A 72,089-nucleotide genomic window follows, 5' to 3' on the forward strand; every position below is an offset into this window, starting at 1 on the left:
AGGGTAATAGCCAGATATTGGCTGATTTAGAATAGCAACTAAGCTTCTTAGAATGCTTCAGTCTTTTAAGCTACAGTCAGCTGCAAGGATTTGCTTGATAGGCCTCAGTGTCTCATATACAAAAATACTAAATAAAGAACTGTTTTCCTTAAAAGTTGAAGATTAAAAAGGCAAAATGTCACTTTAAATTCTTGGCCTTGCGTTGGCTTTGCATGTCAAAATGTTTTTTATGTTAGTTTATATACTCATAGGTATTCAAGTCAGCTGTTTTCTTTTTCCAACCACAATTTAGGAAGCTTGAAGAGTTGATAAAGATCTTGATTTATGTCAAGATGAAATCCACATGCCTCCTCACTTTATGATTTTTAGCTATTTTGAATTTTGTTTTACATTAAAGTTGAGTGATTATTTACATTGTATAATATCAAAATCACCCCTTCTTTTATAACAGCCTAACAATCTTTTGGATAAAGCTGGTTACTCAGTAAATGTACTTTCTGGTTTTTTCCCCCCACAGTTTCAGATAGTTATGAAATGGGGACATGTTTTTTAAAATGAAGTACTGAGGGGAAACATTTACAATTCTGTATGTTGCCAATTTATCAAATATAGAGGTAATGTTTGAAGTGAGAATTTTATTGGTCAGTGACTTAAATAAATGTCTAAATCTTTTTGAAATGACACAAAATATAGTGATTTCCCCCACACTAAGTGAAAAGGATTTTGCTTTCAATTTTCCCTTGGTAGCTCTTCCACCATTTGGCTCCATTTTTGTGATGCTAGCTTTGTAAGAAAAAGAAAAAAAACTCACCATTGTTCTGATGGGTTAAATATTTATGGCCAACACTTGAAAGAGCATTAAATTCTATCTGCTTTGTTTTCACATATAAGTAATGGATATTTCCTCTCTGTTATGTATGATAACTGAACAGATTCTAATTTACTTTGTGGTCCATTTTCTTCTAATTCATGAGTCAACTTTGGTTAAAGGGTACCTCAGAAGCTAAGCAGGTATCACTAAAAGATACTTTGGTGGCAGAAAGACCCGTGTCACTGACAGTGACGTCATCCAGCTCTGTGCTGAAATGGTCTGACTCCTTGATGACACTATAATTGAGGGCTACGCTGTAGTTAGTGGGTTTCTCTCTCGGCTTTTGCTTGCACTTGCACAGCTTCCTGAATGCAGCCCGGAATTTCTGGGACATGAGATTGTAAATCACTGGGTTAATGGCACTGTTGAGATAAATGCAAATTCTGCAGAAAAGCAAGAACCAGTTTTCTTGGAAAGGGCTGGAGAGAAATGAGTTGACAACCACAAGAGTCCTGTAGGGCATCCATAAAAGGGCAAATAAAATTACAACCACTGCCAGCATCTTGGTGACCTACAGAGAAATAGAGAAAAATACAGGTTACAAACACAAATGAAAATAAAGCAAAACAATCCTCCTCTTCTTCACTTAAGTCATTATTTCTCAGGATGTAGTGGTCTGAGACAAGGACTTGAGACTAGGTGCAGTTTATTTATTTGAAAAGTGAACCTAGGAAGGAGAATGGTGGCTGCATAGGTTGTACAAAATGAAGACGTTATTGTGATCACTCCCACTATAGACAACTGCACTCCAGTAATAGAACTCACAATTGTTAGTGTAAAGGAGGAGAGGGTGGGGAATTTATCCACCAGGTGCTTGCTCTTGTTTGTTAATAGGAGCCTTTAAGGATTTAAACTCCTCTGTACTTTCTACTCTTCTTAACTTGGAATTTTCTACTCTGGGAACTCTTGGGGACCTTAGATTGGACCGTGAGGCCAGAGGAATGGCAAACAAAGATTCAGATTCTTCAACTAATTTTTGGCTGCCTAGTCCTCAAGGTTTTCTGCTATCGAGTCTTTGGTTCATTTTGCCAATGAGGAATCATCCTTCATTGGAATTCTGCCTTGATTTACAATTGGATTGCCATTGTCTTATTTGGTTCTTTTTTGAGGACAAAAGTGATCTAGTAATTATTATATACTATTTTACTTATTATATACTATTTATATACTATATACTATATTAATGTTAAATTGAATGCTTACATCAACTCTATTAGGAAATGAACATTATTTTATTTGGTGTCTCAAGAAATTGATGTTTCAAAGTTGGTGTGATTTGTGTTAAGATGTGTAATTACAGAACCATGATTCAAACCCACGTCTGCATGAGCACAAAAGCTACCGTCTTCTTTTTAGATATAACCTTCTCCATGAAAGTCTTTTGAATTTTCAACAGTGAGGTTTCAATTATAGTGTTTCTGTTAGGATAATCAAGGTATCTAACTTCCTGTAAGTTTAAACCCAACTTTTAAAAATTGCTGCAACATTTAAGAAGAAAAGTTGAATTTCAGCCACTTTGCATTTTCCCCTACAGCTGTCAGGTTAGACAGTGAATCTACATGTAACATTGACCTACCTCTTTTTACTTAATGTCACTGAGGGAAGGAACTTTCATTTTGCTAAAGAAAAGCAATCTGTTTCAAGGTTAGTCTATTTCTTCTGTACTTCTGGAGTCTCACAAGCTTGCTTTGGTGCCACGTCCAACATTTCATTCAATGAACCATTTTTTTTTCTCCCCAAATGGCAAGTTTCTTCAGGGCCAGGGAAAATATATTTATTTCTCTACTCTATTGGATTTTCTAGTATGTGATATAAAACAGGCCTCAGACAAAAACTCGAGTTCATTTAGGCATAAAGAATTATTTCAGAATTTCTAACCACAATGCTTTACTCAGTTTTAATACCCTAATACATCAGAGAATACTGGAGAGAATGTTGTAAACATTTTAATACTAAACATACTTTTTAAATGGAGTTTATATTAATAAGTAAAATGTGTCTTTGGTATAATTTAGCTTTTTTATTTGAAATACATTTAAAAGAATTTTAAAGACATGTCAATGAAGCAAATACAAGCATGTTTCTAAAATTAAGAAGAATCTGTCTCCAATGAGATGATAGAGAATATACTTAACCCTGTAATTATTTTTGTCAATTTAAAATATCTTTGATTATATTTACTATTTTTTTTAAATGTTCACAATTTAACGGGCAACTTCTTGGAGTCTAGTAGCTCTTAATAAAGAAGCAAACATCTAGAAAGAAAATATTCTGAGTATGATCTTTTATCACAATTCACTATGGTTATTGAAGTTTATTTCTGCTGTTATTTATTATCCTGAATAAAGTGAAAATAATGTGGACTTGAAACTGGATCACTGTGATTAAACATCACAGTTTTTGTTCATTTTGTCACAGTAGTACCCAGGATAATGGGAATATAAGACATTGATTTATCACTGAAGGTATTCAGAAATGGTAGGATGAAATTTAGGGAAAGTGATTTCACAATATTTTGACTCGAAAGAAATTTATCCAATTGTAACCGCTCTGTACTTCACTTTGACAATAAAGAAAAAAATAATAAAATAATAATAAAACAAACAAAAAAGAAATTTATCCGTTCAATTCTAAACTTTTCATCTACATACCAATGTACTAGATCTTGAGGATTCCACAATGCTCTGGACAGATATTGCCAAGTCTTGCTATGACAGGGCCAATGCTATGAGATCTGGACTTGGGGTGGAAGAGGATTAGCTTTCTTGGTCCAAGTGACATTGTTCCTTAGAACTTGTGAGAAAGCTTAATAAAGTGTTGATTTAATATGTTTGTGACTACTTGGGTAGATATGCATAAGCATGGTATGCAAGTTCCAATTGCAGCCCACATGAAGTAGAATGCTCTCTGTCCCTAGATAGCCTGTACAAACATTACAAAGCCGTTATTTAATTTGATAAAGTAATGTTGTACTCCATAAAGTGCTTGGCCCCCATTACTAGGACAGAAGGAGAAACACAGCTGCCAAAAAAGGAACCACTTCAGGGAAGAGTACTGGAAACAGTAGCTCTGTGGAGCCAGTTTTAGTCACCATAGAAATGGGTTGACATTTGTTTCAAACATATTGAAGGCAAGCGAAGGAGAATGTGATAATCACTTCATTTGCACACAGGATGGAGAGAGAGAGAGAGAGAGAGAGAGAGAGAGAGAGAGAGAGAGAGAGAGAGAGAGAGAGAGAGAGAGAGAGATTGCCAACAGAAATGGCCAAAAGTGGCAAGAAAGTATTAGATTTGAATTTGTCCAAGGTTTTCTCTTGAAGTATCTGCAGTTATGGATTTTGGTAGAAAGATTACAAAAAGGAAATATTATTCTCAACACAATGAATCTACAATTCACATTACCAGCTTGACATATGACTGATTATATTATTTACATGTATTTATACAGATATAACTTATATGGTATGAAATTTACCAATTTATAATGTACAATTCCAAGGCTTTTCATGTGTTCACAGAGTTGTGCAGCCATGATGAAAGTCTAATTTTCATGATCCCAAAGCGAAAAACATTACCCAGTCAGTGCCAGCACTGAGCTATGGTACTTTACTATAAATTTTCCTGTTGTGAACATTGTATCTGAATTAAATTGTATAGTCTTTTGTGTAGAACTCACTTCCTTTAGGTAACATTATGTTTATAAGGGTAATCTTATTGTAGCATGTATGGGAACTTCATTTCTTTTTGCTGCTGAATAATATCCCACAGTATGTATGCATCACAATTTATTTATCCATTACTTTCTCTTTCTCTTTTGCTTATAATGCATAAAACTACTACATAAATGCATAAAACATTGAAGGACAAGTTTTATATGATCCTATGATCATATTTCTCTTGTCTATCATTTCTGTTTATTTCACTGGAATGGAGTGCCTGGTTTATGTCTTGCTTTTAAATTATATGGTATTAAAGAATGTTAAGTACTCTTTCAGTCTCTGAAGACCTTTTGGGGGATAATAGGGAGAACTGGAGGTAGTTATTGTAAATGTATCTTTTGAGAGTTTTCTGGAAAGGAGGGTAGAGAAATAAAGGGATTGCAAGAAGGGAATTAAGAATATGCATTTTGTTTATTTTTTTATCCAAAGGTAGAATATAATAGCATCTTTGTTTGCTTAGGGAACAATTTCATAGAATGAAATTTTATGATTCAGAAGAAAGAGGAAGAGGATAATTGAAGAAAACTCTTTTCGATAATGGAGAAAAGCATTCAGGCTGGTATTTCTTCAGGTACACACACAAAATTATCTTCTGAATAGCTACCCTTGCTTTCCTAGTCACATTGAAGAGATCAATACAATAAAATACAGAATGCTATCTTTCTCATCACCTTTCAGAATCCTGAATGAAAATGTTGTGAGCAGTTAGTTGCTGACCTCTTTGGAATTAACTCACTTTTTTCATGTCACTGGAGCATGCTGCACTCATATCCCACTGACTATGGGATCTATGGGCTGATTGTTACTGCTCCCATTCTGTTGGTGAGGAAATGCAAATGGAACACACAGATGCTGAAAAATAGGCCATCCACTTATGCACAGAAATCAACATGTTTTTAGCTAGTGCTACTTGCTGTAAGTTTGAGTTACACAATATCTGGAAGGTATGGTTGCCAGGAATCATTTGTAACCTTGGAATTACCTATGTGCTTTTGCTGTTGTTTTGCTCCAAGTGGAGATCTGCCTGGAGCAAGAGCACTGAATAGGGAGAAGAAAGTTTCCATAACAAGACAGAGAGGAGTCCTTCCTATTAATCTATTTCCTGAGGAAATAAGTGAACAATAGCATTGAAAATTCAAAAATAGTAGTCAAATAAAATGAAGAAAAGGTCTATTTCTTGGGAGACAGGCCAATTAATAGTAAGTCATTAATTCACTTCTGGTGATATAAGATCCAGGGCATTTTAATAACTTGTGAAAGATCAGTTTATTAGTTCCCAATAGGAAGTCATAAGGATTCATTTATACTTCAATTCCCTATTAGATTTAGTTTAAATTTTTGTGCTAATTCAGAAAATAATATTTGAACATTGCTTCTGTAAATGATTCAGACAAAGAAAAATCTGTGTGTCATCATTGGATTTGTTATTGCCTGGTCATTATTTCTTCAAAGATAAGTGTTATGACATTGTTCTCTGCATTGATGAATGAGAAAGTTTGGTAGTTACAGAAGACAAAGCTATAAGTGGTACCCCGTGTCTTGGTTTTATAGTCCTTCTCTGTCTCTAAGGACACCGGGCAGATGACACGATTTATTCCTGAATGTCCCAAATTCTAGGACACTCTCAATTAGTGGGAAAAGCTTTGTTAGGACTAAAAAGACAAAGCTATACAACAGGAGGTGCCAACGACATCATTAAACTTGCATTTGAAAACTACTCACCTCATTCTTAATGAGTAATTTTTCAAGGGCAACAGAGCAGGTAATTTTTGTTTGTGGACAGGTACTTTATTTGGCTTCATAGAGAAAGTAAATTAACAAACTCACAGCATGTCTGTGGCACAAAAGTTTGGAGGAATTATTGATACACATGTAAGACTGCCATCTAACAAGTGCTCAAGACATAGTTGCATTATTACTGAGTAAAGACATATTGTTGTAGTTGTTTTAAATCTAATGTTAAAGTAGAGTTGTGGAGGAGTTGCATGTGGGTCAGGGGTCTTTATAAATCAGCAAAGTGCACTTCTGGCTGTGGCACTAATTTTAGAAGTGTACCTCTTTCTGGAAATGTGTTTATGGCTAATGAGTAGAAAACATATTTTTAAAAAAACCTTTAATATTCCAATGCCGTTCTTTAAAGGGTAACAATACATTATGGGTTTGGACTCTGTCCCTGCTTCTCCTGCCTTCTGCATATTAACAGTGTTCTGAAACGGGGAATCATTTTGCTCTCAGATAGTCCTCAGCAAAGTGATCAATGACCTTCTGCATTTTGTTATATTAATTTAGCCAGTTGAAGGATGGATTTGATTTGGTAATTAAATAAATCTGAATGTAGCCAAGCTTCTGCATTGATTGGGGCTCTGGGACTTCTTGCAGATTGCTCTGGTTTGTTTTGACATATGTCTGGACATTCAGATTTTAAAAGATAAAATCAATGTGGGGTACTTCATCTCAGGCAGTGAGATCATTAGTGGGGTTTAAAAGTTGATTGATGGGGCTGGAAAGGGGCTTGGAATCAACTCCAAGTCAGTCACAGTGCAGTGGGAGTGAAGAGAAGCTGAGGGGGACCCATGGGAGGCTCACTGATTGTCCGACTGTGGACTTAGAGATTTCTTGACAAGAAGCCCCCCAGGAATGCTAATGCTTAGGCTTTTGACTCCAACTGTCACTGCAATATATAAATGTTCCATTTAGAATAACTGTTCTAGAAGAATTACAGTCTGTTTTTTGGGTTCTGAACAGATTAAAAATATTCAGGTAGCTGTGAGCTGGTGGCTCATGCTTGTAATCCTTGCTAGTCAGGAGGCTGAGAACGGAGGATTAGAGTTTGAAGCCAGCATGTGCAGGAAAGTCCATGCGACTAATCTCCAACCAGCAAAATGTATTATTTAGAGTGGTGATTCAGGTGGTAGAGTTCTAGTTTGGAGCCAAAAGTGAAAATCTTAGGCCCTGAGTTCCAGTCCTAGGACCAGCACACACACACACACACACACACACACACACACACACACACACACACACACATCCCTGGAAAAATTAGCAGGGATGCACAATAAAGAAACTTCACTTGTATTTGTTAATGAAGCTATAGGGCTTCAGTGGGGACATGGTGACACAAGAATTTTGAAGTATAACATCATAAATGTGAATCATTTACTGAAAGGGGTATTTTTTTTTTCCTCCACAATTTTGGAGAGAGGAGAGGAAGGCAGGCAGAGCAGATTCCTGAGAGAGGCATTTGTGCAGGTGAAAAAGAACTCTAGATCCCAGGAGGATTGTATGTACCAGGAAGGCCACAGGTCAGCATTGCCTTTGGGAAGATAGCAGAATTGAAATTATGAGATGACATAGAGCTGTGCAGTATTGGTATGACCTTTCCTTTGTAACACCCTCTATTCTCCAGGAAAACAGTTAAGCACCTGCTGTGGTTGTGTGAAAGTCCTTCTGTGAGAAGTGGATGGAGCTCTGCACTCTGCTATGGGTTGAAGTAGAGCCAAAAACACATGAGGAGTGGAGGAAAGTAAGGACAAACTTGACTTTCTGAGAATCTTTGAGAGTATGTGTTAGATGGGAACTGGAGAAAAAAACCCAATGGAAACTAAAAATATTCTAATCCAGCAATAGGAATTAACTGATGAAAGAGGAGTAAGAATGAAGAGATATGATATGCTCACTATGTGACAGAAAATGTATTTATTTTCTTCATCATACTCTACTTTACCCTACTTTATGGGATAAGATGAAATCAGAAAATTTATGTTAAGGACTGAAAGCCACCTTGGGGGAAATAAATATACATAATATGCATATATGTATATATGTATATATATGCATATATATTATATGTGATTCCAAAGCCATCTTTTTGTATTTTCTAAATAAATCAAATTTTGTGAGGATTTTTTTAGTGTTTGCAAAAACCAACAAACAAAATTGAGGCTTAAAGATACAGTAGAAGGGAAACAGGAGGCATGAAAAAAGAATCTTTTTTTGTATAAGATTTTTTATGCATACTGTACTTAACGAAGATTCTTTTTCATATGTGACACGAAGACTTGATGGAGCATACTTTTTAATTCAATGTAATTTATTGCTCAAGAAGTTTAATGTGCTCATCTGTTTCTTGATCATAAGTTACACATTTATTCATTATTCCCCATCTTGTCTGTTTCTTCCTTCTGATTCATTTCGTATTTCCTACTTCTTTGATCACATATGTATGTCGAGTATTTTGCTTGTATTTGTCCCTTCTTCCTTTTTCATTCACCCATCCTCCTTTCCCTCTACGTCGGACAGCTTCTGGTATTCATTTTGTTAAACTGTTAATTGTTTCAATGGTTGATGCTATGGAGATTCATTCCTGTATATACTATACTTACACACACACATTTTAACATGTTTCTGATTTCAGGGTTCTGGTTAAAGTGGGAAACAGCTGTGTGCTAGATAAGATTTGCCATTATACTTGAGGATCAAATGCAAAAGTTTCCACAATGATTAGAGTGCAGAGGATTCAATATTGATAAATCAGTACAGAAAATTGTTCATGATGAAAGGCTGGCTCTCTCCTGTTGCTTAGATGTTTTCTTTTTCACAGGAGATGGATATTTGGAAACATGCTGAGAAAGGAAAAAATGTCAGCTGGCAGAATTGAGATTCAAATTACAATAACATCCGAATTTAGCAAATGAAATGTACTGCAAATTAATTTTAGCCTGCTGCAGAAATGTTAGAGTTTATCTGTTTTCAGGTTTGGTTTGGGATTTATATTTTTATTTGTTCTGCCAGGTAAATTACTGTAAACAGCTAAGCAGGAAAAAGAAGGCTGGCATAATATATCTTGCTTTACTTCCTCTACTTTTACTCTGTAGCACCCAGTTACACTCCTGATCATTTTTCTCTTTGGAATCAGACCCTAGAAATTGTCAACAGGACATCTTGTCTGTCTCTGAGCTGGGAACTAGGCTGCTAGTCGTAACACTTTTCAGGGATATTGATTCCATCTGAGGGCAATATTTCGTCTCCTCTGTGCTTCTCTGGCTGTCTGCAGCCCAGTAGGGTGACATTGTCAAACAAAGTACAGCTGAGTGATCCTTCATCTGCTCACCCAGTAAAGGTGGGAAAGTCAGTTTTAAATTGTAAAATGTGAATGATGGAAAAGTGACACTGATTTTGAAGTAGAAACAAAACTGTCAATGGTGCCAGATATTTTGTAGGCATTTAGTTTCCTTGCTTCTAATTATCATGGATGGAAGTCTCTCATGAAGGGGCTCAAAGTGCCTGGGAAGCATAGAATTCCTTGTTCACATGGGCTAGCCAATACCATAGGAGGGCTGGCCTGAAGTGATAGAGCTAATTTTCTATCTGTCCCAGAAGAATGCACAGAGACAGCTTCAGACAGGGAAATATGTTTCTTGTCTACAGCAAATCAAAAATTCAATCATTTCGACTGATTTTTGCTTTCTGATAAGTTAAATATGACATTCAAAACCAAGTTTCAGCTTTACCACTCATTACTATTTAGAGTTTTCTGAGTCTTGATATCTGTATTTATTATGGGAACATATATGCATGGGGGTTGCAAAGAGGAAATAAAAATACTTTTCTTCACAACTTAGAGGGTGTTAGATTGTTTATTCTGTCTGAGAAATCTGTATATGTGGTAAAGAGTGATAGTTTTACTGCTGTGTTATCAGGCTGAATAAATCTTCTTTGCATTCATCTGATTCTAACCTGCATGAATTTAGAAACTCATTTGAGTCTACAAGTTTTATGAGGCTACCAGAGTTTGCCAGTCCTGACTCCATGATCCAAACTTACAAAAGCAATTTACATGCATTGAAGTCTCTTTTGGATAGTACAGCCTGGGTTGCTTTGCAGTATTATATAGAGGTTAAGAAAACAGGCTCTGAAGACAGACATACTAGATTGTAATTCCAGCTCTGCCATTATCTATATAAGAACTGTCAAGATATTTCACTCTTCTAAGCCTCAGTGATGTACAAACAGGAATGAAGAACACATGAGATAATTGATGCAAGGCACTGATGTAGAATATGTTTTTCAACAAATAACAGCTAATTTTACTTAATGGATGGTGGATATATTTCTAGGTAAATATGGAGGATTTAGCCAAACGTCATAACATAAACCTAAGGGGGGATCCAGAGAAGTGAATATTTCTAGAGAGAATAGCAAAAACTAACCCTTTCCCAAACTGTGTTTTCCCCCGCCTGTCTGCTTATTTGATCTGTAATAATAGTCATAATCTGAGTGGATCCCATTTTCCCGATTGTTTCCCTATTTACTTTCTCACTTTTGCCTCTCCTAGAGGATCCCTGGATTACTCTATTTATAAGGAGCAATATGAGTATTATTGCTGAGATAAAGTAATGAGTAATAGGTGCAATGAATATCCAGGGAATGAACGAATAAGTGAATGAGCAAAGAGAAACTCACTAATTCTGTTATTCTAAGCTCTATAGTCTCCTTCACATTCCAAGTGGCTGTTTTGTACTTTCGTCCCTAAGCACAAAATTCATTATAATTTTGTTTTATTTTTTTCTGGATGTAAGATCTTGATGGGAGGAATACCTTTTATTGCATATTTTTAATCTCCAATCCCTAAAATAGGGTTTGGCATAAAAGTGCTTGCAGTTAAAATTAATTTCTTCTCAAAAAGAGATGTGATAGATCAAACAAATTATGGTAGTAGATATTTTCTGGGGAACAGTATATTATTCTGTAACAATAAAAAATGTACACTGTATTGGCATAAAGAAAATTAGAGTCAAGGAGATTCTAACTCAAAATGATTTGTGCTTCATCCATTTAATTTCATGTAACTAGATGTTGATTGACATCATATTAATATATAACAGAATGAAAAGGAATTTGCTTCCAAATCGCACTCTGACAGCTGTCCTTGTTTTGTCTTATCAATCTTGCTCAATCATTTGTGGCTATCCTGTTACAAATCGGGCTACAGAAAACTATTTTTTCTCAGTGTCATTCGGCAAATATAGATTATATAGTTCATGTGATGCACATGTTGCTAATTTAGACTACTCATAGTAAACTTCCCTTTCATAATTTTTATTTGATGAATCCATTTATTTAATGTTAGCTTATAATTTAGTTATTGAGACAGTACTTGTACTAAACATACAGTATTTCCACAAATAAATTCTTAGATCGAGACATAGCAAACTTTCATGGAAAAGACCTTAATACTTCATCCTCTGTACCAGGAGGTCTGACTCACAGTATGAAGTCTGTCACTGAAGTGTGACAGCAGCTATAGAGCCCAGAAAAAGAAATGGACATGAATTCTAAGTTATGTCAGTACATTACTTATAAAACAAAAAACAAAAAACAAGCAGAGCCGAATTTAGCCCTAAGCTAAATGAGTGGAATAGTTAAGTCTTTTAATAAATCAGACTAATGGCACATAAGCCATTTTAATCTATTACTGTGATTTATGGCTATTTTTTACAAGGCCTTCTTTATAAGGCCTTCTAATGATCATTTAAACTATGAGAAATAAGGATCAAAATGTTGTGGCTCTTATCTCTTGGAACAAACTTTTGATTCAAAATTTGATTTGTGCTATGATATAATCATGATTAGCACTACCTCCTTATAATATAAAAAAATCATGATAACATTCTACTTTCTGATAATTAGATCAGAACATTAGGACACTGAAGAATGAATTAAATCAGTAGTCATGCACAAGTAAGGACAGAAGGCTCTTGGAAAAGCCATGAAGGGAGGTGGCCTTCTGACCTGGAGCATGACAGTTCCTCAGCTTTTCTTTTTTTCTTTTTTTTTTTTTTTATTTGGCCAGTCCTGGGCCTTGGACTCAGGGCCTGAGCACTGTCCCTGGCTTCTTTTTGCTCAAGGCTAGCACTCTGCCACTTGAGCCACAGCGCCACTTCTGGCCGTTTTCTGTATATGTGGTGCTGGGGAATCGAACCCAGGGCCTCATGTATACAAGGCAAGCTCTCTTGCCACTAGGCCATATCTCCAGCCCGTTCTTCAGCTTTTCTACCAAGCTCATCTTCCTTTCCTGAGGGAAAGGCTCCTTTGTTTCACACAGCCACTCTACTTGGCATCCTGACCATGGCACTTACCAAATATTAGGCCTGAGGATGCTTCTACTTCTCAGCCTTACTTTCCTCTTCAGTGAACAGTGACAAAAATTATATCTAACTTACAGGAGTGGTGTGTGGAAAAAATGCTATGATGTGAATGCTAATGCCAATTTTAGCTAATTCTAGAGAAGTAAAAGCTATTTTTGGAAACTAACAGAGGACATGTAATACTTACTGTGCATCTATTCCTATTTACAATGCATTCTTAATTCATTTAATTTCGATAGTAACATATGAGGGAAGTACTGCCAAATCACCATTTTGCAAGTGAATGAATTCATACACCCCTTACAGATGGCTAAGCTAGGATTTGAATCAACTAGATCTCATCTCTTGCTAAAGGACTTGAGGGATTGGATAGAGCTTGTCATCCTTTCTCTTATGCAATGGAAGAGAGCTAACTATATTTGGGTAGGGGAAATATTTATAACAAACTCCTCTTTATCACCAACCTATCTAGAAGTACTTATTTCAATGGGGAAGGCTTCAATTTCAGATTACATTGTAGAAAGTATTTGCTTTGAAAATGAGCATTAGAATTGTGTGTAAAATGTAATTGGATAGGATCATTAATGCTATCCTTTTTGTGCATAAAAAGCAATGTAGGCACATCTAGTGTTTTATTATTGTATCAATGGGAAAAACTCAGTTGATTTTACAAGTGTTGATGTATCAATGACATTCCCTCATGCTTGAATACAGAATCACAATATCACAACAGTTTGCAAACGGGCTATTGATTTAATATCTCTGACTGCTCTGTTTGATATAATACATCTCCTAACCAGGTATGAAAATACTTGCCCGTAATTGGAAGGTAGAAAGAACATCAATTACAGGACAGATTTGGCAAATTAGGGAGAGCCTATTTGAAAAACTAACTAAGAGTTGAAAAGGGCTGGTGGTGTTGCTCAAGTAGTAGAGCACTTGTCTAGTAAGTAAGGGGCCCTAAGTTTTATCCCCACTACAGAAATAGACAAGTTAACAAAAATGATACATCGTCTACTTCAGCACTTCAGTATCCTCTTTAGCTTTTTGATTTTTTGCAGTTGTATGTGCTACTCTTGTATATCAACTTCTTTCTTCATCTAATAAAATAAACTCCATAGGACAGAGAGATTTTTGTCATTCATTCATTGCTGTATTTCCAAAGAATAAAACAATTCCTAGGCCATCCAAGCAATCATTCAATATATATTTTAATGAATCAACTAATTTACTTATCATATATATGTATTAGAAAATGTTTCATTTTAATTGGACAGAATGGGCATTCTGTATGTCCCTGATCTCTGAGGCCAGTAACAGATTTCAGAATAGATGCTGGAATTAGACTCTAATTTTCCTTTTTTTGTTTAAATGAATGACCTTGAGCTCAATATTCCTGAATTTCTGGTCCTTCATCTTTAAACCTATAGAAAAATTACGCTTATGCCACAGGTATAAATAAAGTAAATGAAAATATCTCAGCATCATTTACAGTCCACAGTAAGACACAGTAACATTTTCTATGTTATTAATCGATTAATAACATGACTGTCACCCATGCAAATGTGACAGATGGTTTTCCAGGATATTGTTAGAAGGAAAAGCAGACAAATAGCCTGGTGCCTTAGTGCGAGAATTAAAAACCAGAATGTTTAAATAGTGATTCTTGGACAATGATGATGAGGTCTTGAGGAAGATTTTAAGAAACACATGAAGGAGGAATCTTCAAGTCTTGAGGTATGAGTTAACAGTGTTGTCTCATCTTTGTGTGTTGTAATGTGATATTGTTACTGAGGAAAGAATTTCCTGTGTCTCACTGGTGTGGGGGTGAAAAATGTGATAGCAAACTTAAAATACATTATTTAGATATAATGGGCTCAAATCTTTGTGATGGCTGTGAACACAATGAATACATAAAACATTGGCTAGTTAGTATGCAAGGAAGTCACTACTTACTCCTAAGCGTTTGTGCCTAGCCTTTCCCTTTACAGTAATATATGATACTTTGCCAGGATGGTTTACTTCTGTGTTCAGACACTTCCATTGCTCTTTAGGGAAAAGGATCTTATGAATTTTATTCTTGCTAATCATCATTTTTCAAATTGTCATTGTGACAAATTATGGTGTTTTTGAAAGAGTGCTTTACATTCCATTGTTAGAAAATATATCTTGACTCTCTAGCCTTAATTTCTGAGACCATGTTGGGTCAGTTTAGCTGGTATATAAAGGTGACCTTACTGAGTAAAGAATTCTAAAGATTAAAGCTGTACTCTGTAACTCTTTAAAAGATAGTTGAATGATCTGAAAATGGTCTTATAGTTAAGCCATCAATTTACAAAAATTAGTGTCCCATCTTTACATACTAGGAAGACCCTAATGACCACTAAAAGTTAGTTGAGATCATTAATTGTATCACAGCTCAGAAGTTTATGTCTTTTAACTAAAAGAACATAATGAGAATAAATTTTCTTCTGGGGCCTCAGCAGTATGAGTAATTAAAAAAAAACAAAAAACCAAGAATGCCTCTTCTATTTGTAGTATGCATATCCATTGATATTTGTCTATTTTAAAATAAGGTTCTAATGAGAAGGACGATAAGCCTGATGTGATTTTAAAACACCACTGATTCATTATTCTGAGGAAGTGGGTGAAGTTGAAAAGAAGCCAGCAACTGAAACTTATTCATCAGCTTAAAAGCCACGGTCAATAACAGCAGTTTTCCACCTGTCTGAACTCTGCTTCTGCACCGGATTTTGAATGGTTGACACAGACTCCTTGAGTTTGGAGGGCTCCCAAAGGAATAAACAAACATCCCCTGTGATGTTGAAGTATGAGAGGTGGTACATTGATAGAGATAGACTTTCTGCCTTATTTTCTTCAGAACTCTTAAAAGATCTTATGGACACATGTACATAAACACACACACACACACACATACACACACACACATACACACACAGAGCAGTTGCTTATGAATGAGGTGTCACCACACATGACTACATCAAACTCCACTTACAAAATATCACATTTCTTTGAGGGGAAAAGAAATGTAAAGAAGCAGAAAAGTCATGACTCTGAGTACAATGCAGTGTACACTGTTGCTATTGTCTCAAGACTAATTTCTCTTGTGTGTGATTCCAGGTTTCTTTGAAGACAAAATGGAGAAAACCAGTATATTTGAGTGAAAGAAAAAAATAACAGACACATCTTCTGAGAATGTTTATAAAGGAGAAACTTGGCTCAAGATTGAGTGGAGGAATTATTGCCCATGAGCTGATTTTGTTCACAATCTTTTTGAGCAAGAGATTTATCCAGGCACCTAGCTTCTATCGATTTGGAGCCAAAGATTTAGAAGGAGCGATTTTTAGCAAATAAAGAAAGAAATCCTTTCCCTTTGGTCATATGACCTGTGTGATCCAGGCTAGCACCTTATCATAATATCTTTGTTTTAATGAAGGGAAATGAATGCTACTTTGGAAATTATAGCAAATGGACATACTACTATTGCAACAGAAGGGAAACAGCAATGTTTTTGATCAATGAAATGGTTAAGTGTTGGTCAATGAAATGGCTCACACAAATAGACTTTATAGGAAAGGAGCTCTAGAACAGAGACACCGCAGTATTCACTTGTCACTAACAAATGCAGAGCTTTAATTTGCTACTTTACAAGTCAGCTTGTTCTAAACATTAATGGAACTTAATCCTGTTTCATTGTACCCAATCACTTACTGCATTTATTCTCCACAATAACAACCATCTGGCTACTAAATGCACCTCTGCCTGCCTGTTCTCTCTATTATCCTTGGTACTCTTAATGACTTTCTTCTTACCTCAGTGAGGAGACACAGCTTGTACAAACACCACAACATTGTAACTAGAATTGATCTGGAACCGTGATTATTCTCTCCCTTGTTTTGTGTTCATTCTTTCATTCATTTATTCATTCACGTACTTGAAACATTTATTGAAAACTACTACGCGCCAGAGACACTGTGTTAGGTGCTGCAGATGAATTGGAGAATTACACACAATTCCTGATGACAAGGGTAAGAAAGATGACTTCTAGCTCTTCTTGCTTCCTCCAGAGGTATGACCTATCAATATTTAGTTGCACTGTGCTCTTAGATCAACAAATAAATCAGTTCACATGGTTTGCTCTTTCTGATCAAGACGTAAAAGCATCAGACATTGCCGTTTCTACCTTAGGAAAGAAGGCCAAGAAAAGCAAACAAAATGCCTGGCCTTAGTTCTTCATCTGCTTATTAATCTCATAATCAGGCTTGTCTATCTTTTCCCTCTTTCTAATCCCTCACATCCATTCATCATTCAGCAACTCTATGTAATCTAATACATTTCCCCCTATGCTTTATGAAAATTACCCAGGTTACCCATGCCTCTTTGGGTATTTTTCAGTCCTTATATTTACCTTTTAACTCTTTCACATTCCATAGTGTGGGACCATCCTTAGCTTTGGCCATAAGGAGTAAGATTTTATAATTTAGACTCTCAACTGTTACAATACTTCCTCTCAGAGGTGAAAGTGTCACCTTTGATCATTTTCTCTCCCATTTGCTACACATCTATTCTCACCCTTTATCTCACTATTTATTACAAATAGATGAGTTTCTTTCCATCCTCTCTCACATTTCTATGCTAGATCTTTGCAGGATGATTCCTTTTTGGTACAGACTCTCCTAAATCATGACTTCTTCCTGTGAGTTAATTCTTTGACTATATTGAAGATAGAATAGTCTTCCTCAAACACAGATCTTGTCACAATATTTTTGTCTTGCCACCTCCCACTGACATTCCATAGCTGTTAGAAATGTTTCCAAATCTCTCAGTATACCAGAAAAAGGCCTTAATTCCTGGTCCCTTCTTTCCTTATTAGTCTCAGCTATTGATGCTCAGCCTTAAGGAACTACTACAAGTTCTCTGGATCAATAGTTTTGGTTTTTTTTTTATGGACTTGTGGTATTTATCTGTAAAGCCCCATTCTCAGAGACCATCTTTATCCCCTTCTTTATCAACAAACTACCTCTTAATTCAGGGAATCCTATTTTCCAAAACATTGGAAAAGTCGTACTTTCCACAAAGCTTTTCTGTTGCCTATCTCTTCTCAAGCCACTCATGTGTCCTTTTTGCTATGATAACCTTTATTCCTGTATAGATTGGATTATCATTTTTACATTTCTGGGTTTTCTATCAGACCGTGAACTTCTTCAGACCAGACACTTTGTCTTATTAATTTTTGCACTTTAATGACTAAATCTGTGACTAATGTAATAGAGTTCCCAATTAAGTCATAAATGAGGAAGTACAAATACGCTCTGAATTTGTATATCTACTTCTTCCTGATTTTAGTCTCTCAAATAATAATTTTCTAAGATGGTCTTAGAGCATACCTGATGCAAGATAGTGTACTGTAGTTACTTTATATAAAAAGTTGATTTAATTGCTCTTATTCAGATAGATACCGACTTGATTCCTAAAGAAATCCTAGGAGATCCATTGAAGTACTCTATATTCTCTAAATATTTCTCCCATAAATTTACCCCAAATCTGAGCCTATTTCTTTTTTTTTTAGTAAAATAGAAAGAATATCAGCATGTTGTCTTCCACATTATTTCATCCTAAAGTTTTATGCCTGCAAAATGTTTATTGTTTAAAGGTTAGGTGATTTTTGTATTTTATTTTGTCTTTCAAATGTTTCCCAAGTAGAATCAATGACAAACCTGAACTCCTCTGAAAAAATGTACGTTGTAGTAATCACCTTGCATGTAAGTGACAGTCTTTACTGATTTGATTTTACAAATGTTCTTCAAAAATTCATGGAAGGTGCAGAATTCACCCGCTTCTCTCCTCTTTTACTCTACTAGCGAGTGTCACCTTTCTCATTTATTCTCTTACTTTCAAACCTAAGGACTTCTGCATGTAGAAAATATTTTGAGTCCTCCCATAGTCATAAATCCTCATAAAATTCAAATATTGGCTCAGAATACAGGTGTAGGCTCTTTTATCTACTGGTAGCTACTGTATATTACATTCAAGGCACTTTATCTGAGAAGTGTAGCTACAACTCACCTATGTTGTTTATGACCTTCTGTAGTATATTTTTTTCTTCCAAAATGTTATCTATTTTTATTTCAAGTAAAGACTGTCAAACGTTTTCCATTATTCATTCTATTTCATGTAATTATGTCTTCAGTCTCATTTTACCTTACAGATCTAATTTAATTACAAATTTACTTGAATTCATTTTATGTACCTACATCAGCTCTGAAGTGTCGTGCTTGCCTCAAGCGGCTAGACCTTGACTTCTGCCTTAGATAAATTCAGTAATGTTTGTAGTAACGTCTTTGCACCTACTACACAGATACTCTACCAGTTGACCTACATTTCCAGCTCCTTTTTCTATAGTTAGTTTGAAGGTAGGGTCTGGAATACGACCCTATTGATGTTTCACAGGTAGGTGGAATTCCAGTTACAAAATGAGGATGCATGAGAACACATGCCACTCTACCCAGATTTTTCTGTTGAGAAATTATTTTGCAAATTGTTTTGCTTGGGCTGCCCTGAGACCTTGGGTCTACTCATCTCTACCACCCATGTAGCAAGAAGGTGGCTAACATGTCCCACTATTGACTTATGAACTCTTTGCTGTATCGTTTCTCCAATCACCATCATCTAAGTCTTTGCAACCAAAATTACCAGGATAGCAGGTGTTAGCCAGTACCCAGCTAAATCAACCTATTTATTTTTAAACCACATCTTCTCTCTTCCCATGCTTCTTTCCCTCCCTCCCCTTTTTTCTTACTTTCTCCTACTTCTTTGTTACTTTCTCTTTCATCTTTGTTCCTTTCTCCCACTTTCCTTCCTTCCTTCCTTCCTTCCTTCCTTCCTTCCTTCCTCCCTCCCTCCCTTCCTCCCTCCCTCCCTCCCTCCTTCTCCTCTCTTTCTTTCTTTCCTTCCTTCCTTCCTTCCTTCCTTCCTTCCTTCCTTCCTTCCTTCCTTCCTTCCTTCCTTCCTTCCTTCCTTCCTTCTTTCTTCTTCTTTCTTTCTTTCTTTCTTTCTTTCTTTCTTTCTTTCTTTCTTTCTTTCTTTCTTTCTTTCTTTCTTTCTTTCCTTCTTTCTTTCTTTCCTTCTTTCTTTCTCAGAAGAAACCATTAAGATGTTGTCTTTGGCCCTCTGGCCATGTTCTGAGAGGAATAATGGTCTTTTTTCACTTAATGAAGTCCCTCATCTTTTGGTTTCCTAAATATATCTATCAATAATCTAGACCTCAATGTGTATTGGTCTATACTCCCCTCTTCTTAAATTTAATCTTCTCATGCTTTCTTTACACTATATTCTAATACCATCCAAGTCCATATATCTGATATTGAAAATTTATTATCTAATATTTTCAATTCTTATGAATAATTCTCCTCTTAAATGGGACATTTAAAAAATTATTGAAAAAGTGATGAATGGGAGGCTACAGTTACATAAGTAAGGTAATGAGTACATTTCTTTTTAAACAGTGTTACCCCCTCCCTCATTTCCTCCATTTTATCACTCCCCACTTCCCTCCTAAGTTCATTTCCAACATAGTGTCTAGTGGGTATCATTGTTGTATTAGTTCATCTTTTGTACTGCTGTTTCTGTAATTCCATTTCCCTTCTACAGATCAGGTAAGTTTATTATATACTAGACAAAGGAACAGAAAACTAAAACACAAAAAAATACAAATAACTGCATACAAGACATAATAAGAACCTCTTGTTTCCAGTCTTTGCAGTTCATTTTGATATGCTTGGCAAAGCAAGCCAGGCCCAAAGAAATATAGATTTCTTGGTTTCCCTCACTTGTAATAACTAGAACCTGTCTGTGGTATTCTTAGCAGGGGCTCACAATAGCCCAATTGCTAAGTATAGGACCATATATAACAATGCTTTTTAATATTTCTCATTCAACCTAAAAATAATTTCACCATTTCTAGTTACCTCAAAAACCCTTTGTTTAATGTTTGGGGGTTATTTATTTATGTACTTACATATAATCTTTAAGTCATTGTACAGAGGAGTTTCCATTTAACAAAGCTGTTTAGGAATACCATATATCTTAATTAATGTCACTGTTTCCCAGAACTCATGTTAACCTGACTTAGGGCATATTTCCAATACATACTTCTTGATCCACCAGTAGCCTGAGCTAGGAACCTGAACTGAACATTGTTAAAAGACATATAAGTATCAAATATGGTGAAGGCTTTACAGGTAGGAAGAAATTACAATAGCCAAATCACAATATATGCTTAAGTTTGGTATAAAAGGGAGATTCTTAGTGACATACTTAAATCTATGGAAAAGGAATAAGCAAAGATGATGACTGTTCAACTAGTATTCTGTGCTATGCTTAGTAATTTTACAGCCCACCTCAGCTAAGAATCTTGGATTCCCTTTAGTATCTTCTTTCTTCCTATTTTTCCCTTTGGCACTATACGACATAACCTACTATTTCCCATCTGTTTTCAATGTCAACTTTTTTGTATTTTGTTATGAGTTCAATATGGTAATAATTATTATAGATTCTTCAGAATAGTTCAAGGTATAAAACTGCTCAATAGATGCTTATTAAATTAAAAAGATAAGCGATGGTAAAAAATGAGAAGAAATGTTAAAAAAAAGATGATAGGTTATTGAGCTTTAAAAGCCAGTCAGAGGAGAGTAGACATTTTAAAAGAAAATAATAGATACAAGTTAGTTCAAGGAAATTAATCACTTGGGATGACTTAATTGGGTTTATTGCAGTCTTTTTATCTGTGTTCATATTGCCTTCATTCCCTGGGCTGGTCTTGTTTGACCCTTTGGCCCTTTTGTTCCAGTTAGCTTTCTCATTCAGGGAAAGCCCATAGGAAAGTCAACCTAATTTTGTATAATATGAATTACTGGCTGGATCTGTTGGGTTTCTGAATCCGACTGTCTTACTTAGAGGGAAAAAAGTCTGAAAAGTCTTATCTACTAATTTAATGATTGCCATTCTGATTAGTTACACTTGAGAACTCTGGAATTCAAAAGGGATCTGATAAAATATAAATATTGTTTTAATTCAAACTAAAAAATATGACACACATAAACTATTTTTACCAGAAAGAAAATTAGATTGTTGGACTTGACTGAGTCCCTAAATATGCAATGCATATATTCTTGTATGCTTTTTTTCACTGTATATGAAGTGGTACATGTTTCAGATGTAATTACACGACAAAAATTTCTTAGTAAATTTTTAGCACTTTTCTACAAGTCAGAGATGGGTGCTGGGCCATCAAATTCATTTATTGTTTTTGGTGTAAATATGCCAAGCCTATACAATTTTAAACTGCCATTGTGATGGTACCTTATGCAGAAGTGGGGAGAAATTAATAATTTGCTCTTGCAAAGTCTATGCTCCTGGGCTATGCACACTACTGTGTATGACACAGAGTGTACTATAAGTCCAGTTCGATGCTGAGAGCACTGGCGAGGAGAAGCCTTATTCTTAAGGATATTAGTGGAAATGGAGAGAGAGGCTCCCAATTAGGACACACACAAGAATGACTAAAATAGAAATATATGCAAAGTAATAGAGTTACATGGGAAGAATGCCTAATATGTGTAGTTTTAGGTAAGGACTTTTCTGTGTAAATTTGGCTCAATAAGTTCCATGGGGCATTATCTAGTTTGAAAATTGAAACATAATTGGGAGTTTGCCAAAGAAAGGTGTTCTGGCTGAGGGAACATAGCATGTACAGAGAACTATAAATAATTCAGTGTCACAGGGGCATAAAGTGTAAGCTGAAATGAAGCTGGAAATGGAAGAAGGTCCAAGATCTTACTTCCTTTAGTAAAGAGGCTAATCTCTGGGTCTTGGGATATCTAAACATTATTTTGACACTCTATCTCTGTGCTCCCAGAGATTCCCTAAGTCAATGTTGTGCAGAATGACTTGGGAGGTTAGTTGGAGAGGTTCGTGTGGAGCGCATACAGGATGGTTAGAGGCCATGAACTGGCATGGTGGCAGTGTGAGTGCAAAAACAAGTCAGCTATGAGAGTTATCAGCTAAAAACCCAAGAGCTTTATGTTTGCTAAGATTTGGGTGAGGGGATAAAATTCTAAACACGTTTAGAAGGACTCCCAGGTTTCTGTCTTTGGAACATACAGAAAAGAAAGAGGTATAGAAAAGAAAGAGGAAAGGAAAGGAGAGGGGATGAGAGGAAGGTTGAGGGGAGGAGAGAGGAAGAGAGGGAAGAATAAAGGAGTAGAGAGGATGAGAGAGAAAGGGAGGGAGAGGATGAGATGAAAGGAAAGGGGAAGGAAAGAGAGGAGAAGGAAAGGGAGAAGAGCAAAAAATAAAAAAAAAGAACAGAAAGGTTTGAAGGAATTCAGTTTAGTTTAGACTTGTTAGATTTGATGGAATCATTTGATATCTATTATGTAATTGCCTACAGAGATCAAGATATACCTTCTCTAGAGTTATACACCGGGAAACTCATAGGTGGTAGATGTAAGCATAAGTATAATAGAAGATACACAGGAAGATAAGCGACAGGAATAGGAGATGGGGTGACAGTGTGTGTGTGGTGGGTACCAACATAGGGTTCCTTCTTCCCAGGCAATCCCCTGCCATAGCCCACTTCAAGTATACTAGACTACTCTGCCTGAACATGCTTGTTTCCCTGTCACCTGCTTCTCCTTTCTGTTCCTTATTTTTCTGTCTTCAAGCATTTGACTCATTTCTACAAGTGCAACTCAAATACCAGGTACTGCATCAAGCCTTTCTTGATTTCACTGCTCTTGTGGCTGCTGAGTGCCTTTTAGTAGAGAATAGTGATAGGCTCAGTATTATTTACATTCATGGCCAATACAAAGCTCCTTGAAGCCAATGATTTGTCTTTACATATTCCTGTAGCCTCTACATCTGGGATGTGAATGAAGGTTTAATACAATGACAGATGATACTGACTAGAAATGTCGATGGAATTTTGCTTAATGGTGATGTAGCTGTAGTTTTGTACCTTCCACCTTTCCTTTTCTTTTTTTGAAGCAGAAGAGACTACGGTACAGTTACAGATCAGACTTTACCTGTTTGGAACTAGGCATAGCCATGTTGTGAAAAATTCATGAAATACTTTATAAAAAATATGGCTTGTCATTTTCCAAGTTAGATGGCTTTTAAGATTTTTGATATATGGCCAATTTGAGAATGCTGTAGGAGTGTAGAATTATAGCAGGGAGATTAATTTTTCTTTAATGGGGAAATTACGGCTCAAAAATGAAAACTTAACTGGGGCTGGGGATATAGCCTAGTGGCAAGAGTGCCTGCCTCGGATACACGAGGCCCTAGGTTCGATTCCCCAGCACCACATATACAGAAAAAACGGCCAGAAGCAGCGCTGTGGCTCACGTGGCAGAGTGCTAGCCTTGAGCAGGAAGAAGCCAGGGACAGTGTTCAGGCCCTGAGTCCAAGGCCCAGGACTGGCCAAAAAAAAAAAAAAAAAAAAAAAAAAAAAAAAAAAAAAAAAATGAAAACTTAAGGTCGCAAATAAATTGGGTATATTATTCTAGGACAAAAGGCATCAAGCATATAACTAGAGAAATTATCATTTTGCTTAGGGCATATATGTAAAAAGCCACAAGTTGAAGCCATATATGAATAAGAAATTGGGAAAGGATTTTTAATATCAAAATAAATGATCCACTTAGCAACCCATATAAGGAGTGACAATTATACAATGTTTTTCTAACTTACAAATCTTTACAATAGTAAGGACATTGTTGAATCTAGGCTATTAGAATGAGTAAAGCAATTAAAAATGAAAGATGGGCCTGTGGAAACTGCCCTAGTAAATTTGAAAATCATGTAGGCTCAATGCTGAAGTTCACTTTTTTAAATTTAATTAATTAATTGATTAGCTTGTCCTGGGTGGGGCTTGAACTCAGGGCCTGAGCGCTGTCCCTGAGACTCTTAGTGCTAGGGTTAGCACTCTATCACTTGAGCAACAGTGCCACTTCCTGCTTTTTCTGAGTAGCTTCTTGGAGATATTAGTCTCATGGACTTTTCTGCCTGGGCTGGTTTCAAACCACAATCCTCAAATCTCTGCCTCCTGAGTAGCTAGGATTATGTTTGTGAGCCACCGGTACCCAGCTTAATTAATTGTTAAGTAGTTGTACAATTGGGTTTCTAATCCACAAGTAGATTAGAAGTACAATACAACTTGATGAATCTTATCCTTTCCATTAGTGAAGTTTAGTATTGATACTTTTCCTCATAAGGCTACTCCTGAGGGGAGCTAATGGGAGATGAAGGAAGATTATGTTCATCAGGGCTCTCCAAGATAAAGTGGAAGTGAGACTCCTACACATCTTACAAGTTAATGGAATTTATCCTCTGAAATACTAGCTCTGTAGCTCACCATTCCAACATTATGCCTTTTTCCCTTTGTTTTTACAAAGCTCTTCTTTTAAAAGGTAAATATCACTGTCTTGAGATTTGAAAAGAGACAAGGGTAGAGGAAGGAACGAAGGAGACTTATTGAGTGTGTCTTATCTGAATGTTTCTATTTCCTAGGACTCTTTATGTGAGTGAGGGTTGCTGAAGAGCCAGGACACCAAGGGAGCTGCAGCCACTGAGAAGCGGGGGAGAGAAGACAACAGTAGAACAAGCAGGAGGAAGAAAACAAATATAAATTTTGTCTTAGGCATCACATGTGTTCAACTACAAGGTAACTGTTTTACCCATGAATCAAAAACAGAGGCTCAGAGAAACAGACTCAAGTCTAATCACTTTCTTTTACTCCCTGCATTCTATTTGATACTATAAATTTCAATGTTTTGTGTGAAAAATGGGAAGCAAATTTTCATATACTTTATTAATATAATTGTCTAAAAGTGATACAGTAAAGGTTATAAAAATAAATACAGGGCTGGGAATATGGCTTAGTGGTAGAGTGCTTGCTTTGCATGCGTGAAGTCCTGGGTTTGATTCCTCAGCAACACATAAACAGGAAAAGCTGGAAGTGGTACTGTGGCTCAAGAGGTAGAGTGCTAGCCTTGAGGGAAAAGAAGCTAGGGCCAGTGCTCAGGCCCTGAGTCTAAGCCCCAGGACAGGCAAACAAACAAACACAAAAGAACCCCCAAACACAGCAAAATGATAACAATGCTTGTCTTTGACTGGGTATATTTGTATATTTTCTATGTTTTTATAGTACTTTGTTGCTTCTAAATTACCACCATCACAATCACTATCATTATCCCTGTTACCATAATCATTATCACCACCTTTGTCATCGTCATCAAAAGGTACATATGGCTTTAAAAAGAAAAGGTATTTTCTGTTTCTTGGATTATCAGCATTCTATTTAGTAGAGTTGAGGACTTTTAAGGATTTTATAGAAATGAAGTTTAGGATTTTTTTGAAGATTTTATTATTCTAGTAAGCCCTTAATGAACATTTTTCATTAATTCATAGAGCTTCTATTAGGACTCTGTCACATAGCTGTTCTGCCACTTACACTTTAAGAAGCAAAAAAGATATTAGGTAAATTCCACTGAAAATAGGACTGGTAGCTTGGTAAGTAAAGTATTCTGGATAGCTCAGCATCCTGTAGAAAATACTTGAGGTATGTGACTTCATTCATGTTATAGCACTTCACCAAGAGATAAAGGTGTTTCCAAAATACCAACAAGAGCCAATCCATTACACAGAAATATAGTCAATAATGGAGACATTTTATGGACATGATGCTGAATGTGTGACTCAACTGTCTGAGGTTGTTCTTTTTGGTTTCCATGTAGAATGGAAAGAGGACAAATGTGGCCATCTACACCATGCCTTCTCAATGTCAAAAGGATGGATTTTAATGCAAAAGATTCAATCAATACTCTACATAATTTCAAGCCATAAGTTAGAGTGATTTTTATTACATTGAATTTACCTCAAGCTAAGGTGATTTCCTAAAATATAATTGAATCTTGAATAATAGGAAAATGGTTCTGACCTGGGATGTTTACATAGTAACCTATGTACCTATATTAAAAATAAATAAGCAAACCAAAACGTTGTGTTTGTCTTTTTAAAGGTAATGTTCTTTCATTTTTTGTTAAAGGCATAATCCTTTCGGTATTCACCTCTGACTTTAATAAGTTCTTAGAAAGGCCTGGCCAGTTCCATTTTAGTTGAAATATATATTGAACTTGCCTAAAAGATAAAATACAGAGAAAAATATTAAAATAAAAAGTCCTTGGGTTATAAAGGATGTATATTTTAATCTTATGAGTATTTAAGTCAAGAATTACTTCAAAAAAGAAACAAGACCAATCACAGGTCACTAATTTTGGATAAAACTCACTTCTCTTTTTCAGAGAGCTGTCATGAATTAATCAATTGTGCCACTGTTCATCCAAACATAGAAGCCTGGTGCCATATTTACTTACCCTCTGCGTCTAATCCATTGTGTATAATATGCTCATATTCTACCATCCAATTTTGAGATGCCCCTCTATTTTGCACTTGAGAAATTTTATTTGTATCACTATCAACAGATTCCACAATTTTTCTGACGTGTGTGTGTGTGTGTGTGTGTGTGTGTGTGTGTGTGTGTATGGGTACTCGGGCTTGAATTCAGGGCCTCACATTCTTGCTCAGATTTTTTTTTTCCCTCACAGCTGGCACACTACTACTGGAGCCATAAATAAGTCTCCCAGATTTGTTGGCTCAGATTGGCTTCCACTTCTGATCCTCTGATCTCAGCTTCCTTAGCAGCTAGGATTATAGGTGTGAATGACCTGTATCTGGGTGCTATGAGTGTCTTACACCTCAAATCTACCTTGCTCACAACTATCCATCAGTTTTTATAACTAATGCTTTGGCTTACTACTCACATTCTTTGTTGCCTCTCAGTACAGTTAAACTCCTATTGCATGATGGTTGGTATCCTCCACAACTCTGCCTCTCTTTCTGTCTCTCATGTACACATTGCTATTGAGCAAATCTTACTTTCTCCCAGTCTTTCTCCTCTTGCCAGTATGTCATTCTAGTCATCATGTTATTCTATAAAAACCCTACTGTCCACACTTCCTTGATACTTCCCCTAATCCACAGTGTTACCATCCCAGTCAACCTAATTGTCTTTTGTGAATGGAATGCTGTGATTCTTAACTTTTATTGTGTTTAAAAATCATCCCTAAATAGTTGTTTAATATTTCAATTAAATATGTCAGCTAATAAATACAATATATCTTGGTTAATGTCACCCTCTCCAAGGTTTTCCTCATCTTTCACAACCCTACCCATTCTCTCAAGTTACTGGGAATTTTATTTTTCACATCCTTCTTGAGCCTTCTCAAACGGCACCCCGCTCACAAATACTTCAATGATCCTTCTAGCACCATAACGTCCCCTGTTTTCTACAAACTCCCATTCCATCTGTACTTAGGATTGAACCCTACTTTAGTGCACTCCTTTTGATTTGTGTGTCATCCCATGCTTTTCAATGAGGATATCCCTGGTATTTATAATAGAACACTTTTTTGTTGTATAGAATTGCACATTGCAGATCCTTGACCTCCTTCACTCCTGGTTCCTGACAGTGCCATTGTTAGAGTGACAACCTCAAACATTCTAACACACTGAATGTTCCGTAGAAAAGTTACTGTTGTGTATGTGCTTAGTTAACAACCTTTGTGTAAGTGGTAAGGAATATATTTTTAGTCACAAATCTATATTTCCCTGATAGGTACCTATGTATTTTTTTAAGTGGAAAGGATCTTAATTAGCACTTAGGTGATAATCTCCACTCTAATTGAGGTTTATTTAATAAGGTTTCTTTTTTTCCCTGTGCCTTTAATGGATTCTGGGCGTTGCTTTTAATCTTACTTTACCAGTGAAAAAAACTAAGGCTCACAAAGATCTGCTCATCCATGCACACACAGCCTAATCAGAGAACTGTTATGCTTAATCTTGGGATTGTTTGAAGCCAAATCTTTGCTTGTTTCTTCTATCACACAGCTTCTATAAAGCTGGCTTATCTGCAACAGCTTTAAAAAGACTGTGAAGATGTAATAGAATTAGCAATTTAAAATCCATTATTGATGCTGATAGGTACTAATGGCTGTAATAGAAAGAAAAGACCTTAGACCAAACAAACAATATTTTAGAATTTATAACAAGAATATAAATTGGAGTCTAATGAATGAATTTACTCACTGACATCCCTTGCTGCAAATGCTAACCTGTGTTTGGCTAATTGAACTATACACATTCTTTACCTTCTTACTGCATTTGTTAATGTTTGTCCTGGCAGATGGTCAACAGATCTTTCTAGATTTCCATTAGTCAATCATAGTGTAATAGCCAAATCTGCCTTGTATTAGATAGCAATACAAACTACACAGAATTAGGTCTTCCTTCTGTCCCTAGATATTTGAAATTATAATGCCACATGAACCAAGTGTCACAATATTACTTAAATGTGATATATGTTTCTTTTCAGTTATATGTTCAGTAGTTTACTCCACTGTGTGCCCATATATATGTATGTCCAATTACAACTTCACATTTCAGCTGATCTAGAGTTTAGGAAGTAATTTTGTGAATGACACATATGGACACTTTCAAAAGTACCCTCAGTTTCTATCTATACACACAGAGTTAAATCTATTCCTTTCAAAGAGAAAAGAAGATAAATTTCAAGACATTTAGGAGAACTGGTATTGTTGATTTCATGATTTCACTTCAACTATGAAAATAAATACCATCTCTTTATTATGGAAGAAGAAAAGGAACTAAAAACTAAGTTTGTAAGTAGCTTGGAACAATCGTATAGACATAGGTAAATATGACCAGGATATAAATGCATCTATCTTATATTGTCTTACAAATAAAATGCAACCACAAATGAGATTATGCACTACTTAACTGGAACCACATGGAAATTCAGGTTCTCTGAAAGCATAAAAGAATTGTTACTTAAGCTTAGCTGGAGAAACAGACACTAAAATTTAGTCATTCTTCACAACCAAGTGGGCTCTATGTTGGCTTTTTAATTAGGAGATTTTCTGAGCAAAGCGTTTTTAGCTTCTATGCACTGGAGCACCTTAGAGGAAATAGAAAGAGTGGGTGAGAGAATCTTTCTCAACTAAGGTCAACAAAAATTAACCTGATGGCTGTTAATAGCTCCTTATTAAAAACAAGAAATATTTCATTGTTTTGATTTATCTGTTCTCACCCTCTCAATAACTGTCATGCAGTAGAATTTTAAAGGTAATTTTTTTTATCATGCAATAGTATTTTTTACCTATAGGAGCCAGAAGTGGTTTATGTATTTGGATATCATTTACAGAGAGGCACAAACTTCTTAAAGGGAGATTTCTAGAGTTACTGTGTGTACTTTTTCTTATATCTTAATAGCACCTGAACTAATATCTGATAAAGTGCTATCAAAGTCTCCCTGTTTATTTTTAGATCTCCAGTTGCTCCACAGAGGGATTTAATATGTAAAGCAGAAACTAGTATTGTGGAATATTGGCATGGTTGTATTTTTTTTTTTTTGCCATCAGCTAAGAAGGGCAAAGTTGATCCCATCTTACAGGGAACTCTACATTTTCTTTATTGAATGTGGAGATTCAACTTCACTTACCTGCTTCCTTGAAGACACTGTGCTGTTGAAACATCTATTGGAGGCATTTAAACTCAAATTCTTGTTTTGGTGAGTTGAGTCATTTTTCCATGTCTTAGAGTTTTCTTTGGGGTCTGATGGGATGGGAGTTAAGAAGAGGATTCTAGCTATGAACCCATAAAGAACCGTGGCCAGGATCATGGGCACAACGTAAAAGACACCAAAGTCCATTAGGTAAATAGGTGAGTAATAATTCCTGGAGATCTTGTAGCCACAGGATACCACAATAGCATCTTTGTAGGTGCTAATGTTGAGATCCAGCAAGAAGAACCAGAGCATGCAGTAAATGGAAGTAAAAGCCCAGACAAAAATGATGATCTTTTTAGCTCTGGAAAAAGTGCAGAGGAACTGAGCTTTGATGGGGTGACAGATTGCTATGTACCTCTCAATGGTAAAGGCCGTGATTGAACATGAGGATGCATTGATTCCCAAGTACTGGAGATAAGTAATGCAGAGGCATCCCACATAGCCATAGACCCAGGAGCCGTAGATGCTGTCTGTTATGTTGGGGAGGCCAGCGGCCACCAAGACCATGAGATCAGCCACTGCCAGACTCACCAGGTAACAATTTGTGGGGGTCCTCATGTGCTTGGTTCTCATGACCACCAGGACTACCATGATGTTGCCCACGATGCCCAGCCCACAAATAATGAGCACAAGTAAGATGGTGACCACTTGATAATCAAGGCCCACTGCTGCTCGAGGTTGAAGCTGGGTCTCGTTCAACTCACTGACTGTCTGGTTCTCCATCTTTTATTGGTTGAATTTGCTCTGAAATCGTGACTTCTTAAAACATCTCCTTCTCAGTGCTCACCTTTACAATGGCAGTTCAAACCCCTGCGTGAGAGAGATTGTGTATATAATTCAGCCACAGTCTCACTGTGTCCCAGCAAGTCCAGTCTCTCCCAAGCCCCTTTCACTTCCTTTCATTGGCCTCCAATTCTCTCCAGTAATAGCACTGACTCCTGAGCACTTTAGAAAACTTCTTTTCCTACAACTTTCATGCAGGACGGTGTAGCTGTGATCAGCTCATAGAAAGAGACTCCCCCATAGGAGAGGAAAATGCTTTTAAAAGAACAGAAAAAAATCTTTCCTGTTTTGAAACACTTCCATTGAAAGAAAGAAAGAAACAAACAAACCAAACCAAAAAACCAACTAAACAACATCTCCTAGCTGCAAAACAAACACAAAGAAACGTATCAGATGCTTTGTGGGGAAAGTATAATAAAGGAAAAAGAAACCAGGGGAAAAAGCCAAGAGACTCTGCTTAAGCTTGGTAGAAATTTAGCTGGAGCTTCTTTGCTCCCAGGGGGTGAAATCTCTGATATAACAGAACAAGCTTTTGAGTCTATGTCTCCTTATCACATGCAACCCCTATATTCCATAGAGAACATTCTTCTTCTTCTTTTTTTTTAATCTCTTACCTTTGTCTCTCTCACGCTGTCTGCTTCTCTGGGTAGATGAAATAGTAGTAGGTCCAAGTTTCCAATCCTGCAGAAAATCTCTGTCTGACAGGGAGACCACTTAGCAGCGCTCAGTGTTTCAGAGCTGCAACCCTTTAAACTCCTGACAGACCAGAGAGCCGCCACCGCAGCAGGAGCAGCAGCAGCAGCAGGAGCAGCAGCCTGGCTGGCAAATCATAGATCGTCCCCTAATGAGAACACAGACTCAATCTCCTCTCTCTCTCTCTCTCTCTCTCTCTCTCTCTCTCTCTCTCTCTCTCTCTCTCTCTCTCTCTCCCTCACTCGCACACACACAACACATACTCATAATCACAAGAGCCAGTCAGTCTTGTCTGATTCATACTCTTCTTCTTTTGAATGATTTACTTTGAAATCTGAGGATGATCCAATTCGGAGTGGAAGGCTGCAAACATAAGCGAGGGGGTCCAGCATGTCTTTAGTGGCTCAAAGTCTAAGTTCTGCAGCAACTCTAGTACCTGAACTGCCATAATTTGCTATTTTCACTCTTTGCTTGACAGGATTTTTGTTTTGAGGGGATTGCAAAACCTTCTTAGTCTAGACACATCTCTTGGAGCTTGAAATGCCTGTGCTGAGCTCAACCTCTTTCTCTACCATAAAATCCCTTAGAATGCTTCATCAATGAGCCAGTAAAATTGCCTCTGTCCTCTCATATTATATGAATGGAAAATGAGTTAAAATTGATTTTAAACCCTTCCAACTGAAATATTCCTGGACTTTCTCAAATTTGCCATTTGAAAATGATTTGAATGTCAGGCATCATAGTGCACACTTCCAACCCCAGCCTCCTGGAGGTTGAAGCAGCAAGCAGCTAGTGAATTCAAGGCTACTTTGAGCTATAATGAGATCCTGCATAAAAAAAATAAAAAGACAGACGAAGTGATTTGTGCTAAGGGCATGAATGAAATTTGTAAATGACCTGTGAAGTTTACTCTCAAATCTGGATATGCAAATACTTTGGGTGCTTCTCCTTCTTTCCACCATCTTCTAAGAACAGAACCCACACGTGTCACCTAGCATTTATTTCTAGTTGAAAAAGTCATGTAGTGGAATTTTAGTCCACTGCCACACCTCTGACATGTTACATACTCATCTTTTTTTTTATTTTTTGAAAAGCACAGTTCCTTCCTGGAATTTTGCTACTCAAAAGCATCCTGTTGGCAAACCTGTACATTCCTTTAAAACTTAGCAAGCCTTTTTCTGCGGACGCCAACTGAATACACCAAATATCAATGTGTGTCTACTTCCTACTTTTATCTTACCAACTGACAATGAAAAATAGCCCATAGCTAAATTCTCAATAGGATGAACTGATTGATTCCTTATTTTAAAAAAGATTCAGATGCCTTTCCTTCTAGAAAATGTCAATTGAAGAGTCTTTTTCGAGGAGACAGTGTCCCCTAAGGTGTCAAAAACATAATAAATCCCCAAAACCATGAGCTGAGGGTAATGATCAGGATCATATGAGAAGACTGAGAGTTCTGAATTGTGGAAGAATCCATGAGTTCCCATTTCTCCTTCCAAATCCTCTAATTATCTATTAAGGTTCAAACACCAGTCCCGACTTCTGATGTGCATGTCTGACCTATCAAGGCAAGATCAAGTGTGTGGAGCAGGGAGGGGGGGTAGGGGGGCGGGACTTAGAATATATTTTACCTTTTAAGGTTGAGAGAGATACTGAATATTACATTTGGATTTTTCTTGTAAAACTTCAACAAATTTGGTTGCCTCAAACCCACCATCTTGAGTACAAATGTCACGCGACTCTGGGGAGTAGCCACAGAGAGAGGCTTTGGGGTGCTTGTGGAATATGCGTTCTCCTGTGTTCTGCACACTCTACGGCCTCTCTTCGCTGTCCCACATGCTGGCTACTTCTCTCTAATCATACACCTGGCTTCTGACACCATTTGAGTTTTGGTCCCTGTATTCCACCCAAGTTGAGAGTGACAAGGGAAAATACTGGGGAAAGGCACATTCTTTCTGCTGAGTAGGAGTTTGCCTGAATTTTAGTTTGCTCCTTCAACTTGTTTAGCAAACTGGACAATGGATACTGCTTTATTCCTTCCCTGGTTCTACAGGACAGAAATTGCTCTCAACAATTTGTTTCTTGCCTCAATTTGTGCTACTCAGAAGGAAAAATTATTTCTAAGAGAAAAGAATTATCTTCTGTTCCACCCAACCCTGCCACCTGCAATGCAAATATCTCTTCAACTTTTCTTATTTATTTTTTATCATATTGAGACAGGGTTTTTATGCTGCGGATCCATTTGGACTTAAACTCACAATCTTTCCTCATTTTCTGAAGTGATGACATAGCAGGTATACAGATCTCAAGTCTACTTTCCAATTCTATTGTCCCTTGCTCTTTGTCTTTAGCTAGACATTCTTACTGATAGGCCACTCAGCTAGTAGCAAGTAAAAAGAAACATTAGATTCCACAAGCTCCTTGCAAAATTGTCCCAGTTTACAGTTGAATCTTTTTGTTTATTCATTTATTTTCTGATATAGTCTCAGATCAGCCCCCTTTAAGCTCTAAAACATTTCTTTAGGCTTACCCCACCCTGGTATTCCCAATTAGATGATTTACTCATAATATGAGTGTTTCCCTTTCCTGGTTACCCAAGAAACTTTCTATCTATTTGCCAAAACTCTGTCCTTAGCACACACTGGCTAGCATGGTATCATATTTGCTGGCCTGTATTACAAAAGCCAGTGAGAAGAGTCTTATCCGTATTTTCTGGAGAGAAGTGGTCTTAGCTATCTAGGGGTTTGTAGTTCTTTACTGATCACTACAAATTCATCAATTGATAGATAATTATTTATGGTATCAGTATTTTTCACACTTAGTGTGCATCCATAACAATCACCTCAAGACCTTATTAAAACCTAGGTTCCTGCCTCTGTTTCCACTTCTGTAGATCTATTAATTGATGATAGAAACAGAGTATATGCATTTTATAAACTTCCAAGTGATACTGATGCTATCTATCACAATTTTTTGAGAAGCATCGTACTCTTGGAGTAGCTCCATGGTTCTGATTGAGTGTGATGGGGAGTAATGATGAGCCGGAATATTAAAAATGTTTATACAAGCCTAGTCCTTCATATTTTAGGGATAGCCATGTTTCCCAGGAGCAATGCCTTATAAAGAAATGGAGATTCAGGATCAAATCAGGTGATTTGATTTTTGTTTACTTATATATGACTATCTTGTACTATTATAATTGTGCCAGAAGATGAGGAATTTGCAGAAAAGAAAGAATCAATTCTTATACAGTCACATGTTCCAGAGATCAGGGAGATTATTGTTAATACTAAAGAGCATTTAGTTAGGATAGCAGTTTGCAGAGCCTAAGCCAGGTTGAGGAAAGAGAAAAGTTTAAGATGCCCCAAACTTCAGCAATCAGTATCATTAATATTTTAATGCAATATCTTAAAAAAATCAAATTTAGTGCAGAAGTGTCTTGATGAATAAAACATCAGAATTTTAAGTAAGGATAGAATCAGTATTATGAATTTTCCCTTTGGCTATATGCCTTAAGTACTAGTTCTTTACTTAAAATTTTGATATTTTGTTCATGATAAATTATTTGGTATTACTGTGATTTTTAAAACCTCACCTTCAGCACTGAGACTTTTTTTGGAGCCTTTATAAATTTCCATTTTTATTTACTTTGAGCCTAAATTTTCCATTCCTGGCTTAATTTTAGAATCATCTAGATAGTTTTTAATGCAGTTTTTCAGAATTTTCTCCCATGCAGTATTTTATTAGTAAAGAAGTGAAGCCCAGGCATCTGTGTGCAAAAAACGATGGTTGGGAACCCCTGAGCCATAACTAACAAAGCCTGTTCTCTGGACAAGAGAAACTGATGGTATTTGGTAGTGTAGACTGTGGGAGGACCAGAGAGATAACTGGTCAAGATTTAGAAAGGTGTCAGCATCTGACAACTAGGCAAAAGAACGCACAAGTAAAAGATTCAGGATCCAGAGAGAAATTGTAAAAAAAAATCATACAGGTGTTCAGGTTTCAGAGTTGCTGAATGTGGTTCAATCTATCAAACTGACTCAGGCACTAAAACCATGGTGAAAATCTAGTCTCTGAGCTGAGATGCTGGGTGTGGAGGTCGGCACAAGGTTTGATGCTGAGTCACTAGATCCTGCCTGAAGGGTCTTTAAATTTCCTCTCTTTAGGTGTAGAATCCATCACAGATCCTGGAGTGGAAGAAGGTATTTGGCAAACCTTTTGAGAAAACATGCCCAAATCTATTTTTGCTGAAATTTAGATAGTACCCAAAGAAAGTTACTGGCTTTGGATCAACAAACAAAAATGTTTTATGTAATAAGATCACAAAATTATGTTTTTTCTTATCGGGAAAGACAGTCTTATTTATTCTGAAAGATAAAAATATGCTGAATGGTATTACCTAATTTGAGCACAGACTGCTTTCCCTTTTTCTTTACCTTACATATTTTATATTGTTTAGTATCTCTGTTTATGGAGCAAATAAAATCATATTTAAAAGCAAAGCACAGTAAAACTTACCCTAAAAGTATTTTGAAGTGGAAATATACCAGTAGAAGTACATCAGTATTTTCCCTGTGCAGCCTGTCAGATGAACAGCATGTTCATAAAGGGTTAACATGGTTTGCAAACTTTCCCCAGAATATCAGTAGGGGACATGACCTGACAAAAGATTAAACAATTGACTTTTAACCAAACTGTCTAATTTCTGAGCTCACACTTATTTTGATTTATTGCATGGAATACTATTCAAACTTATTTTCAAAAGTTCATGTAATTTGAAAAAAAAATTAATGCAACAAAGGTATCATAAATTTTCAGGACTCTGGTTAATTGTATTATACTTAATATTGGCTCCTAAAAAAATCTCAAATGAACATTTTATATCCTAATATTAAGATAGAAGTTGTATTTATTTATTTACTGACCATGAAATCAATGTGGTATTAGGCCATCAGTTACTCTTCTTTCTCCTTTATCATATCCTGGTGTGCATTACCAGACAAAGGACAGCTGACTCACTGCTTGTGAAGATAGGGGCTTATTTATTGAATCAAAGTTTGCAAATAATAGGTTTCACTTTCATTATTTTCTTTGTGTCCTCTCATTGTCTACACATAATGAATTTATTCTTTTCTTTGCTTGGTTGTAGGGCTTGAACTCTGGGCCTCGGTGCTCTCCCTGAGCTCTTCAGCTCAAGGCTATCATTCTACTTCTTCAGCTAGAGTGCCACTTCCAGTTTTCTGGTGGATAATTAAACATAGGAGTCTCATGGACTTGCCTACCCGGCTGGCTTTGAACTGTGATCCTCGAATCTTGGCCTCCTGAGTAGTGAATTTATTATTACCTTTATTGTTCTTCTCCTTCTTAGCTTCAATTTCTTATGGTGGAAGCTTGATCATTGTTGTTGAATTCTTTGCTTTCAATGTGAATAGACTACAAATATTTCTTTCAGCATTTCTTTAGTTGAATTGCATTCATTTGGATATGGTATGCTTTTATTTTCATTCAGTTCATTGTACCTTTTTTGGTTTTATTTTATTCATTATTTTTTGTGTGTATGTTAGTATTGGGACTTGAACTCAGTGCCGGTGTGCTATCACTTAGCTTTTTCACTCAAGGCTAATGCTCTACCACTTGAGGAACAATTCCAGTTCTGGCTTTCTGGTGACTAAATGGAGATAAAAATATCAAACACTTTCTTGCCCAGGATGTCTTTGAACTGTGATACTCACATCTAAGCCTTTTAAATACCTAATATTACAGGTGTGAGTCACCAGTACTTGACTTTGTTTCCCTTTTCTATCTTCTTCAAATTTTATAAGTGTGCTATTATGTCCATATACTTAAAGAATTTGTCAACTATGTTTTACTATTTCTATAAAAATATATTCTACCTCATTTTATTTGTTTTAACTCATTGAAGTTATTCTATGACCTAGCATGTTGTTTAGTTTGGTGAAGATTCCATGGGTTCTTCTTTGGTCAGGTGGAATGTTCTATAAATGTTAATAAATTGAAGATGGCAGATAGTGCTAGGGATTCTATATCTTATTGATTTTTCTGTCCTCTCATTCTTCCAATATCTCAAGATAACTGGATTTTGCTATTTCTTTTTTATTCTGTCACTGTATGACTCATGTACTTTGAAGCTATCTTATTTTATGTCTCCTTGGTGATGTGGCTTTAGGGTCTCTATAGAGATGGGTCTCACCAAAGCTACCAAACATCTCATTGGCTACAAAAAGTGATATTTTTATAACTTAGATATCACTTTGAAAGTGTTAAGTAGCATTTTAGCAAATTTAATAGCACAAGTCTTATTTTTTTACAATCCTACAGTTTTTAAAGAGTAGTGAAAGTATGAAGTGTTTATCATATAGTAGGTGTTGGACTGTATGCCTGATGTTATTTACTCATCACCAAGTCTGTATTATTTTGTCTGTATTCTGTTGTTTATCCACATGCTGTTTATTCATCACATATTCTGTATTACTTTCAGTTGATATTTTGAGAATCAATCAGTTCACTTAGTCAACACTGTACAGGAACAAACTGCTTCTTTCTGTGCTATGTGAGTGTAGGAAGTATCTTAAGATAGAAAGGAAGTACGGAATGGAAAAGTCAGATGTTTGTTTTGAGGGAAAGGAAGACTGTGGTTATGATACAGTCACTTAAATTTTAGGTTGCCAGTATTTGCTGGATATTTAGTACTATCAATGAGAACACCCTGGCCCTGGTATTCGCAGGTACCAAACCCTCTGTGGAAGTGTTTTCTGAGGGTTTCACATGTGGACCCTGTACTTTCCAGAAGGTAGGTGGTGAGAGGGTTTGTTGAGAATGATTGTGATAAGAAATGGTGTCTTCTTTTTATTTATTTATTTTTTTCATGTTTAATTTTTTTTCAAATTTTTATTATCAAACTGATGTACAGAGAGGTTACAGTTTCATACATTAGGCACTGGATACATTTCTTGTACTATTTGTTACCTTGTCCCTCATACCCCCCACCCCCCTCCCCCTTACCCTTTCCCCCCTTGAGGTGTTCAGTTCATTTACACCAAACAGTTTTGCAAGTATTGCTTTTGTAGTTGTTTGTCTTTTTTTTACCCTGTGTCTCACAAATTTGGTATTCCCTTTCAATTTCCTAGTTCCAATACCAGTATACACGGTTTCCAACATACTCAGCTAAGATTACAGAGATAGTGTAGGTACAACCACAGGAAGGTGATACAAGAACATCATCAATAATAGAAGCTACAGATACACATGGGACGTTGAAAGTAGTTACAACTGTGATATAACAATTGTCTCCATAACATGGAGTTCATTTCACTTAGCATCATCTTAGGTGTTCATAAGGGTATAGCTATTGGGCCTTGTGATGCTCTGCTATGACTTGCCTAAACCTGTACTAATTATTCCCAATAAGGGAGACCATAGAGTCCATGTTTCTTTGGTTCTGGCTCACTTCACTTAGTATAATTCTTTCCAAGTCCTTCCATTTCCTTACAAATGGGACTATGCAGCCTGGGCTGGCCTTGAACTCACCATCCTGTCTCTTCCTTCTGAGTGCTGAGAGGTAATATAAATTAAGAATCAAGAGTAACCTTACAACTTTAAATTATAGTATAGAACAAATTTTCAGCTTATGAAACCTTTGTAGACATTTCTAGAATATTTTATATTTTTGCCTTCAACTTTCCAGGTGGCTAGGAAAATGGCTTTGAAAAAGAACGAATTAAGAGACAACATCAAAGTACTTCTCACCTTCAGTGTGAAAGTTGACCGGTTCATCCATTCACACTGTTAAGTGCTTACTTATCTACAGCCAGTTATCTGACAGGCCATATACCAGATACTGTAGCTAGAAACACAACTATAAAAATCACAGAGGAGTCCCCAGCCTGATATGAGTGACTTACCAAAAACAAACAAAAAAAACCCCACAAAAAAACCCAAAGCCCCCAAACATAACTCTGCCAACTATAATGCAATGTGTCAGCTGTTATAAAGTATGTACATGTATTAGGGAGCATTCTGTATGAATGGTATGGAGTAGTTTCACAAAACCAAAGTGAAGGTCAACAAGTTTGAGACCTAGGAGGAAAATATAAGCAATAGAGATAGAAAAATAGTTTCCAAATTGACTGGGATGCACACTGACTAGAGCAGTGGGAATCTCATCTTTCTTCAAGTATGTCTCATGTTAAGCTCAACCACACAGTCTAAACAATTCTTCCCTGGGTATAGAACTCTAGCATTAAGGCATGGCTGGCCTCAGAACTCTCAACTCAGACTGACTGGGCTTTCATCCTGCTCACTTACTCTCTTGTTGACTTTAGTAAATCAGTTAACTTCTCTGCTTCAATTCTTCATGTAGAAAGTAGAAATAATCATTCTACTTATCTGTTAAGGTTATGTAATTATTCTTAACATTAAATAAAAACATATGAGTTAAAATGATTGAAACTGTGCCCACACAAATAGTGTAGTGAAGAAATAATAACTTATTGAAATTAGATAAGAGTCATAAAAATTCTTTTTGATTCTGTTGATTTTTTTCCCCTCCATCTGAAACTTTTATTAACTTTGGGCCTCACATTCAAAAAAATTCACAGATTCCAGAGACTAGCAAATGATTTAAAAAAATAAACAAACAGAAATTATATTGTTAGTTACACTGATATTTTTTGTTTGTCTTTATATATGGTTTTATAATCAGAATGTTCATAAATGTAAATGATTTTCTTAGTTGTAGTGCAATATGCTAAACATAAGTCATCACAAAGGGAGATTTTTTTTGTTTTGTGATGCTCTGAAATTGTACTTACCTAGTTGCTTACTGATTTCAAGAAGTAGCAAGACAGTATCTACAAGGAGCAAGATGCTTTTTGTATGGCCAAGAACTGACAGTCTTAATAGTAAATAAATGGAGAGTATATATCCCTTTTAGTTGAACACATCCCTTACTTTAAAGATTTTTTCAGACAGTGCCTATACTTATTGACTGCTGTCTAAAATTGTATAGTCTCTCTGTCTTAGGAAATGATAATGGAATTGATAAACATCGTTCCTTTTATTGTTTTTGTTTTTGTTTTTTGCCAGTCCTGGGCCTTGGACTCAGGGCCTGAGCACTGTCCCTGGCTTCTTTTTTCTCAAGACTAGCACTCTACCACTTGAGCCACAGCACCACTTCTGGCCGTTTTCTATATATGTGGTGCTGGGGAATTGAACCCAGGGCTTCATGTATACGAGGCAAGTGCTCTTGCCACTAGGCCATATCCCCAGCCCAACATCGTTCCTTTTAGACTGGAGGCTGAAATTCACTGTTAAATGATTAAAATTCTAATTATATTTCATGAAAAATGCTTTTTAAAATTGCAGTTAATATGATTAAATATTATTTCATAAACAACTAGCATTACTTATGCCTGTAAATAATAATGTAATAGTCACCAATGGTTATAGCACCCAACACTGTTGTTAATTTGATGTGTAATAACTCAACCCTAAGAGATAGGTCTTATTACCTGTCTTAACTTGTAAATGAGGGAATCAAGTGCTTAAAAAATTCACCAGGGACAGAGGGATGGTGCAAAACTCAAAGTATGGCTCTAGAAGACATGAAGTACATTGTTGTAATGTAAAATGAATACGTCACTGTGGATATGAGGGGAGTTTCAAACCCACCATGACAAAGGGATGTGCAACCCCCACAATGCCCAGTACCCCTCGGCAAGTGCACAAACTTCGCTGAACATCAGCCATCGTGTAGTTATCTAGTGCAATAGCTCAGTTTATTTCTGAGCTTTCACCAGAAATGATTCAATCAGTTTACAAGTAGAAGAGGAATGTAAGTACATTCAAAAGAATAAAACATCCAAGTCTTGAAAGGCATGCTTTTAGAAAGAGAAAATGGCTGCTGGGATTCACTGATTCTAAAAAATTCAGTTAGTATCATTCACAAAATATGTTGCTAGATATCACGGTGTCTGTACATACTCCAAGTACTGGAGGAAGCAAAGATTAAAAATAAATAAATCTTTTATTTTCAAGTAACTTCAAATCCCATGGCTGACAGAGAGAGAGAGAGAGAGAGAGAGAGAGAGAGAGAGAGAGAGAGAGAGAGAGAGAGAGAGAGAGAGAGAGACGATGGAAGGAAGGAAGGAAGGAAAGAAGGAAGAAAGGAAGGAAGGAAGAAAAGTGGGTCAGGAGCCCCACTTTTGGGCATCTATCCAAAAGACCACAAACAAGAACACACTAAAGCCACCAGCACAACAATGTTCATCACAGCACAATTTGTCAGAGCTAAAATATGGAACCAACCCAGTAGATGAATGGATCAGGAAAATGTGGTACATATACACAATGCAATTTTATGCCTCTATCAGAAAGAATGACATTGTTCCAAGGAAATGGAAGGACTAGGAAAAAATTGTACTAAGTGATGTGAACCAGACCCAAAGAAACATGGACTCTATGGTCTCCCTCATAGGGAATAATTAGCACAGGTTTAGGCTAGTCACAGCAGAGGATCACAGAACCCAATAGCTATACCCTTATGAACACATAAGATGATGCTAAGTGAAATGAACTCCATGTTATGGAAACGACTGTTATATCACTATTGTAATCACTTTCCAGATGCCATGTGAAACTGTAGCTTCTATTGTTGATGATCCTCTTGTATCCTTTTCCTGTGGTTGTACCCGCACTATCGCTGTATCTCATCTGAGTATACTGGATGCTGTATATACTGGTATTGGAACTAGGGAAGTGAAAGGGAATATCAAAATTGAGAGACAAAGAATAAAATGACAAATGACTCCAAAAGCAATTCTTGCAAAACCACTTGGTGTAAACCAACTGAACAACTCATAGGGGGAAAGGGAAAGGGGGAGGGGGAGGGGGAATGAGGGAGGAGGTAACAAACAGTACAAGAAATGTACCCAAGGACTAACGTATGAAACTGTAACCTCTCTGTACATCACTTGACAATAAAAATAAATAAATAAATGAAAGGGGAGGGGGAAGGGGAGAAAGGAAGGAAGGAAGGAAGGAAGGAAGGAAGGAAGGAAGGAAGGAAGGAAGGAAGGAAGGAAGGAAGGGGATGACTGTATTCCAGGCTGAGGGAAGATGGAGGACAATAATGTGAACAACTGTTTAAGTGAAGGACAGTCACAGAGCCATGGGTTCTTCCAGTTATGAGAATATCTTTGCAAATGGACATTTCATATTTTTGTACAACATCTTAATAGCAGAAAAACATACTGAATCTTGCCAAAGTAGATACATTCTTGTAGACTCTACTGAATATGTGCAAATTGTATGTAATTGCAGCTGCTAAAAGGAAATGTGTGCACAGTTATGGTATTCTTAATAAATTCTGGTTGAAATGGCTTACCTAAGGGATTAGTGGAGTTCAAAGGCTGAAGAGTTTTCTATGTCTTTCAGAGGATATACTGTGGGCAACAACTTTAAATCTGACTCACTTGTCTCAATTTGATAATGTCAAGTGTTCACTAGCTTTCCTGGATGGAAAAAGCAATGGCAATATTTTCTCCTTCTTCTAGACACATAATGCAACAGCTAGCATTAGCTTTTGACAGTCAAAGTTTAGTATCATGTGTACTGATCCAGTGCCATTTTTTTGTATACTTGGAGGGGGAAGGAGAAAGGAGGTAGAGTTACTCTATCAAATAGAATCAAAGCCCTGGTGTATGCCATAAAAAACTTGAGCAACCCCTAAATCATCTAGATGTCCTTGGGAAAAATTAATTCTGTGTGTCTCAATTTCACCATCTATAAAATGAGAATGATAGAATGATGAACATGTCCTGATTTTAAGTGACTGATTTTAAGATCACTGTGTGCTCGTCTTGGAAACCAAAAGGAAAGGATGCCTAAGGTTCAGATTCATGTTACATAACATTGGTTCCACTTCATTATCTTCAGGGAACAAAACATAAGTTAGCTTCTTCCCTGGACAGGCAAAGCTACCTTTTAAACTTAGTTCTTATGAAGTTAGATTATCTTTGGATTTCCATCCTATCTGTAAAACAACCCCTCCTATTTTCACTGGATGCCTACAAGGAGCTGTACTTGACCTCTGTTTTGCTGTTTCATTTCCATTGTGGAAAAGTGCTGGAGACTCATTAAAGGCTTAATGATACTAGCTACTGTCTATTAGGATTGAGTTTCATAAAGGAATAGAAGGGAGAAAAACCACAAGATGTCAAAAAAACAATCTCTTAAGGACCTTTAAGTCACTGTACACATTTGTAGATGAGTCCTCTGAGAGCAAAGGGTGATATTTCCTCTTCAGAGATAATCACCATATGTGCACACTTGCTTCCTGTTCTTATAGGAGTGGTTATTTAATTCAAATTCAAAACAAAACCAGAGGTTAGCTGTGGTCTAACAATGTATATTTCATGCTCCTTGCATTTAAATTCACATTGTTCATGGTCATTCACTTAACAGTGGCTGAGGAAATGCTAAATCTTACTCCTGGGGCTGTTGCTATAGTGATTTCTGAGAGATAAAAGCCAGTGATGAAGTATTCAGGTAAAATTTTTGCCAAACTAATGTTTAAATTAAATGTCGATTTTAATTCATTTATTTAAAAAATTGAAATCAGGTCATCTGAGAAGCTCTAGCACTACTTTCCCAATTACCTTTGCTTTTTCCTCTTTGCTTGCTCTTCTGTGTACACAGGTAGCTTCAACAAGAATGACTTGCCGTCACTGTCTGATTCTCAGGTGAGAAATGCTAAATCTCTAGAAGGACAAACTGATTAGAAGAAGGATCTGCATCTGGTGTGCAACCCTTTGAACTTCAATTCTTTAATTGGAGCAATCTAATTAAAAAGAGATTTCAAATGTTTTTCCTCTCCTCTCTCCTTGAACAGTGACTCAAATAGTTTTACAAGTCACGGCAACTGTACTTTGGAAACTTGGCTTAGTTTCTACTTCAGTTTTGCATAGACTGTCTTCATATTTATCTTTGTTTATACTTCCATCAACATTTCATAACAAGGTGAACCAACCTATTGGTGGTTTGTCAGAACTTTGGCATTGTGCCACATTCTCTTAAAGGAAGTAAACACAGGAGTGTGAAAGAGATGGAACAGAAGTTTTGCTTAAACACTGTGGAAAGTCACATCACAGAGAGATGGGAAATTTGAAGTATTCCACTCATCTCAGTACTGCAGAGGTCAAGCACTAGAAAATAGTTTTGGATCTGCAGTCCACACTACTTGTTGTAAAGACTGAATTTTGCCAGTATATTACATAGTCATGGAATTCTTGGAATATATATACATATATAAATATATACATATATAAAATACATATATAAATCCATCTGTGTTTCAGTAAAAATTTATGTGTGCATGTTATGCTCGCGTTCAGGACCCCTGAAAAGACCACCAGAGACCAAGACCGATGTAAACAGCAAAGAGGCATTTATTGCTAGCTAGCTCGGACCTCCGCTGATGACACTCAGAGGCCCCGAGTTACAATCTAACAGTCTTTTTATATCATGAAACAAACAACTCTTAAGCAATCTGGGGAAACTTCCACACAGTCAGGTATATGTTTGATTAATAATATATCACACTAAGCAAACAGAGGAAAATAGGCTAATCTTATCTATAGTTAACTTTGTTAGCAGAGGGCCATAGTTAACTCTGTTAGCAGAGGGCTATAGTAAAACTTTGTTAGCAGAGGGCTAAACCGCATTCCTAACGTTAAACTTCAATCTCTGTTTATACCTAACATATACATCCTCAATTTGAGACATTCAGCAGTTTTTCTCAAAAAATGTTTTGTGCACACTTTTTGTGTAACCCTCCTGATTTAGGGGAGAGCAAGCTTAGATTTTTAAGATGGAATTACTTAGGCCTTTTCAGTGCACAATGAAATTTGAATTTCATATGATTTTTATGGGTTGTAAGTTTTATTTCCCCTTCATCAATAATGCAAAAGCTTCTCTCAGCTTATGGACCACTAAATAATTAGGCTGATGTAGCCAGCAGCCACATCAACAGACCTCTAGCACAGAATGTTGAAAACATGAAATTTGAAACCAGATTATCTTTCTGTGAATCCTACACATTTCCTTTTCATTTATTTTACTTTTGGACAATTAATTTCTGTGTCTTGGTTTCCCAATATGTATAAGGAAGTTGGCAAGAATACATAAACAAGGAATTTTTCAAGGACTAAGAAAAAATACACACAGGCACATATATATTTAGCCAAACATTCACAAGACTGTATACATATATATTGATTAGAAATATATATGAACTGTTAAAAATTATATACATTATATATACAATACACATGCTGATTAAAATTGTCCTTAACATAGCATGCTCTATAACAGGAATAATGAGGAACCAAACAATACTTCACTGTAGTTTGAGTGATTCTTGACGTCGTAATTGAAGAGCAAGTGTGAAGACCATGGTGAGAGCTAATGTGATTTAGGGTCAGGCTACACCCACCCTCTCTCTGCTGCATCATCAAAGCAGGGCAGGCCTTTTTTCCCTGACCAATTGACCACTTGCCCTTGACCACTTGCTCCTGGCCACTCCATAGTTGGTTTATGATGAATGATTCTCTGTGGAAACAGATGCTTGTGCTCTGGGTGTCGGCACCTTCTGTCACATAGAATTTAATCATTTTTATTTGCCTTCCACTGCAGTTTTTAAATGTTGACTGTGGTGATTTCAGGACAGGGCTCATCATTTTCAGATAGTATGATGACCATTTTTATACCTCATAAATCCAAAGAAGCAAACTTTTGCTGAACATTATACAGCTGTCAGGCAGCAAAGATCTGTTGCTGAGTTGTCAATAAAAACCCAAAGATTTTGTGGTGGTTGTTATTGTGTTTTTGGTTGTTTTTTTTTATCCTCCTTGCTACTCATTTCCAGTCACTCCTGACTTCTATTCCTCTAGAAGAGGACTCTCCTGTAGGAGAGTTTGGAGTTGAGGATTCTGCATTTGCTCTTGGTTATTACTAGGCCTTGCACTGGAGCCAGGATCTGCTGGCTTTCAGCTTCCTATACTTGCTGGGACTTCAGATGAACTCCATTGTATATAGCTTCCCTCCAATGAGACAGAATCTCTGGGACTTTTCTTCCCAGGCTAGCCTGGCACCATATTCCTTCCAATCTCCACACAAGTACCTAGGATTGTAAGTATGAGCCACTGAGTGGCTAGAATTATTATTTTTTTAAGTAGCAAATATATCAAGTGGTATTAGAATAACTACAAGTTCATAGGCAAAAGATGAATCTGCACACAGGCCTTAAACCTTTAGTAAAAATTAAGTCAGAATACTCAGCAGACCTAAATGTGACTTTCAAAATTTAACACCTAGAAGCTAAAATGGCAGGAAATATAGGTGAAGTTTCAGTTGCCACACCAAAAACATGACCCATAAAAAAGGATTGATAAAGTAAAGCTTATTAAAATTAGATACTTCTCTGATTTGCAAAAGATACTCTAAACAGAATAAATAGACAATCAACTGGAAAGAGAAAATATTTGTATAAGACACATTTAATGAAGGTACACTTTGCAAAATATACCAAAACTTTGAAAGTTGAACAATGACAAAACCACTCAATTAAAAATAGGTCAAAGACCTAAAAGACACATCATAAAAGGTGTGTAGTTAGCAAATTAACACAAAGTAAAATGCACATATCACCAGGGAGATATAAATTAATTAAAAAATGCAAAACCATTACAGAGTCCAGAAAACATCAAAACACTGAATACTATGAAGAGTATGATCCTCCCAGTCAAAAATTTGCATCCATTGGCCACAGAAATGCAAACTGATTCAGCTATTTTGGGAGATTGTTGATGGTGCCTTACAAAACCAAACACATTCTACCAAATAATCTGAGCCCGTGTGCCCCTTGGTATTTAATCAAGGAAAATAAAAACTTATCTCCTCACAAAATGTTACTCAGGAAATCAAATAGTAGCTTTGTTCAGAATTACCCAAACTCAGGAGCAACAAAGATGTTTTGAAGTAGGTAAATAAGTAAATAATAGTACATCTAAACAGTACAGTATGCTTCAGTGCTAAAAAAACAACAACAATAAGCTACTAAGCCTTGAAATAATTATAGGGAATACTAAAATGTGCTGTATGAAATGGAGGGAGCCAATTTGAACAGGCTACATGCAACAGGATTCTGAAAAGGGAAAACGTATGAGCAGTAAAAGGATCAGTGATTGCCAGTGGTTGACAAGGCAGAACACACAGGGCTGATAGGGTCATAAAGTAGGCATAATTTTACAGAAGGCCTATTTCCAAATTCATAGAATATATTCTTGATATGAATACTCACCAAGAGTATATTCTATGAGCCCTTAATTTAATGATAATTAATCATGATAATGATACAGCAACATAGTTTCATTACTTATAAAAATGACACAGCTGTGAGTGGGGCAGACCTTGAGAACAGAAGAGGCTATGCAGGTGTTGGGGCTAAGAATGTGGGAAAATTCTGTGCTTTTTCTCAATGTTGTTTGAAAGATAAAATTCATCTAAAAGAATCTATTTTAAAGACACAAAAAAATTCTGAAAAAAGTATAACTAAAGTGTTTGTTAATCTCTGATAAAAACACTACTGTGGGCTGGGAATATGTCCTAGTGGTAGAGTGCTTGCCTCGTATACATGAAGCCCTAGGTTCTATTCCTGAGCACCACATATATGGAAAAAGCCAGAAGTGGCACTGTGGCTCAAGTGGTAGAGTGCTAGCCTTGAGCAGAAAGACCAGGGACAGTGCCCAGACCCTGAGTTCGAGCTCCACGACTGGGAAAAAACAAACACTAACTGATGACATTTGAGCAAAATTTTTCCAAATCACCTACTGAAAACACAAGTCTTGCTGATATCAATGGTTAAGGATTTTGTGGCTCAAAGACTTGCAGAGGTTCTGGATTAAACATTAATTTATCACAGATCATTTCACACTTTCTAAAAGAAAAATAGAGTGGGTGTCTCTGTAGTGATATTGTATGCAGCATTTCTCCCACCCATCTGTCCAATGGAACTCATTTTGTGCATTATTGATGTGTATGCGTGTGAGTTTGTGTGTGTGTGTTGTGTCCTATTTGTCTTATATCAATAGACGTCACTTAGGAAAACAATTACTTAGATTTGTGTTCATATAGACATATATTCACATATATATACACACATATATGTGTATATCATTCATACACCACCTGCTTCATTGTCTGCTATGTCTTTGGGAGTATTCTTAAGATCAAAACATAATGCCATGCCTGAAATAAATATGTTCTCTCCATGTTCTGGAACTTAAAGAAGCCTAGATTTTCTTTTTGAATTTTTTTCAGTGAGTTCATATTAATCATCTTAAAAATCTTTAAGGGAAAATTTCTCAAAAGGATCAGATAAACACTTTCAAATAGAAAAAAAAAGATGGGAAAAGGGAAAAGTGATACGTGAAATCCCTTGCAAATATGCACTCCTCAAATAGTCTTTCATCTGCAATTTGAGAGAATTTTGTTGTGTGCCTTAAGTGTTTCTCCACTGTCTAATTCAAGTACATAATACAGATTGCTTCAATGCAGTACTTGCACTATGCTCACCACCAGCGAAAAGGTCTATCTATACTGCATAGACTAGGACATACTACATGAAAACAAGTGGATTGTATGAAGAAGAATAAGGAAAGAGCTGTTGACAAGACTGACTACCAGAGCATTCTTGGTCATGAATTGTAAAGGACAAAAACAGACAATTCAAGAGCTCATATTGTGTTTTCAAATTTGGCTTCAAACTGTTACTTCCATTCTTGCACAGAAGTATTGAATCACAGCTTTATGAAAATCCCAGGTGCAAATTATCAACAATCCTAGAGTTCATGCAGAGTTTTATAGTGAAATCCACTCAACACTGTCAGGCAGGCGTGGTGATCTTCCATCCTAGGGCCATGAGAGAGTCATGGAGCCAAGAAATCTATCTATGGTGAGGCTTTGTAGCTAAAGCTGGTAGCAGTGCTGCTTTACAGGGTGCTTTAAGAATAACCATCCCATTCCCGAATGAGAAATAAAGACAGGTTCAATAAATTCAGTAAAGCCAGAAATCATACAATTTAAAGATATTTAAAACTTTCCAATAACTCTTTCTATTCTTCCACATTATTTTCTCAAGATGACTTTGATGGTCCACTGACACAGCTCTGGGGACAGGTGGATTGCCACAGGCCAGCAATGCAGGTTTTAGACCACATCATCCCGAAGGAAAGCCGAACATGTCACTAGAGACTGGCTTTTAATTCCCAAGTTAGTTTTACTTTATTTTCACAACAGAAATGTTCATTTAGAAACATCTTCTTCTGGTCTTTCTATACATTATTGAGAAGCTATGATTTTTTTAAAAAGATTTTTTAATTAATTATAAAGGTGCTTTACTGTTTCTAAACAATAAGAAGAAGGTTTTTCAAACCTATCTTTAGTTTGAGAATATTGTGTGAGTTCCAAGGTGCAGTGGCTCATATCATTACTCCCAAATGATTTGGTTTATTTGTTTTGTTTTTGTTGCCAGTCCTGGGGCATAGACTCAGGGCCTGAGCACTGTCCCTGGCTTCTTTTTGCTCAAGGCTAGCACTCTACCACTTGAGCCACAGCGCCACTTCTGGCTTTTATCTGTATATGTGGTGCTAAGGAATTGAACCCAGAGCTTCTTGTATGTGAGGCGAGAACTCTACCACTAGGCCATATTCCCAACCCCACTCCCAAATGATTTGGGAAGCAGAGATAGGAGGATTGGGGTTCAAGGTCGATCCAAGCAAATGCTTGTTCTTAAAGAACAAGATGAATGTGAGGGTACATGTCTATGAGGTAGAAGCAGGAGGCTGTCCAAAGCCAAGCCTGAGGGGAAAAGGAGAATTTATCTGAAAAATAACTAAAATAAAATTGGCTGGGGATTTATCAAAGTGGTAGAAACACTTGACTAGCAAGCATGAGACTCAGAGTTCAAATTATCACACTATTAATAAAAGGAAGAAAAATTAAAGAACACTCTCTACGATAGGGAGAAAGAAGCAGAAACTTGAATGCCCCAATTCATTGGCTCATTGATACCCCATTCTTTCTCTATTCATTCTCAGACAACTCATCGTGAAGATATTTACCCAGAGTTGCTCAGCTAATGTTGGCCAAGTTGAGATTTGAACTTGAAGACTTCCTGTGCTCTTGGCCCTTATGTTCCATGCCTCTTTAACTTCTTTTCAAATCCCTCCAATTCCTTGAGACTTTTCTTACCTATAAGCAAGAAAGATTAGAAAAGGAAGCACATATTTTACTTGAATTTTGGAAGATAAGCTCCCAAATATTTTCACTCTGGTGGAGACAACTTAGCCCTATCTTCTTCACCCATAGCTGTGTGAGGGGGCTGGAGTTAATATTACTAAATACGTGTTTCATGCACACAAGACTACTGTGCTCCTATATCATCCGTCATGTGTAGTACTAAACATGGCTGACAAGCACATCTTGATAAATAATTTAAGACTAGAGAGAGAAGGAAGTTAAAGCAAAGATGAAGAACCATTGGTTTGTTCTTGCATGTTATTATCAACAATGAATGAGATGAAAATCCAACATAATTTGTGAATAATTTCCTTTAAATTGATATCTTCAAAGCTATATTAGTTAATTCACTCTTACATGCTATACATCAGACTCTAACTTGGCAGCCAATGTAAATTCTGCATGAATATCCTCCAGTGCCAAAAAGTGTCATGATTATCACTGAGTTTTTCTACTTAGGACTCTTCTCTCAATTAGAGAAATGTCATCTGGTCAACCCCTGTCTGATGGATCCTGTAAGGCTTCACAGCCCAGTTCAAGTCACGATTATATATCATGTAGAGCATTGTGCTGGAGTATGCCTTGTCTGCATTCCTCTTTGAATCAGACTTTAGTTCCATTGTTGTTACTTGTACCTAATGGACATTTGGCATTCAAGTGAGCTCTCATGAACACTATCTCTGCATAATCTTTACAGAAATTATCCTTTTCTGCCTTTGACTGAAAAGTCTGGGTTTCTCTGTTAATTCTACTGCTTCGGCTTAAGAGTCCTAGAGCTTTCCTTATTATACACTGTATGTGGAAAGCATCAGAGAAATATTTGTTGATAAATTAAAATTCATCCATCTGCCACAAAATTAACCAGTCTAAAGGCCAGAATTGTATTTGACAATAATTTCTTCCTAGGTAGTTTGGCAGATGTTGATATTTGCCTCCCAATAGTCATTTCTACCTGAGCAATATGCATGCCCCTGAGCTGCAATTGCTGGCTTTGAGTTATAAGTAGAAATTTTTTGAGGTGACTTCAGAAGGCCAGCAGGTAACTGTAAGTTAGAAGGTAAATTCTGGATTTCATCTCCGAAAACAGAAAACAGGTGAGATCTAGTAGCTGTCAGAAAATAAAGAAACATGAAGATGCTGACAACACAAAACAAAAATCTGGGTTACTGATATCCATGGACGGGTCACTGTCTACCTCTACATATCTTTGTGAGAATGAAATACATTTCTATTTGTGTGTGTGTGTGTGTGTGTGTGTGTGTGTGTGTGCTTGTGTGTTTGTGCCAGTGTTGGGCTTGAACTCAGGGCCTCATGCTCACATAGCTTTTCCTACTCATCTCTCTCTCTCTCTCTCTCCTTCCTTCCTTCCTTCCTTTCTTCCTTCCTTCCTTCCTTCCTTCCTCCCTCCCTTCCTTCCTTCCTTCCTTTCTTCCTTCCTTCCTTCATACTCTCTTTGGCATCTTACTACTTGAACCATACCTGTACTTCTGGCATTTGGTAGTTAATTGGAGATAAGAGTCACTGGGCCCAGCTATATTTCTGTTTTGTGGCTATTAAGTTGTTTATCTTTTCTTTACTTTTTCTCTTTGTTGTTTATTTTTTCAGATAAACTCAATTGTAACAAGTAGAGAAGTTAATTTTACTCCAGCCAATGTTTGAAGATATTTGATGGTCAGGATGTTAATTTATAAATACAAGCAAGATCTTTCTAAAAGAAAAAGATACTACTCTTCAAGTTTCTAGTCTAAATTTGTGTGTTTTGATAAATGATTGTGAAAGTTTGCAGCAGTTTTGCCAGGTACAGCTTAGACTGTACTACTTTTCTCAAAACTTCATTTTCTCTAGTCACCAGACAGGAAAGACCAGAGAAACACCCTTGTAGAATATTGGAGTAGGTATTGGAGTAGGTCAAAGAGAAGAGTCAGCCATTTTGTAACTTGTACAACACTGTCACACTACATTAGGTCACCTCATGAGTGTGAGGCCCCAGCCCAATATGTAACTACTTGATCTCTGTTCCGTTCTTCAGCTTCTCAGAATCCCAGACCAGGTATGTGTGTTAAATCCTCTGTGAAAGACTTAGGAATGGATGCTGAGTTCTATCCGTTCAGACTTCTGTTACGTACTCCAGCTTTGTTTTTTGCTGTCCCAACTTTACATCAATTTCCCCTCGTAACTCTCGCTTGAGAGAAATTCTAACAAATACAAAAATAATAGCATTACAGAGACAACATGCCAGCTCCCATAATTTCATACCAAATCCCCATGACAATAAGCCCTCTATAGTAACTTTCTAAAGTGGATCAATTTTTCTGATTGTGTCCTGACTGATGTAATGTAGCCTTCCAAAATAGTTTAAAATTTAAGAGAAAAGAATAAATGTAAGGTATAACACTTGGAGATGTGCTGAACTAGTGCAATTGGCTTAAACCATCTTTATTACTTGAAGGAAGTAGGGGGATTAACTCAAGGGGGAGTCTGTATTTACTGAATTGTACATAATCTAACTCAAGGGGGATTCTATATTTAGAGAATTACAATCTAATGTGATTTGCAAATTGGCCTAACCAAACCAAAGAATAAATTTCTGTAACTAGGTAGCTAAGTCTCATGCAATCACAGTAGCTGGCCCCTCAACTATCCTAGGTTGAAGGCTAAATTATGTCCTTATAAAGCAGATATTCGAACTTCACCAATCTGTTGCCATTTCCTATCTTTCTGTTTATGAAACTAGCATCTCACTTTGAAGCAATTTTGTACAATGGACTCAAGCTAACATAGCTTATAATAGGACAGCAGATAAGCATTTGTAGAAGTTGTGTTCATACCACTATGAAAAATGATTATCTTAGAAAAACAATGTCATTATAGTAAGAAAACATCTTCATATGAAAAAGCAAGTACTTGAGTTCTTCAAAAAACTTTTGAACTGAGAAGAAATTTGTACTACAGATGCTTAAAGAAGGATTTAGGGGGTGTTTAGCTTTGTTTATGACAGACGACATTGGAATACCAGAAAAAGAAGATATTTATAATATTTAGCAAACATAAAATTGCTAATGGGTATAGCTGGACATGAAATATTTGAGCAGAAGAATAAAATCATTTATACTTTAACCTTTAAGTTCTAATAATATTTGATAGGACAATTTACCAACTTTCCAATTTCTCTCTCTTTATTTTGAAAGTTCTGAGATTTGAACTTAGAACTTACTCTTGTGAAGAATCACTGAGTCATGAGTCCTGCAATTCTTTGTACTGATTATTTTGAAACTGGGTCTTTGCTTTCTGCAGGGGGCTGTATCTGCTCTGTAGTCATCCTGTTTCATGCTTCCCCCCCATTGCTGGAATCCCAGTCATGTGCTACCCCACTCAACTACTGATTGAAAGAACTTTTCAATCAGGTTGGCCTTGAACCACATCCTTCTGATCTCAGCTTCCCAAGTTTCTAGGACTACACATATGAGCCATTCTTACTTCAATATCAATGAAGTGAAGAATTAGTTGTCCCCGTTTGTGTAGGCCTCAAAAGGTCTCTGAAAATGGGACTCTTGTTATACTTAAAAATTTCCTGGAAACTGGGATAGATGGATCACATTAGATAGACCTGATTGTTTATATAATTAAAAAGCAAAACAAAAGAATTGATTTTAATCGCCATTTATACATATAGAACTCATAAAAAGAATAGTGTGTTACTAGTTTGTAACTGAGATTGCATTGACACACAAATGAGAATACTTATTAATCTCATTAAAATACAGAAGAAATAAAATGTGAATGTTCCTATTTCAACTCATTAAAAACACATAATCATAAACCTTAGGAGCTTGGAAAAGCTTTGAGTTAAGGGAAATTAGTGACAAGTGAGGTTTAAAATATTGTTCAGAGATGGGTAAGGCATGTTCCCCTGTGTTAATGAGAGACTGATGAAGGGTATAATAAAAACACCATTTTTTTCACAATTAAATTGAACATATAAATGGAATTTCTATAATTAACCATTACAAACTTCTTTAGAAACTAAGATTTGTAATTTCTCCAAAGCTTTAACAATAGTTAGTATTGACTGTGAACTTACTCTGCTGTAGGCATTGTTGTAGATAAGTAAGCCTCCCTACAACTGTGTGAAAGTAAAACTGTGTGTGTGAGGTGTTCTTTGCTATGGAAAATACTCAAGAGAAATATTTAAGTAAAGAAAGATTTATATTGGCTCATTGTTTCAGAGGTTTCCCCAGATGCCCCTCAGTAGATGAATGGATCAAGAAAATATGGTACCTGTACACAATGGAATTGTCCTTTTTTTTTTTTTTTTGCCAATCCTGGAGTGTGAACTCAGGGCCTAAGCACTTCCCTAGCTTCTTTTTGTTCAAGGCTAGCACTCTACCACTTGAGCTACAGTGCCACTTCCTGCTTTTTCTGTTTATGTGGTGCTGAGGAATTGAACCCCCGGCTTCATGTATACGAGGCGAGCGCTTTACCACTAGGCCGTACTCCCAGCCTCACACAATGGAATTCTATGCTTCTGTCAGAGGGTTCATTTCAGCCCAAAGCTGGCTGGTTCTATTGCTTTGGACCCATTGCTTTGAGCCTGTGATATTGGAGGCCTTGAAAAAGGTTCCTCATCTCAAGGTGGCTAGGAAATGGGGGTGGGAGGAGGAAGGAACAGAGAGGGAGGAGAGAGAGGGGGGGAGAAGAGAGGTCAAAGGCAAGAAATAGCTTCTAACATCCCTCCAGTGACTCAGTTCTAATTAGGTCCCATTAAAGTTTCCAGCCCCTTCCAATAATATTATCACATTATGGATCCATTTGGGTAGGTGAGAGCCCTAATAAGCCAATCACCTTTTAGTGGCTGGGTCCATAAACTTGAGGCCAAGTCCTAAACGTCTTTTTTGGGGGAAATATTTCATGTCCAAATTATATTATATACATTTTATAGATGGTGAAAATGAGTCATATTCAACTCAACTGTTTTCATGTTTTACAAAGCTTATATTCTTGTGACCATAAAGTAAAATCCACCAACTTTGAGGCTACACAGACTTGAACTATTTTAGTTTTATCATTAAGCAAGTCTCTGTTATTCCTTTTCCTTTTCTATACAATGGATAAGGAAATCAACCTATGTAGCCTGAAGATGTGTGAGAAGTTGTAGAACCAAAAATTCTACCATAATAGACAGCTATTAGACATGCATTTATTACATGTACTTTCTATGGTATTTCCTAAAAGTCTCAGATCTGATTCTGGGCACCAATCGAACAAAAATAGATTATCAGTAGTAGGGGCAACAATATCAGAAAGTTCTTTGCCTTTGATTTAAATGACTTACACAGGCCATCAATTTCAATTTGCTGTTTCATCCTTAGGCATATGCTAATATATTAAAAGAAAATGCGTGATTACAAGTTTCATTCAAATCAACTGATTCTAATGCTACTTGTGTGACTACAAGTCTAGCTAGCAGCTCAGAATTCCAATCACCCCTTAAAAGTGGGGCAAGAAATCCTGACAGAGTTCACATTTCAGCAATTAAGAATTAAGACTACGAAATTAAAAATCTGTTAGGTATAAGACCAGAAGTGAAAATGAAAAAGTATTGTTATTTGACAAATTCTCTTCTCATAACCTTTACAAATATAACTGAACAAGGAAATAGGGATATATGAGCAATCAAGAAGTTATAAATCCTTTTGTCCCCAGAGTATTCTAGAATTAATGTCATTACCCTTAAAGTACTCAGATTGAGAAGATGTAAAGCCTTATGTAAAGCCTCTCAAGGTAGCATGTCACTAATAGCATATATACTTCAGATATCTTTCTGTAATGGAAGATAGCAAATTCAGAGGGCAAAGGGAAGAAACTAAACAATGGCTTCTTCTTCCTGTTCTTTTCCATCTTCAATAGAGGTATTTATTATAATTGGGCATTACTAACTAAAACAAAGCTCTTACAAGCCATTGCTGTGGGCATACAAAAGAAAATGTTCATCTTCACATGGATTAGCAGTCTTAAAATTACAGAATGATTTTATGAGCTTTACAACCATGACAACTAGGAAAAAGTTGCTAAAGTTGCGGAAAATTTAAATTACATATTTTTTTTACAAAAGATGATGATGATGATTATGACGATGATGATGATGATGATGAGATGACTTATACTCAAAAGGTAGATAGGTTAATTGTGATAGCTCTGTAATTTTAAGAAGGTATTTAGAAGGCAGTTTAATTATTTACCTAGGTACTTATAACATGCTTGAGAATGCCAATGCAGTCCATGGAAAGCAAGTTATGTAGTCAGCAAATTCATATAGCAAATGACTAATTTCATCAGCCCTGACTCAGAATTATATCTCTAACCTTCTGTTTCTTATTAGTCTCTTCACTGTCTCCTTAGCTTCTCTGTTTGTGAATTTGTTTTGCATATGCTTTAACATATGCTCTCCTTGGGACATTATTTTCTATTTTATGAAATGTCACATTTCCTGGCAAATATCATTCAGTCACTCATTCTCTCCACATTCAAGGGCAATCTATCCCTCCTGGATGGGAGGCGGGAATGGGAGGTAAAAGAGAGGAGTTGTGAACAACTCCTAAGACACCCACACATGGTCTTCTTCTTACGGAATTTATAAAGGAGGCAGAAGTATTTCCTATATCACTTTCCATTCTGATATTCATTATAAGCTTTGTCCTTGACAGGGAGAACATGCTAGTCTTACAACTTTGACATGAATTGTAGAAAAGCACACAATATTACAAAGTTGTATTTTCTTTGTGGATTAAACTACCTAAGAAAATAATGAGACACAGCTCTTTAGTCTTCTATTATTGTCACACAAACTGGGAACCAAGCAATCCCTACATTAATATACACTACTTGCAAGGGGCAGTAATCCTGAGCTGGTAGCTCAGAACTTAAAAGATGACGTACAAAAGAGAAATGACCTTCTACTAGGGCTATCCTCGACGATACTAATTATTACTAATGAGGGAAACCATAGAGTTCATGTTTCTTTGGGTCTGTCTCACTTCACTTAGTATGATTTTTTTCCAAGTCTTTCCATTTCCTTACGAATGTGACAATGCCATTCTTTCTGATGGAAGCATAGAATTTCATTGTATATATGTACCAAATTTTCTTGATTCATTCATCTACTGAGGGGCATATGGGTTGGTTCCATGTTAGTGATAGTAAATTGTGCTGGAATGAACAGAGTTGTGCTGGTAGCTTTAGTGTGTGGTCTTGGTTGTAATCTTTTGGGTAAGTGCCCAAAAGTAGGGTTGCTGCAAAAGATCACATAGTTCAATAGCTATGCACATATGAACACAAAGGATGATGCTAAGCAAAATGAACTCCACATTATGGAAATAGGCGCTTTATCATTGTTATTGTTATTTGCAATCTACCATGTGAAATTATACCCTTTTTTGTCTTTTTTCCCCATGGTTTTACCCCTGATGTTACTGTAACTGATTTTGGTACCCTGGTTATTGTATATGTGTTTATCAGAACTAGGGAAGGCATATGTAGTATAAAGAGTATAGAGAGACAAATGGTAAAAGGCGAGCCAATACAACAGCAATACTTACAAGACAATATGCTGTAAACTAACTGTACAACTCGAGGGGGGAAGAGGAAAAGTGGAAGAAAAATGAGGCAGGAGTAACAAGTTTGATAAGAAATGTACTCATTGCCTTGCATATGAAACTGTAACCCCTCTGTACATCACTTTGACAATAAATAAATAAATTTTTTAAAAAGAAAAGAGAAATGATGAAGCAAATCCCACATACTCACTCAGCTTCTGGGTCAGAGTCCTTCCTTTTAAGGAAGACCAAATTTCTCTGCCTTCATCATAATATATTTTTACTTACCAGATTCTTTGCTCATTTTCCCTACTAAAGGCAAGTCTCTCTGATAATCTTTGTGTCCTCCGGGTTTGAAGCAAAAGTGTTTCCATACAGCAGACACTCAGTAAATATCTGATGAATTGACTAGTGGACAAAAACAGCCACAGCTATGCCACACTGCCCAACTCCAGAGGTACCACTCACACAGGGTGAAGTGCCAGTGTTGTAGGATGGGCTTCTGAACTTCACAACCGTAAGCATGACATATGGAAGGAACTAATCATGTTACTGTCTTACAAATAATAATTCTGGATGTGGTGTCTGAACTTAAACCAATAACAGCATTACATCTTTCTTATTAATTAATACTATATATAGTATGTATTTATAGTGTATATATTGTATACAGTATTATTCACAGACAAGTCATTTCCTTCTTTTTGATCTGTTGAAAGTGAAATGGAATTAAGACTCATAGACTTAGGTTTGAGCTGAAACTCTTTTTTTCCTTCCTTATTGTCCAAGTGAAGTACAGAGGGGTTACAGTTTCATATGCAAGGCAAGTACATTTCTTATCCAACTGCTTTGGGGAATAATTTTCTTTCTATGATCCCAGAGCTTTTTCAGTATCTAGATATCTCATTTTAAAACAATTAGTCATTTGTGAATAACTTAAATTAGTTGTTCTCAACTCTAGCCAAATTACATCCAGAAAACTTGTTACCTCCTCCCTCATCTTTCTCCCCTCCTCCCTCCCCATCCCCCCCCATGAGTTGTACAGTTGGTTTACACCAAATGGTTTTGTAAGTATTGCTGTTGCAATGGTTTGTCTTTTGAGCTAATATTCTTATTTCATCATAGACATTATGTTTCACTATGTTTAAGCACATATCTTCACGTGTTACTTTTGACATTTAGTTGTTGTTGGGGGCAGGGGTTAGGCTTTGTGCTGATCCTGAGGCTTGGGCTAAGCTTTTGTGCTCAAGGCTAGCACTGTGTCACTTCAGCCACAGCTCCCCTTTCAGCTGGTTTGGATAGTTCATTAGAGATGAGCATCTCACAAACTTTCCTGCCTGTGCTTGCTTTAAACAGCTATCCTGACATGGCAGCCTCCTGAGTAGCTAGCATTGCTGAGCCATCAGCACCTGGCTTACATTTTAGGTTTGTTAGAAAAAAAATCCTGAGTAGCCTTAATTTATTTATTTTTATTTTTTATTATTTACCCACTCTCACTATGCAGGCAAGGCTGACTTGAACTCATGATCCTTCTCCTTCAAACTCCTCAATTACAGCAACCTTTATTTTTAAGGCATATATCACAGAGGGTTTGTTCACATATTATGATAAAAGTTGTTTAGTTGTCCATTATAGTGAAGACTATTCATTTTGATTTTTGCAAATTTGAGTGCAAGTAAAATTTTGCTGAGAAAATGTATCAATTATTGTTTTCTCTTAAAAAATCTACTTTTGAATTAAACAAAAATGTTTTCATTTGATTGTCAACATGCAAATAACACTACTAGAGAATTGTTTGTTGAAAAATTAAAGCATTTTCCTAACAAGTTTTCTGGATGTAATTTGGCTAGAGTTGAGAACAACTAATTTATGTTATTCACAAATGACTAATTGTTTTAAAATGAGATATCTAGATACTGAAAAAGCTCTGGGATCATAGAAAGAAAATTATTCCCCAAAGCAGAAAATGGGACTGAAATCCTTACTTATTTTGAGTCATTTTGAGCAAGTTATCAATGATTTTCAGAAGTAAGCAAACTATAGCCCAAGGACATTCCATCTGTTTTGTGTGTGTGGTTTTTATTGGAACACAATTGCAGTAATTAGTGTAAGTATGACCAGTAACTGCTTCTATATCTGAAGTGAACGGTTTTGGTAGCTTGAATGGTATAAAATATTTATTTTCTGGCCCTTTACACACACACACACACACACACACACTTTGCTGACATCACCAGTAGAGACTTAGATTCTTTTCTGTGAATGACAATGCATACTAAACTGAGTTGTTTCTAGGATGTATACTAGGGAATTTGTGTGTGCAAACCCTCAGGGCAGTGATTAGCATATGGCCATTGCACATATACTTGTCAATTTGAATGCGAATGTTTTGTAGTTTAAAAACTAAGCTATTTTACTTTTAGCCTTATTGTTTACAGGGTTAAACAATCATAGCTCATAAAGTAAAGTTTTACATTATTTTTTAAGAACATTTTTACTTGCTTAGTCATCATGACTTTGTGATACAATATAAACTTTCTGTATCATAAATAATGTGTTTTAGTAGTTTTAAAATGCTGGGGCTAATGTGCTGTAAACTCTACAGATTTTACGCAAATAGCAAAGAGGTAGTGGAATATTTCTTGGTTTGTAAATATTTCGAGTTCATATAGCAACAGACCAAAAAGAAAAAATAAAAGAGTTGTAGTACAAGTCAAGATTATTGGTGTTTCTTTCTTGAATGACACTGTTAAAGGCACATGATTTTTTTTTTACTTCTGTATTTGGTACTTACAAATATTTTACATTAAAACTGAGGTGATTATTTGGAAACAAAAACAGATTAGGCCACCTTACATATAGCATTGCTTCAGCTACCTCATGCCAGAATTCTTAGATACTAGTGTGGTAAACAGCACAGATAGCTTAAACAAAAAGGCAAGTCACCAAGAGGTATTTGTCCCTCTAGAATTACTTTTATGAAATCATACCTTGCTGGAATAATCAACCTATATTAAAGTAAAATGGAAGAACTTTACTGAACATATACTAATTTTAGTGTGATCTTTTTGTGTTTATCCTGATATGTTGCTATTTCTGTGTTATTGACATGGTGCTTTGAATGAAATCATTAGGTTTCCATCTCCTAGAGAAGCAGGTAGATTGTTCTGAGCCAACGGTGACTCAGTTATAGCAATCATATAGCCCAGTATCAGAGCATTTTTTTCCCTTCATTTTTATGGCCTTTGTTTGTCCCTTTTGCTCTGCTTTTATTTTTGCTATGTAAATGTACTTTTCAAGCCACACCAATTCATTCTGGTATAAGACTGCATATAAAGAGGCAGGTAATGGAGAAGTAGGTGGATAGGTAATTTTTTTTTTATGTACAGATCAGATTTTAATCAAACTTATTGTCTTCAAGCATAATCCCAAAGCCTGAAAAGTTTTATGCAAATTTGAATGTTTACACCAGACAGTCATCTAATATCTGAAACATACAAAGAGCTCAAGAAACTAAACACTCAAAGAATCAATAACCCAATTAACCAAGGGGCAAAGGAGCTTAATACAGACTTCTCAGAAGAAGAAGTAAAATTGGCTAAACACATAAAGAAATATTCAACATTTCTAGCCATAAAGGAAATACAAATCAAAACAATACCAAGAGTTCATCTCACTGCAGTATGAATGGTCATTATCAAGAATATAAACAGGCAACAAATACTGGTATGGATGTGGGAGAAAAAGGAACCCTATTACACTGTTAGTGAGAATGTAAACTGATAAAACTACTGTGGAAAGTAGTTTGGAAATTTCTTTTTTTTTATTATTTTAATAGGGAAAGAATGCTAATTTTATTTTTTGTAATGGCTCATAGCTTTTTTTTTTCTCAAATTTTTATTATCAAACTGATGTACAGAGAGGTTACAGTATCATACGTTGGGCATTGGATACATTTCTTGTACTGTTTGTTGCCTTGTCCCTCATGCCCCCCTCCCTCCCCCCCTTTCCCTCCCCCCGCCAGGTGTTCAGTTCACTTACACCAAACAGTTTTGCAAGTATTGCTTTTGTAGTTATTTCTCTTTTTTTACCCTGTGTCTCTCAAATTTGGTATTCCCTTTGAATTTCCTACTTCCAATACCAGTAAACACGGTTTCCAATATACTCAGATAAGATTACAGAGATAGTGTAGGTACAACCATAGGAAGGTGATACAAGAACATCATCAATAATAGAAACTACACATACACATAGGATGTTGAAAGTAGTTACAACTGTGATATATCACTTTTTTCCATAACGTGGAGTTCATTTCACTTAGCATCATCTTATGTGTTCCTAAGGGTATAGCTATTGGGCCTTGTGATGCTCTGCTATGGCTTGCCTAAACCTGTACTAATTATTCCCAATAAGGGAGGCCATAGAGTCCATGTTTCTTTGGGTCTGGCTCACTTCACTTAGTGGAACAATAAAAGACCTAGAATAGCAAAAACACTCCTAAGCAGAAAGAACAGTGCTGGAGGAATTACAATACCCAACTTCAAGCTGTATTATAAAGCTATAGTAATAAAAACAGCTTGGTATTGGCACCGGAACAGGCCTGAAGACCAATGGAACAGAATTGAAGACCCAGAATTAAACCCACAGAACTATGCCTACTTAATCTTTGATAAAGGAGCTAAAACAATAGTATGGAAGAAAGATAGCCTCTTTAACAAGTGGTGCTGGCAAAACTGGCTCAACACATGCTACAAACTAAAACTAGATCCTTATATATCACCCTGCACCAAAATCAATTCCAAATGGATTAAAGACCTTGAAATCAAAACAGGCACCCTGAAAACACTAAAGGAAGGAGTAGGAGAAACACTTGGGCTCCTTGGCACAGGACAGAACTTCCTTAACAAAGACCCTGAAAGGCTACTAATCAAAGAAAGGTTGGACAAATGGGACTGCATCAAACTCCAGAGCTTCTGCACGGCAAAGGACATAGCTCGCAAGATAAACAGAAAGCCCACAGACTGGGAGAAGATCTTTACCGGACATTCAACAGACAAAGGCCTCATCTCTAAAATATATGCAGAACTAAAAAAATTACCTTCTTCCAAAACAAAACCGCGAAGAACCAATAGCCCCCTCATCAAGTGGGCTAAAGAATTACAAAGAAACTTCTCTGATGAGGAAATGAGAATGGCCAATAGACATATGAAAAAATGCTCTACATCACTGGCCATAAAGGAAATGCAAATCAAAACAACATTGAGATTCCATCTCACCCCAGCAAGAATGTCATATATCAAGAAAACTAATAATAACAATTGTTGGAGGGGATGTGGCCAAAAGGGAACCCTACTCCATTGTTGGTGGGAATGTAAACTGGTTCAGCCACTCTGGCAAGCAGTATGGAGATTCCTCAGAAGGCTCAAAATAGAACTCCCCTATGACCCAGCAGCCCCACTGTTGGGTATCTATCCAAAAGCCCACAAACAAAATCACAGTAATGCCACCAGCACAACAATGTTCATCGCAGCACAATTTGTCATAGCGAGAATCTGGAACCAACCCAGATGCCCCTCCATAGATGAATGGATCAGGAAAATGTGGTACATTTACACAATGGAATTTTATGCCTCTATCAGAAAGAATGACATTGTTCCATTTGTAAGGAAATGGAAGGACTTGGAAAAAGGTGGATAGGTAATTTCCAGCAAAGTACTAACATGTCTATTTTGGTTGCTCCTAGAAATAACTGGTAAATAGATAATGAAACAACTTCTAGCTTACCATTTCATCTGACAATTTAAAGAAAAGGACTTAGCTATATTTCAGTTTGCTGGAGTCTCTTTATTATAGAACACAATAGAAATAATTTTTGCTGCAATAAATTCACTGGTTTTAAAGTAAGCCTGTAATTTAGACATAAATCTTCCTTTCAATGTCAAGAAAAGAATACTTGTGGTCTGTATTTAAGTCACAGTAACTTTATTTACTTGATAAGGGTAATTGGAGTTCCATTAAATGCTATGACTCAAGAGACTGAGGCGTAAAGATTCTCAGCTCCCGTCTAGCCTTGCCTACATAGAATAAATAGCAAGACCCCTTGAAGAAGGGAGGAGAAAGGGAGGCAATAGGGAAGATTGGCTTAGAGATTTAGTCCCAGGATATATCAGTCACTTTCCTAGCATGTGTAAAACTCTAGGTTCAATGCCCCAAACATCAAGACACTTAAAATCAATTTTTAAAAGCTATGTGTGTAGAAGTATGAAAAAATGCATGTTTATTCTGTGAAAATTATTCATTAAACTATTTGTTAATCATTGTGCTTCAACTACTGTTGTCTGCACTGTGGATATAGCAATGAACAAACTGCTTCCTATATATACACATACATTCATATATAAACACATTTATAATTACATATATAATATATGCACACATTTTGTAATTAATATAATTCATATATATGTATTATATACATATATAAGACATTATATATGTAATACTGGGATTCGAACTCAGTGTCTCAAATTTGTTAATCATGTGCTTGACCACCAGGGTCATGTCTCTGTCTCTTTTTACTTTTAGTTTAGTTTTTTCAGGATAGGGTCTCATGTAGCTAGGATTACAGATGTATCCCACTGCTCAGTTTCTTTGTTAGCAAGAGTCTTGCTAACTTTTGCTCAGATTGACCTTACTCTGTGACCTCTGTGGACTACAGTCCAGTAAGTGTGGTACCAGGTCATTATAAATTACTTAGAAGCTATATTGCCTGTTATTTTCAATTGCTGCCAGAGTTTAGTACACCATATTTCAATTTCTTATCTTTCCTTGCTTTATTAACATACCCACATGGTGTTAGTACAGCTGTAATACCAATTCTTCTCTTTCTGAAAAATGTGACTAAGAACATGGGTCTTGGGAGAGATCCCCCTGGATTAGAACTTGTGGCTCTACTACTTATTCTCAACTCACTAGAATTCTTTGGAGTCCATATCAATAAAATAGAGTAACTCCTTTGCCTGATTTATGTTTTTAATTAGGTCTCTGATACATAGAATTGGATTGCTAATGAACTTTGATTTATGGCTCATTATTGCTTCAGTTCTCTAAGATAAGTGTCCATGAAATCATCACTATTTTTTTTTAAACTGCATGTATGTTTCTTTCTTGTCTTGGCTGTCTCTGTGTAGCTTGGAATAACAAGGATGTGCCACTAAACCTTGTCTTAATAATCAAAGTATGAAAAGGGTCAATTAGAGTTAGAACAAGGTCTGACCCATTGTAAGTCATTAAAGTTTTATTTCTCTCTTCCTCAAATGAACCTTCCAAGTTACCATTCTGTTGATTGTGTCCTTTTTTTCCTTAACTCCTTATGTTCTCTCATCATTAGGTTGATTTAGTTTCAACTCATCCAAAGTACCCTTCTGTACTAGGCTTCTTCTGCAGATTCCTTCACAGGAAAGCTTTCCTCTTTCTTGTTCAGTATGTGCACATTGAATGAGTATGGAAAATGAACTTCTTCATCAAAACTTTTCCAAGCTTATCTCAGAAAAGCAACTTCTAAATGGCTAACAAGCCAAGAAGAGAGTAGCGTAATCATTTTTCTTTGCAGCTAGGAATTAGAACTTTCTGGGGAAGAATTTAATAGTGACTTTCAAAGCCTGTTTCTGTGACTTTTCAGTAGACAAATTTTCAGCACTAGTGAATGAGTCCTTTGAAGTGAAGGCAGTAATTTCTTATGATGGTCATGATTGTTATGAATAATACTGCACTCTCAATTTGTGACATATTCAAGGAGATGCATCTTTATTTAATTGCTTTTTCTGATTTTCCAGAGGTTATAATAGTTGAACTCCAAGTTCACAATAATATCATTAGAATCACAATGCAAATAATGTGAAATTAGACAACTGATTTCTTGATGTGAGTCCTTTGGAATTGCCAAGTAACAAAAATCAGTAGATTTGAGTTGCCAGAAAAAAATACTTTGTAATTTCCTTCCCTGAAGGTCATGGATGTTTTAAATATTCTCCGGTGATCAAATGGGGTTGTAATTCACAGAACTTCAGGTTGGTTTCTGAGTGGAAATTTTCCCAGCTATAAAAAATGTAGAAAACAATTCCTCTAAGGAGCTAGAACCTCATATATTTAGGCAGAAGAGAATTTAGACTGTGCTGTGGAATAACTACAAAGTTTATGTAGTAAAATTCTTAGCTTACACATTTTTCCTTTCCTGGACAGGTTTGATTCAATGCATACTATTTTTGTAAGGTTATTTAATACAAAAATCTATTTTGAAATATATTTAATTTCCTTACTTGTTTAAATTAATCATATCTATCAGCTGATTTGTCAGTCTAACAAGCGGCAAATTCTCCATGTATTCCATGATATCTTGCTGATCTAGTGGGGTGCTGGTTCTTTCACCCATTCACCCATTCATTCATTCATTCATTCATCCATTCATATCTATTTAGCATCTACAATATGCCAAGGATAAATTTGGGGTAAAATGGCAATCAAAACATAAGAGATCATACTGTGTATATTTTAGAAAAAAATGGATAAGAAATAGGCTAATGGACAATTCTGTAAAATATATCATGAATAGTACTGGGAAGGAAACTCAGAGTGGAGGAGAAGCTTTTAACTAGAGATTTTGATTGAATTGTTTTATATAGGATGATGAAAGTTTTCTGAGAAAGTAACATCTAAGCAGAGATGAGACCAGAGGGAGTGAAAATGACCTAGAAATATTGTGGAAAGAATGCTGCAGATTTAAATTTTGAAAGTTTTAGGACAAAGCTTACCTTTTAAAACCCTTTCTTAGCTAAAAGCATTTTCTCTTTAACTTTCCAAAAATACATCCTTATAACTTCATATATCTTTTCTACTTGTGGCAGATCTTTGTATGAAATCCATCTTTTCCATTCCTCTGTTTGTTTAATTAGAAATAAATTTTACAACCTTTCTGAATTTAGACAAAACTTTTTCCAATAAAATATAATCGAATTTTAGTGACATTTTTAATGAAAACCACGGAAGGAAACAATTTCCAATTATCTTCCTATATAAAAATTTACAAAAAAAACCCTTTTGTTCCTAAGGTAATCAAAATACCTTTGTCCAACAAAGAGTTTTTGAGCATTTGATAAAACAAAAACTCTTTAAGAGAAATAAAATGGTCATACCTGTAAGTTAAGAGAACAATGAATCTACTTATTTTTGTGGTTTTATCAACATTGCTTACCATGAGGCGTCTTTTAGAAAGAAAGGCAGGGAAATCATTTAAGGCAGAAAATTGGACCTTATTACCTATTAAAATGAATCTTTTATGCACATTGAGAGATATTTGGGGTTTGTCATTGAGAGTTGACTGGTTGGGGCTTTTATGGTGGGAATCCTGAGGAAGCTTTAGTCCTCAGGAACAGTCATTTTGAAAGTAGATTCCACCTCCTCATTCTCCAGTGTTCTCACGGCAGAGATAGTATGTTCCTAGATAGTAGGGCCCCTAGTGAGGGTATTTGTCTTTCTAGTGCTTTGATTCATACATTTATAACATTTCCTCTTTGGATCACTTGAATCAATCTGCCTAGTTTTCCCAGGTTATTACTTGAGCAGTTTTTTTGTAAAGAGGGAAAATTTCCACCCACAGCCAATATTTGACTTAGCTTTTAAGGCAAATAATTGAGATTGTTTCTCTGCCTGTAATTGATATCTCTTATTTTGGGGGGTTTTATTTATATTAAATCCTGGGTGTTGAAAACCTCAAAGGTCAAATTTTACTACTTTTTGCGTAATATCTAGAGACCCATCTTGTGTTTTTGTAGTTTACAATGGACATTTGGTGCTAATTGGCTAATTAAAGATACTCCCAGAAGTGTTTGTCCTTCTCTTGAATCCTGGTTGATATTAGTATATTTTCTCAGGGTTTTGATTAACTGTCCTAGAAACAGATTGAACTTTTTAACTTCTCCCTGAGTGTTGCCCCTTAATCTGTCATAAAGGGAAGGAGCAAACCTGTTATGGTAAAAAAGGATTACATCTCTGCTGGCCCTGGTGGATAGCTGGTTATGGTAGGAAGCACATGGAAGATAGAATAAAGCTAATTACAGGGGAACCTTATAATCACAAAACCCCAAATGCCTATTAAACCCAAGGGAGGATCCACCCTCCGTTAAACTAATGACACAACATGGAATTCAAGGGTTCCAATTTTAAGTGTATGAGGGTATTTTAAAAGAAAGAAAAAAAAAGAACGCTGCAGGCAAAAATGGTGTCATGGATCTTTGCATATTTCAGAAGCATCAAGGAAACACAGATAGGGCAGATATTAATTGAGGTGAAAGACCAGATGATAAAGGACTTTTTGAGTTTTGGGTGAGCTTATGGTTTACCTGCTGAGTTTACAGGAAGTCATTGGAATAATTTTTTCCAAAGAGCTGACCTTATATAATTCATATTAAAAAACAAAACAGACTCCTGTGAACACTAAATAGAAAGGACAGAGTAGGTTGGAGATGAAGAATAAAATATTATTTTTGAGGTTTCTGTGGCCAAACATGTTTTTGGAAACATTACATTAATCAAGTTCAATATTAAGTTTTCCAGAGTCATTATGTTGATGCATGTTACGTATCTCACTCATATAGCCTGATAGAATATGTAACATTCCCAACTTGAAGAACAGAAATCATTTTTTTAAGTTTCTTAGAGATTAGTGTTGCTTGGACTTCATGCAGGTCAATGCTGATGTAGACACCAGCTAAGTAAATCTTCTCTCTTTTGAGAAACAAGACACTTCAAACAGCTGACAGTGAGATTTTCTGTCAGAGGTCCTCATAATTTCTTCAATGACCTTTACTCTTGACCCTAGTGAGACAGTTTCCTCTTGTCATCAGGTTTTGTGAGAGTGGATTTTTTTTTAGGTTTGTATTAAAAAAATCAGGGTACAGAGTATATGTCTATTTGCTTTGTTTGAACTCAGAGCATCCCACCTGTTAGGCAGGTGTTCTACCTGTGAACCATGTCTCTGGCCCTGTTTTTCACTACTTATTTTAAAAATAGTATCTTGGGAGAGGGTAAGTATAAGTTGGATAAGAAATGTACTCACTGCCTTACTTACGAAACTGTAACCCCTCTGTACCTCACTTTAACAATGAAGAAGAAAAAAAAATAGTATCTCACTTCCTGCTTTGGCATGTGTCTGGACAGTATTTCCCCTATTTTAGCCCACCCCTCCCTCTACCATGTTAATCCTACCTCTGTGAGGTAGAGTTTCATGGGCTTTACTGTTTAGGCTGGCCTAGAGTTACAATCTTTCTAATCTCGTTATCCGAAGTAGTTGAGAATGACAGATGTACACCACTTTGTCTAGCTATGGATTGAGATGGGGTCTCATGAAGTTAACTATTTGAGGAGGTCTCAAACTACAGTCTTCAATTCTTGGCCTCTGAAATAGCTACAATTACAGGTTTGAGCCACCAGTGCCCAAGTAGTTACGAGAATAATTCTAAATCCTTACTTAGTTCTTGTCTGTGTCTTCAGTGTCCAGACTTAGAGTAAATATTGACACTTCATTCATCAGAGTAAACAGAAACATGACAGTCTCTTGGGCACCAATGAGAAAAAAATCTGGGTGTCTTGCAGAATGACCAGTTTTTAATGTTCAAGAGAACCCTGGATTATTCAAAAAAGAAAAGGTATTAGTGCCCTTTTAGGTAAAATGCCACCGTGGAACACCAGTTATTCATATTTGGGAAGCATACTCATTACTTTGCTAGTAATTCTTCAGCTAATGGCACAAAATAGTTATGGAAACCTTTGATTTTTCTCAACCCCACCTCATTAGGTATGGAAGCAAACTTAAAACTGGGTCATTACTCACTGCATTTGAATGTCTTTGAACAGATACTAACTGATCTTTACCATTTTCCCCCTATTGTTTTGTAAAATTGAAATGTTTTAAAGGTTAATTGTTAAGTCTTTGGGGGTAGAAAAAATTTTCTAAAGGTTAAGTTTCTAAGCTAAGTAATAGGTCCTTATCCCATTTTAAAAAAAACAAAACATTTGTTTAAAGTGGTTTGGATTTCCTTTGTTGGAGGTTTGATCACTTGGAAAACATAAATGAAAGCAGAAAGAATGAAATCAACTGCATCCTTGGGCCAAGGGAGGCTTTATGCCTTTCCTTGGGAAAGAAGGTCATGAGGAGAGAAAGCAGAGTCAGCCTCAGGAGATAATAATGCAAGGGCTTTAGAATTTTCAACTGGAAAACCAGCTTACTTGCTTTCTAAACATGTGGCCACTGGTTGTTATTTATATTCTTTTTGTTCCCATCAGGAAATGGTAATAGCTCCTTAATGGGGCAATTGTGAATATAAAACATGATAATAAATATGCAACTCATTTGTCCTTATCCCTGGGTGGAGTGTTTGGTTTTGCCAGTGTGCCAACGTTGAAGAAGAACTTGGCTGCTTACAATTTACTAGAAAGAAAACACTCTGATGTAGATAACATAAGTTTTCTATTTTGGAGGAAAGCTAGAGGCAGATATGCCCATGGTACAAGATACATTTTTTCAACAATTGCCAGTTAGTTATCTTAAGTTGTCTGAGCTCAGTGATTATAACATTGCACTCATAATACTTTCTTTAGTATTATTTAGCTGAGAATATGGCTGCGAAGCTACAAGTAGAATGTTTTTCACTTGCCTTATTTCCTACAATAAATGTGTACTATAACCAAGACAGGCTCTTGAGATATAAGCATCACTGATGTCTGCAGTTGTCCCTTCTTTTCTAAACTCAAAGTCAAGCTTGAAGAATATTTTAAGAAGCCATGAATACCCAGTCAAGCCATCCTTGAACTATTGAATGTTAGCAAAGTTAACGATCTCATTTAAGCCACTACCTTTGGGGGGCTTTTTGTGAAAGCAGTTTAGTCTGCTTTATAGAACTGTCTGCTTGTTCTCAGATCTCCTCCCTTTCTTTGCTTTCTACTGGCTTTCCAGGCTATAGTCTTCCCTTGCCTGCATCTAAAGCTTCCATCTTGCTCCCTTTCTTATACAATTTAACTTTTTCATTCTCTCTAATGACTTACCCCATATCCATCATTCTTTCCTCCATGAAAGATTCTTCAGTAACTGGAGCAAGTCTTCTTCAGAAAACAGAAGAGTATAAAT

The 72,089-nt window shown here is 36.3% G+C and overlaps 1 protein-coding gene across 1 annotated transcript; it reads right to left on the minus strand.

Moving 5' to 3' along the window:
• Nucleotides 1–974: 974 nt before the first annotated feature.
• Trhr (thyrotropin releasing hormone receptor) lies at nt 975–31,252 on the minus strand. The gene is made up of 2 exons (XM_048358922.1): nt 30,396–31,252; nt 975–1,382 (listed from the first exon to the last, which is right to left on the minus strand). The coding sequence occupies exons 1-2, from the start codon at nt 31,182–31,184 to the stop codon at nt 975–977; spliced, it is 1,197 nt and encodes a 398-aa protein (XP_048214879.1). The 5' UTR covers nt 31,185–31,252.
• Nucleotides 31,253–72,089: the final 40,837 nt, after the last annotated feature.

Source organism: Perognathus longimembris, chromosome 12 (assembly GCF_023159225.1).
Source record: "Perognathus longimembris pacificus isolate PPM17 chromosome 12, ASM2315922v1, whole genome shotgun sequence".
Taxonomy (NCBI): Eukaryota; Metazoa; Chordata; class Mammalia; order Rodentia; family Heteromyidae; genus Perognathus; species Perognathus longimembris.

Bases quoted from the DNA above. Each gene is read 5' to 3' on its own strand.
- Trhr (XM_048358922.1), bottom strand. From the start codon at position 31,184: ATGGAGAACCAGACAGTCAGTGAGTTGAACGAGACCCAGCTTCAACCT. The intron at 1,383-30,395 runs GTAAGTGAAGTT...ATTTCTCTGTAG, and splicing joins CAGTGTCTTCAAGGAAGCAG to GTCACCAAGATGCTGGCAGT.